The sequence below is a fragment of the Schistocerca serialis genome, chromosome 1 (genome assembly GCF_023864345.2).
Source record: "Schistocerca serialis cubense isolate TAMUIC-IGC-003099 chromosome 1, iqSchSeri2.2, whole genome shotgun sequence".
In the NCBI taxonomy this organism is placed as follows: Eukaryota; Metazoa; Arthropoda; class Insecta; order Orthoptera; family Acrididae; genus Schistocerca; species Schistocerca serialis.
Window position 1 is genome coordinate 108,083,068 of NC_064638.1, and position 72,089 is coordinate 108,155,156.

The 72,089-nt window shown below is 44.4% G+C and overlaps 1 protein-coding gene across 1 annotated transcript; it reads left to right on the forward strand.

The window, feature by feature from the left end:
- Positions 1–21,236: 21,236 nt before the first annotated feature.
- On the forward strand, positions 21,237–48,940 carry LOC126457058 (uncharacterized). Its single transcript, XM_050093057.1, has 2 exons — positions 21,237–21,812; positions 48,426–48,940. The coding sequence occupies exons 1-2, from the start codon at positions 21,250–21,252 to the stop codon at positions 48,859–48,861; spliced, it is 999 nt and encodes a 332-aa protein (XP_049949014.1). The 5' UTR covers positions 21,237–21,249; the 3' UTR covers positions 48,862–48,940.
- Positions 48,941–72,089: the final 23,149 nt, after the last annotated feature.

A 72,089-nucleotide genomic window follows, 5' to 3' on the forward strand; every position in this document is an offset into this window, starting at 1 on the left:
TGACATACTGCCGGATTTGCTATCATGCCAGGGTTTTCATGGAAGGTGTTGGATTTGCCTGACACCTTACAAGTTTGTTAGGAGATAATTCAGCATTCCAAGATTACATGATATGTTTATGCGGAATACGTTACTGAAGACTATTTGGAAATCCGGAGAATGTGGAATTGTGAAGGATAATACCAATAACATCTACTATTTCGGCTCTTTTGAGGCCCTGCAGCCACCTGAAGAGTTACAACGATACTTCACCGACAGAGGACGTGTGTTCTACAAGTTCAGTCACTACCGAGACTTTAATACTCACCTGTGTGGGCATCTATGCATCATGTTCCCCGTAACGTTCACAAACAAGCATATATAAGACGGTGCGTCAAGCGTCCAGTCGTCAGCTGAAGTTCAGATGGAATGTCGTATACTCTGGCTTAAACAGAACGATCGTCAGAATTAAGAGCGAGTTACTTCACACGGACTGTTTTAAGCAATGGAGACTGGAGTATTGCGCTAACTGCTCTGCAGACAGAATTGAGAATATCATACGGGCTAACAATAAACGTCATCCGGAAATTAATAGTTGTAACGAAATTGTGGGAGCAGTATCTGGAGCTTACGATATTGACGATTTAAACGACGTTTTAAAACGGACTGAAAAAGAGGTTGTCCTGCATGCAAACATCAGTACACCTAAATTTGAAATAGAGACACCGAAACCAGCCACTGACTTTAAACGGAAAGATTCAATAAGACGGCTACTGGATTTCACAAAAGAACAGGTTTTCAAGAAGGATTCTAAAAAATTTTCCACATCCGGTCTGGCAGTGGCTATACTTCCTGTCAGTACAATTTGTGTCGAGTGTAACATTGCAACGATCTCAATGTTAGATTGTTTCACACAATTTACTGATTCTTCCCATGGGTTGGAAGAGGATAGAAGATCATTGAGAGCGCCACCAACACTTATTTGTGTGGGAAACATAGAAGGTGTTGCAATTTGTGAGAAACATAAAAATTCGACTAAAAGAAAACAAAAATGTCGGAAGTACAGTCTACACGAGCGAAGCAGTGAGCAGTAAGCTAGTAATAAACAAAACAGGGTGGCTGATCCTATGACAAGGCATCATCTGCCTTGAAGAACAACGTAAGTGTTGCATGACTGTGAAATACAATTTACATCTACATACGAGGTCTTTCTAAAAGGTATCCGACCTTTGATTTTCCCGCGTAAAATAGAGAAGATAGCGCGGTGCCACTGTACACAGTAAAGGAAGAGACCTTTATGCGCATGCGTGAATTTTGTCCCCGCCTTCCAGCACGTCAGTGGCTGCCTGTCGGTCGCTGAGGGAGGTGCTACACAACGTGTTCGTCGGGTTACCGATTCTGCCAAGATGACTGAACGTGTTGAGCAGAGATACTGCATCAAATTTTGTCAAAAGTTTGGTGATTCTCAAAGCAAAACAATTCGTAAGATTCAGCATGTGTTTGGAGAAGGTGAGATGGGTGTAACACAAATTAAGGAGTGGTTCAGCCGATTCAAAAATGGCCGCACACCAGCGGAGAGTGACCAGCGTTCTGGCAGGCCCCAAATTGCTCGGAGTGCAGCTGTTGTTGAGAGGGTGCAAAATTTGGTGATGGCAGATCGTCGTTTGACCATGCGGGAGATTGCCCAAGAGGTGGGGGTGAGTAAAGATTCTGCACATGCAATTCTGCGTGATGATTAGAGCATGCACCAAGTGGCTGCGAAATTCGTGTCCAAGTAGTTGTCGCCAGAACAAAAAAACCTCCGTTTTGACGTGGCACAAGACATTCTGGACACCACCAACACTGATGCTGGGTTTCTGAACACCGTTGTAACTGGAAATGAGTCATGGGTATACGGGTATGGACCAGAACAAAAATACAGCCTTCGCAATGGAAGCGTCCCGAGTCTCCAAGACCGAAGAAAGTGCGGCAGGTGCGAAGCGAAGTAAAGGTGATGCTGACTGTCTTCTTTGATGCCCGTCGAATTGTGCACCACGAATACACGCAGGAAGGACAAACAGTGACAATGGAGTACTATCAAGATGTTCTCCAGTGACTCCATGGCGCAGTTCAGTGCAAAATACCACTCATGTGGACGGCGAAAAACTGGGAACCGCATCACGACAACGCCCCCGCACATTCATCCCACTGGATCCAAAATTTCCTGGTCAAACGTGGAATTTGCCAACCTCCCAACTCTCCAGACATGGCTCCTTCAGACTTCTAGTTGTTTCCAAAATTAAAGACGCTACTAAAAGAACTCGTTTTGAGAGTAGAGAAGAGAGAATGAGGAACACGACGACGGAGCTGAACACCATTCCAAAAGAAGGCTTCCAGATGTGTTTCCAGCAGTGGACGGATCGGTGGTCTTGGGGTGTGCAAGCACAAGGGGCATACATTGAAGGGGATTAGGATCCCAAACCCGTCAGGTATTCGAAATATTTTTTCTGGCCGAAGGCGTGATACTTTTTAGACAGGCCTCGTACAGTACATAATTCACACAAAACAGTATACTTTATGGTCGAGATTACTTCGTTACAGTGTTCCAGATTTTCTTTCTTATAACATTTCCATGTTTGGCGAGGGAAAATGACACTCTACATGGTTCAGCATTCCCCAGTCCTTCTCACCTTATTCTTAAGATCCCTATGCGGTATTACGATGGCGACAGCAGAAAATTCATGCAGTCTCTGTAGAGGGCTGGTTTTTTTAACTTCCTCTGAAGCGTCACCTTTCTTCCGATGGTTAGCAAATTAGTTTCTCGGCAATCTATTACACCTTCGTATGGGCTATAGCGACCATTTTGCATCTGAACAGCATGCCTCGAAATCGTTCGATGTCTATCATCATGCCTACAAACACTGTGATAACGTATTAGTCGCACCAGAAAGACGCGTAACAGAGTGCAGTTTCCTTGAACTCTTCCAATAAACCCAAGTCTTCCATTCGCCTTCCCTAATGTTGATGTTATTGGACCGATCAATTTCACACCGCTTCTTACTACTGCCCCTCTGTTCTTACGCTTTGTTGTCAGTTAACGATCTTGAAACGGAATACTATTGGGTTTTCCCCTATGTTACTGGCATTATTTTCTGTTCAGCCACATTTAACGACAGCTGCCATTTATTATCACAAGTGAAAAATTACTCCAGCTGTTTCTAAATTTCCTTACTGTGAAGATAACAGATCAGAGGGTAGCAAAAAATGTAACTGTGTTATCCAGAACAGCATGTTCTCGAAGATCGACCAGGTAGAACTGACGATGTTCAACAACTCGAATAGAGGATACCCCAATCCATCTCCGCTAATTTCTCGAGCCTGGAAATTGTAAGACAACTGCAACCGGAATACTCTACCTTTTCCTTAGTTTAACCGAACACTACACTCACACATGCAAGTAATTATCCAGAAACGTTAATGTTATAAGTGATCACTCATTGACCAAATAAACAGTTACCACTGATAAGATATTCTCCTGAACAAACTACACAACTCTTGGCATGCTACTGCCTGCTAATGTAATAGCGGATAATGTACAGCACGCAAACTTCATCTGCACAGCACTATAATTTGTATTGCATTAAGTGCAGAACAATAAAAAACAAAATGCAGATGAACACCTATAAACTACATAAATAAAGAAACATCGACAATTAAAAAATTGTCTAACTTTTACATTAGTATTAATAGCAGCTGTATGCAATAATTACTGCGCCGTAAATGAATGAGCTTGCAAAATTATTAAGATTATAGAAAGAAATAATTCAGTCAACGAAATGAAGTTTTAACTACTGTTCTGAACGTTACTGAAAATAAATGAGAATAGCTATACAATATGACACGCCACAGTAACGTAAAATGAATTATCAATAAAAGTTACTGTTGTATCTATATACTGAGTTTTCACAGCATCATCATCATCATCATTTAAGACTGATTTTGCCTTTCAGCGTTCAGTCTGGAGCATAGTCCCCTTTATAAAATTCCTCCATGATCCCTATTCCGGGCTAACATTGGTGCCTCTTCTGATGTTAAGCCTATTACTTCAAAATCATTCTTAACCGAATCCAGGTACCTTCTCCTTGGTCTGCCCCGACTCCTCCTACCCTCTACTGCTGAACCCGTGAGTCTCTTGGGTAACCTTGCTTCTCCCATGCGTGTAACATGACCCCACCATCTAAGCCTGTTCGCCCTGACTGCTACATCTATAGAGTTCATTCCCAGATTTTCTTTGATTTCCGCATTGTGGACAACCTCCTGCCGTTTCTCCCACCTACTATTACCTGCAATCATCCTAGCTACTTTCATATCCGTAACCTCAACCTTATTGAAAAGGTAACCTGAATCCACCCAGCTTTCGCTCCCAAGTTGGTCGAAGGATTGAACGGTGCACAGATAACTTAGTCTTGGTACTGACTTCCTTCTTGCAGAAGAGAGTAGATCGTAGCTGAGCGCTCACAGCATTAGCTTTGCTACACCTCGCTTCCAGTTCTTTCACTATGTTGCCATCCTGTGAGAATATGCATCCTAAGTACTTGAAACTGTCCACCTGTTCTAACTTTGTTCCTCCTATTTGGCACTCAATCCGTTTATATCTCTTTCCCACTGCCATTACTTTCGTTTTGAGATGCTAATCTTCATACCATAGTCCTTACATTTCTGATCTAGCTCTGAAATATTACTTTGCAAACTTTCAATCGAATCTCCCATCACAACTAAGTCATCCGCATATGCGAAACTGCTTATTTTGTGTTCACACATCTTAATCTCACCCAGCCAGTCTATTGTTTTCAACATATGATCCATATATAATATGAACAACAGTGGAGACAGGTTGCAGCCTTGTCTTACCCCTGAAACTACTCTGAACCATGAACTCAATTTACCGTCAACTCTAACTGCTGCCTGACTATCCATGTAAAGACCTTTAATTGCTTGCAAAAGTTTGCCTCCTATTCCATAATCTCGTAGTACAGACAATAACTTCCTCCTAGGTACCCGGTCATATGCCTTTTCTAGATCTATAAAGCATAAATACAATTCCCTGTTCCATTCATAACACTTCTCCATTATTTGCCGTAAGCTAAAGATCTGGTCCTGACAACCTCTAAGAGGCCTAAACCCACACTGGTTTTCATCCAATTGGTCCTCAGCTAATACTCGCACTTTCCTTTCAACAGTATCTGAGAAGATTTTACCCACAACACATTAAAGTTATACCGCTGTAGTTGTTACAATCTTTTCTGTTTCCATGTTTAAAGATTGGTGTGATTACTGCTTTTGTCCAGTCTGATGGAACCTGTCCCGACTCCCAGGCCATTTCAATTATTCTGTGTAGCCATTTAAGACCTGACATTCCACTGTATTTGATGAGTTCCGACTTAATTTCATCCACCCCAGCTGCTTTATTGCACTGCAATTTATTGACCATTTTCACCACTTCCTCAAATGTGATCCTATTTCCATCCTCATTCCTATCCCATAGTACATCGAAATCTGAAACATTACTGATAGTAATTTCACCTACATTGAGCAACTCTTCAAAATATTCCCTCCATCTGCCCAAGGAATCCACAGGATTCACAAGCAGTTTTCCTGACCTGTCCAAAATACTTGTCATTTCCTTCTTACCTCCCTTTCGAAGACTGCTAATTACACTCCAGAATGGTTTTCCAGCAGCTTGACCCAAAGTCTCCAACCTGTCTCCAAAGTCGTCCCGAGATTTCTTCTTGGATGCTGCAATTATCTGTTTGGTTTTGTTTCTTTCTTCAACATAACTTTCTCTGTCTACCTGAGTTCTAGTATGTAGCCATTTTTGATACGCCTTCTTTTTCCTTTTACAGGCTGCCTTGACTGTGTCATTCCACCAAGCTGTTTGCTTCATCCTATCTTTACACACTACTGTTCCAAGACATTCTTTAGCCACTTCTAGTACTGTGTCCCTGTACCTTGTCCATTCCTTTTCCAATGACTGTAATTGACTACATTCAACTAACTGATACCTTTCTGAGATCATTGTTATGTACTTGTGCCTGATTTCCTTATCCTGAAGTTTCTCCACTCTTATCCTCCTACATATGGACCTGACCTCCTGCACTTTCGGCCTCACAATACCAATTTCGCTGCAGATTAAATAATGATCAGTGTCATCAAAGAATCCCCTGAATACACGTGTGTCCCTCACAGCCTTCTTGAATTCCTGATCTGTTATTATATAGTCAATGACAGATCTGGTTCCCCTGCCTTCCCAAGTATACCGGTGAATGTTCTTATATTTAAAAAAGGAGTTTGTGATTACTAAGCCCATACTGGCACAGAAGTCCAAGAGTTGTTCCCCGTTCCTGTTGGCCTTCATATCCTCTCCAAATTTACCCATAACCTTTTCATACCCTTGTGTTCGATTTCCAATCCTGGCATTAAAATCACCCATGAGCAGAACACTGTCCTTGCCCTTTACTCTAACAACTACATCACTGAGTGCATCATAAAAACTATCCATCTTATCTTGATCTGTCCCTTCGCAATGCGAATATACTGACACAATCCTAATTTTCTTGCTAGACGCTGTCAAATCTATCCACATCAGTCGTTCGTTTACATACCTTATTGCAACTACGCTGGGTTCCATTTCTTTCCTGATGTAAAGCCCTACACCCCATTGTGCTATTCCTGCTTTGACTCCTGACAGGTAGACCTTGTATTCTCCCACTTCCTCTTCTTTCTCACCCTTTACCCGAATGTCACTAACAGCTAAAACATCCAGCCCCATCTTACTTGCAGCCTCTGCCAGCTCTACCTTCTTCCCAGAGTAGCCCCCATTGATATTAATAGCTCCCCATCTCATTACCATTTGTTTGCCGAGTCGTATCTTAGGAGTTCCTGGTTTGTCAGTTAGAGGTGGGACTCCGTCACCTCCAAAGGTCCGAGGCATTTTGCTGTGATTGTTGCCAGCATCATATTTAAAGTACCAGGGAAGCAGGTCGCTAGCCTTACTTGCCCCGAGTCCCATTGAGTTTTACCCCTAACGGTTGAGGGACTAACCGGTGGATTTGGTAGTCTTTGCCGTATGAGCACAAAGGTGATCACAACTCAGAATATGTCCGAGATGCCCAGCCTTATTCCAAAGTAACTGGTATCCCGACTGTCGGGATCACTTACTTGGCCACTCATACGTTGCCCGTGGTTCATGAACTAGGACATGACTACAGGAATCCACACCATGAACCAGCAGTGATTAGAAAAATGTAGTTCGTGCTGTCTCTTACCCATTGTCCCTTCACAACACGTAGCTTATGTTGCCAGCGAGTCGTACACGTCAGCGTCTTTAGTCCATGGTCCGTGAGCGTGTGATCCAATAACAGGTATTGTCTTGTTGAACTCCTTCATCTTGGGCAATTGTTGCGAATATAACAGGAAAGATCGACGTCTGCAGAATTAGTTTCAGCTTACATATTTGCGTGCAGCGACGAACATAGGAAACTTGACATAATCTGAGGTTATAATGTATACTGTACAACATCGTCAGTTTTTAGGGTGATGGTTTACTAATCAATTGCGGCGCATGAGTTTTCACAGTATACCCGCCAGCACTACGAAAGTAAATCATGCTAATCGTACCGTAAGACATTTTTTCGCGATTTATACCGAACACTCGTGGCGTGCACTATTGTCTCCATAACCACTTCAGTCACGCAGCGGTTAGCACACCGTAAGTTCGCAGTTAGTTCGTAGAATCAGTATACGACAAGAAAATGCGTTATCGTATTTCCTGTTAGATTTAACTGTCCGTGCTTCGTGCTGTCTACAAACGGTTTCTTTACGTCGTGCACGCAACTTACCGATCTGCACGTCAAAATTTTATGCTTAATGAATCAAAACGCGCAGTTCTGGCTAATGAGCAACGTGACATGTAAAATCACTAGATCTTTAATAGTGGTACACATCGAAATGATAAAAACGACACTGTGCGACCACTGATAATTTTAACTGGCCACGATCACATAGCATTGCAGTAAATGCACGGCCGAACCTCCATTCTGTACTTCTTCAGCCTGTGTGAATGTTTCTCTCTCGACATATCTGTATACTTACACACCATTCATACATCTCGCTTCTCATAACACTTTCAATGATTCTGATTACATTGATTTACAGTTTCATGTCAGAACACAGTTTCATGTTACTCTACTCATAGAAACTGAATTAAATAGTCGTATTAATTAACGAGAGAACATGCAACATCAGAACAAATGAAAATAGCAATCACATTCATCACAAGTACATTATGTAAACAGGAACATAACTGAACCAAAAATTAAACTTACGAGATCTTATTCTGAAATAACATTTTCAATGTATAATGAAATGAAACAAAAAATACGTAAAAGAAAATGCATGGAAAAACAAAATGAAACTAAAGCGTTCTAGGGGTCATCTTCACATTACGATCATGTAATGGAGTACTACTTTGTAGACAACATAGAAAGTGTAAAATTTTATAGTTTATCTCACCGAATCTGATAGATAATTAGGTATACTGAGAGCTATATCGGCCGTATTAGACTTCCTTTCCGCAGACAGGATGTTATTTTTGTTTCCGTAACACATTCGCCGTTCATTATAACGTGCTTTGTTCTGTTAACCCTTTCTGCGTCTGCGATTCCAAATGGCATCATTAAGTATTTCTGGATTTTTTAAGCTGCCCAATGCTTCAGTGATACCGTCTGGCATCGCTTTACGTAGTTCAGAGTTTGGCCAACAGATCACAGTGGCGTTTGCTTTCGTGACTCGCCGTTTGTTTGAAGTGCAGAACAGAGAAGTGATGTGAGTTGTGCTACTGCATTCATGAGTGAATAGTAACTGTTGTGTTTAGTTTTATTCTGTGTATAGTGAAATTGTTGGTTATGGAGCCAACTTTACGTAGTTCCTCAAGGGCAAGGGAGAGAAATACGGTAAGTTTACAATACAATTATGTATGCATTTTTTGAGTAATTATTATGTAATTTCTAATGATGCCATTTAGAATCATTATTTTATTTATTAACCGATAGCTTCAGAAGAACTTTTGTAATGGATATGGCATATGTGCAAGATATACAGTAAATATTCATCTCAAAAAAATTTTCCCCAATTTTTTTCTAAATGTGACGCACAAAGGGTTAATGAAATATACAGTATTTGTGCATATACTCCGTATGGTCATACCTTCGTGGTGATCGACGACATGGTACAGAAATCTAGGAAGACTAAAGCTACTTGTTCAGCCGTTGCAGCAAGACGTCATTCGTATCATAGTTCCTGGTAATGCAGCGTTCCGGTGCAGGGAACAGTCGGTTCATTTCTTGGAAAGAAACGCTGGGCGAAGCGAAGGTCACGCCTCGAGCGTTCGGCCTTCTCCGCCACATTTCGGGGAACTGGAGTCACGTGACACTACAGCTACTGCCGCCTCGCGTAGCTTGGAAGTTTGGAACAGTCACTCGCAAGGCGTGACACAGTCAGGAGGTAGCGCACTAGGAAGTGCACATCAAGTATATATGCAGCAGGTAAGAATGCTGAGCCTGCACGATTCGTATCGCAAACTTATATGTGAAACTGTCAGTGAAATTTCGAAGTAGCTATTATAAGAGCAGGATACGCAGCTGGAAGAGGCGAGTCGCGAAATGGCTTGTTACATCGTCAGTCAGATATGTACCTAAAGTTGACTGCCCGTCCCATGTTTCCTAGCATCTCGCTCCAAGCTTCATGAGAATTGACCTCAGGTGTTCCCTTTTTATATCATAAGTGTTCACTAACATAGCATTAACTGCACCGTAAGATTTGGATCCTGGCGTACTCCCAAGTTTCAACGAACCACTTCAGATGTCGGTGCGTGGAGGAATTAAGCCTTTAATCGGATTGAACTGGGGATTTTGCGCCGCTACAGAGGCGACAACTTCTCTGATTCAGAAAATCTGTCACTTTTTTATGTGAATGCAGGCTTCCCTGACAAACTACATTGGCGATTTCTTTTCGGGAAATCAGCCGCTTAATGTATCCTTGTCGCCAGAAGCCAGAAAAGAAATTTGTAGAAACGTCGCTCCAAAACGGTCACATTACGCTACTGCTTTCACGAGGAGAAATTCATCAGTGTCAGTTTGCTAGATTCTCACGCAGTTTCTTCAGCCGGCTCATAAACCTCCTGTTCAAACCCTAACACGTGTAAAGCGTCGTCTAGACTAAATATGCACGAAGGTTCAGACACAGAACATCGTATATCCGTTGGCATATTTATCTGTTGGACGTGTATTCCTCCTTGTTGTAGGGAGTGACAGCGCTTTTTTCACACAGAAAATCTATTAACTCTTCGAGGTTATGCTGACATCTGTTTTAAGAGGGGCCAAGTGCAGACGAATTTTTTAGTTTTCATTATTTGTGTTTGATCTGATACGAAGTTTTCTCGTTCTCTTAGTGATAGGAAGAGACAGTAAAATGTAGGATACTGTTCAGTGACGCTTTTAGGCCTGCGTGGAGTCATTTCGGCTTGCTACGAAGTGACGGAATATAAATGAAAGAAATTTAGGGGTTCCCTCATAATTCTCTTCTTCAATAAAAGCTCATCAATGTTTATAAAATCAGCTACGTCTAAAAGTGCTCCTTATGAAATAGACAGCTTACTTTGTAGTACCTCTTGATTCAATAAAATTCCCTGGCAAAGATAAGCCTTAATCAAACTTAAAATGGTTTAAGTCATAGCCGTAAAAGCATGTTTACACTCTGACAACTTGTGACAGCAGCGGTGAAACATAACAATGTCGATGGACCAAAACGGCAGTGCTTACTGAGAGCCCGTTAAATTTGTGACATTAAGAGGACCAGTGCAATGATTGCTACATTGCTTGTACAGTCAGTGTAAATCACGTACGGTCTATAATGACTGGTTCAGTCTTTTATATTGTAAAAGGCAGACTTCTGGTTTTTTCGTTGCGTACGTTTAATCATCAGAATGTTAGCAAAGCATCGGTGTACACTGTTGGAAAAAAAAAATTGTACACCCTTTGAGGTTTCCAGTTCACTCAAGATTTATTGTTGCAATAGTGCATATGGATTAAATGAAATGATTACATTACAGATCAGCAGCACAAAAAGTTCCAGAATACTAGATTAGGATCTATGTTGAAACATGTTTCCCGGCGGAGGTTCGAGTCCTCCCTCGGGCATGGGTGTGTCTGTTTGTCTTTGGATAATTAAGGTTTTTTTTTTGAAACATTTTAGTATGTGGTGTAGCCTCCACAAGCGGCAATGCATGCGCTGACTCTGACATCTAGTTGATCATACAAATGCAAATAGTGTATTCAGATGTTATGCCATGCCTGCTCGACATGTTCACGTATTGCTCTAAGAGTTGTTGGTTGATGAGTCGCATGTGTCAACATACCCCACACGTGCTCGATTGAAGACACATTCTGAGATCATGGTGGCCAGGGAAGTTGCTGCATGTCTGGCAGAGCACGTTGAGTTTCATTGGCAGTGTATGCACGAGCATTATCCTGTTGGAACAACACAACGCTCTCCGTTGGTGGAGGATATCGAATCCATTATCAATACATCTGCTATGCCCCAGGTGGAATATGCAATCATTGGAACACAATTGACGTTGTCTTTCCTGGTGTTCCAATTTTTTTTTTTTTTTTTTTTTTGCCGTGTATGTTAAATGGAATTGTTGGAAATCGTCGAGCAATGGTCTGTTACTTTCTGCATGTTTGGATGATGCTGAGTCCGCAACTGTCGTTCAATAAATGAAAACCCACACCAGTTGCTTACGCTTTACCTGGCTGCCTCGTTCGTTGCAACTGTTTCACACATTTATTTATTCTAAGTATTACCTGATCATTTTATTTGAAAAACGTAGCATTGTGCTTCTGAAGTACGTCAGAATAAGTCATTAAGCTAAAGCATGCTAAGTGCAAATTTCTTGGAATCTACAGTTTTTTAATTATGTTACGAACCTTTTTCTTTGACGTAATTGGGCGCGAAAGTGTTCAAATCCAGTTTAGTTTAATGTTTATATCATGTGACGTTGCTTTTATACGGCATAAAGTAAGCTGTTGATTCCATCTGTACTTGCACTGTACGTTGTCTCGTCTCCTACTATAAAAAAATAGGAAAATATTTTTATATCTATCATATTATATATTAACATTCGGCAGTTTCATATTAATGCCCAGTTATAAAGGCCGAAACCAGTGGTGTGTGGACTTAATGAAGCAGTAATTAAGCAATTTGAGCGGATTTTCATTAATTAATGATGTGTGATTCTTTGGTGCGTATCCTCTCACGATGATTCGTATTCAGTTTTAGTGTTGAACTGGATTCTATGTCGAATTAATATATCTGTTTCCACATTTTCTGAAAGAACCTCTCCATGATGCACAACGCTTAGCTTGTATCGTCTGCCACTGGAAGTTGACTATCGCTGTAACACTGTCGCGCTGACTTAAAGAACCCGTGACGAAACTGGCCGCTCTCCGTTGTATCTTCTCTATTTCCTCTATCGGCTCTTCTTGGTAAGGATCCCAGATAGATGAAAAATACTCAAAAGTCGGTCGAAAAACGGCCTTATATGCATTTCCTTCGTGGGTGCGTTACATTTCCTTAAGGTTCTTCCTACTAATGCGTCTGGCATCTGTTTTACCTACAATTTGCTTTATAGTCATTCCACTTGTGGTCGCTCAGGTTAATTACTCCCAGATATTGTACGGTAGATACTGTTTCCAGCAGTTTGTCATCAATAGTATAGTTGTGCAGTAGTGGATTACTTTTTCTATATGTGCGCAGTGTCTTACATATATTTATGTTCAGAGGCAACTGCCGGAGCCTGCACCATTCATCCGTCCTCTGCAGGTCATTCCGCAAATCGATGCTGTCTTCTGGCATTGCTACTTTCTTCAAGACAACTGCATCATCTGCCACCAGTCTAAAGTCTGCGACGCTTTCTACTAGATCATTTGTAGAAATTATAAATAATAATGGACCGATGATGCAAAGAAGTCTTGAATCCAGTGGCAGATCTAGTCAGATACTCGGTAAGCTCTTACTTGTTTCACTAGAGGGCAGTGTGGGACGGTGTTATATTCCTTCATGGAGCCAAGGAACACGGCATCAACCTGACCGCCATTGTCTACAGTGCTATGGATCTCGTGGAGGAATAGAGCTAACAGTTTGGTGAATCCATGTTGATTTTTATAGAGGATATTTTCGTTCTCCAGAAACGTTATAATTCTTGAGCCTGAAACATGGTCCAAAAATCAACAGATTCACATCAACGATACCGGTTTAAATTATTCTTTTTACATGTTTTCCTGAAAAAAGTGGAATACTGGAACACAGATCTATGTAACTGTACGCAGTACTCTTGAGCTGTCCTGCTGTAGTAGTCATGAGCTGTCCTGTCCAAGCTTTTACTCTAAAAAGTTTCAACATTAAGTCAACTGAAGTTCACTATTGCTGTGTCTGATGTGAGGCTTGGGCACGTTTCACATAAATGAGTCCGTACATCTTTACGGTTGCCTAAATGAAATGTGAACTTTGGAGAGGAGGTTATGCGATTGTAAAGTTCCCTGAGACTTCTGAATTATGAAGTGTAAGTTGGATCAACACTGTTCGTCTGGATCAGGCGTGGCCAAGATTTGCGATCCCAGCGCGCGCTCAAGTCGGGTCAGCGCTCCGGTTTCCCTCTCCACTGCACTATTCCGAGTAAGTGTGTAAGAGGGCTACATGCTGAAAGGTGCACATGCGGGAAACTTAGAAAGACGTGTTCGCAGTACAGTTAAACTACTTCTAAGAGGCGAATATTGCAGCATACAGGCAGGATTTTATCTCGTTTACTTTCAAATTTTTATTTTACTGCCAAAGCAATAACTTTTATTACTTGATTAAAGAAGTACAGGAGGTAGTGCTATTACAGTGAGCAGAGCTACGAAAGCTCTACAAATAGATATTTTACAATAAGATGTAATGTTTATAAATTTATACACATTTTAATGTTATGATACGTGATATGTCTACAGCTAAGATTCGTGATAAAGTCAAACACATGGGGCTTCTGCACAGATTAAAATCTCTTAAGCCTGAATATTGGTAGGACATTCTTGATTTTGTAACAGAAAAAAATAGTTAGCACAGATGTGTTTAACAAAACACTGAAATAACTTTAGTGGCATGTCTGTGCAGTTGAGGTTATTGCTTTTAGTGAAACATTTTGTAAAAGTCTTGTAAGTACCTGGATCAGCTCAAATTGGAAGTAATGAGGTCACTACCAGTCAAAAGTGAGACCGATCTAACAAATAAATAGAAATACGTCTTGAACCGTGCTGTCTCTTGGAATCTCTTTCGGAAATTATAATGAGATGTTTGTTACCAAAACGTTGTAGGCTATGTCTGGTCCACAAACGATTCCTTTGACATGTGGGAAATGTTCCATGTCATGAACCTGAAGCTGATCTTTCAATAGTACCACTTTTTATTTGGTGGCATCAATCTTGTCCGCCATATGTTACCAAAAGATTGTCTCGTTGCATTAAGACACTTACTGAATTCAAAAAACACGCATGATGGTCGCAAAAGATTTTGTCAACACTGTACTTAAATTTAACTCGGTTTTTTCTTCTTAATGGCTACCTTCGGTTCATCTAACTTCCGCTGTCGTTCGTCAGATGACAAGTGCGTCATATCGTCTGCCTCGCTGTGTTGCAATCACGAAGCAGTAAGGTTTTCATAGTCATAGTAAGATGATGGCATATTAAGTACTTTCCACGGACCTTAAACGATGTGGAAAGTATTCAATTTGGCACTGAACAGTGTTCCTTCTCGCCGGCCGGTGTGGCCAAGCGGTTCTAGGCGCTACAGTCTGGAACCGCACGACCGCTACGGTTGCAGGTTCCAATCCTGCCTCGGGCATGGATGTGTGTGATGTCCTTAGGTTAGTTAGATTTAAGTAGTTCTAAGTTCTAGGGGACTGATGACCTCAGATGTTAAGTCCCATAGTGCTCAGAGCCATTTCAGCCAGTGTTCCTTCTCCACTTTTTATTTTTCAGACATGTCTGTGAATGCCACAGTAATTCCAATAGTAATTACAGTGTAGAACGTAAATCTAATTTAACGCGAGCAGTGTTGTCGGCAAACTGCTTGGCATCTGACAAGGTGAATGCTTGGCGTCCGGCTGCAGCCTTCCCTGTTCCTCCTCACACCTCAGCGCCGCTCGTGGCAGCGCTCAGAGCTCTAGGCAGGAGCGCAGCCGAAGCGCTCGTGCTAGCGGAACGTTGTTTGGCCAGGCTTGGTCTAGATGTGTTTCAAGCTGCTTCGTGAGGCACAGGCAAATAACTGTCAGTAATAACTAAGTGCCGAGGTTGAAGCCTTGTTCAGGATACAAACATATGACCTGCCAGAAGGTTCAATTGTGGTTAGTCTTGCGATAGACGCTGCAGTAAATTCTCTCCCTGCAAGCCTGAAAGCTGTGAGGATTGTATTTCCGCAAAGCAGCTTACCTTCTCCACAAAACATAATATTTTCGTTACCACAAAGCCGCACATACCTTTGCGATATATTAGAAAGCCCTACCGCAAATATAAAGTGTACAACAGCTCACCTTTAAAACTGGCACCGCGCGCAGTGCTTACCCCAGTGAAACACTTTTCTACCGTGCGATAGGTTGGAACAGAGATGCAATTCTCATTACATACTCCAGTAACGACAATTCACAATGTTGGTGTTTGTTTGACAATTAAGTAGCAACATGATGATTTTCCCAGCTATGTCTATTTCTCTTTTCTAGTGCACTGTGGTAAGGCACAGATAACACTTTGCAGTTGCTTCAAAACTTCCGTAAACTCGTGGATAGAAGGATGGAGTTTGTTGAATTGTTGTTATCTGTTGATATTCTGCTAAATGTATCATCTTCACTTCCATAGTTCCAAGTACGTAGTGAATTAAAAAAGTTAACTGATTGTGACTGCGAGTAATATTATACAACTCTACAAATGCACCCCAGAGTGTGCTTTGGAGATAAGAATCTTAAAACAAACAAATGTTTCAGAAAATCTCGGGATTCTGACTGAGGATTGGAATACTCAGAACGAAGCCCAAGTTCCACTGTCTTTTGAGACTGTACCTAACATAACCAGTCTTCAGAAATAACGCCTGGAAACTTTCTGTGCCGCCACATTAACTGCAACTTCAAAATCTACAATTAGTGTTTTAGGGTTAAAATTTTTAGTCCACGGACTGAATACCGTTCCACATACAGTTTTTGATAACGTTACACAAAACGAAACTTACACATACTCAAAGGTAGTGCATAAATGCAACGTATAAAGCTGATGAAGTCTTTTGGTGATACGTAAAATCTCCATCTGCCAATACAGTATGCAACTTACAATTCATAAATTGCAGATTTTGTTCACCAATGAAAATACATTATTTTCCGGCTTTACAAAGCAGAACCTTTAGTATCGGTTTGATAAAATACCTGATTTAAGTGCCATAAGGCCTGAAGTACCAGGATGAGTGGGCATATGTTTCCTTCGCACTCTGTAGAATGTTAAATGAAACCGTCTCTTCTGTATTTCATAACTAGCTGACACAGATAATCTGCTGGTATTGTTTTACTACCTTGTGAAATTAGTCCTTCGCACGCTCTGCTTTTGCAATTATTCCGCGATTAAATAACCCTACCGAATTTGTCTTCATGATCATGGGTGCCTCTTAAATACACTATTTCACACATTTCCGAACTAGTCCGTAAATTTGAGATATAATTCTCCTCCATGCCACCTACACCCGTCATTTTACGCGGCTTTGTTTTTAAAATTGTCCTTAATAGTAAAATCCACTCCACGATTCGTTTATGAAGTACATCCTTAAACACTTAAAGTGACAAGAGAAAGATAAATATTCTTAGATACGAGCATCGAGACATTCATCCCGCTAGCTAAGTAAAGCAATAACTTCCGACTAAGTATATGGACGTACCCAGCACACCACCGAACACAAAACAACACAACACAACATATAACTTCAACCTTGCTTAGCCCCATGTACAGTAACTTTCGCCTGTGTCCTTAGCCAACAATCAATCTTCCATCTTGCCGCTGAGTCTACCGTCATACGGAGTGGGGTAGAATAAACGCGGAGTTGCATAGCTTATGTGGTAGGTAATTAGGAATTTCATTTAGCGATATTGAAAATTCATCTTCTCGGATAATGAAGTTTTTTGTGAACATGAAAAGTAATTTTTCCGGAATTTAAGTTTTTGCGCATTTGTAACCAAACTTGAGGAAAAACATGATGGTTATAGTCAAACTTTTGCAATTTGGGAAGTACCCCCCCCCCCCCCCCCAATCAGAAGAGTTATCGTAGTGCAATGACATTTTGTAAACAACGTGTGTAAGCACATGCGGAAACAAATAATGAACCATTGAAAGAAACACATTTTAATTCCCACGTGAGAGGGTAACATTTTGTAATTGCATACCATGTTTACGTTTAAGACAACAAACGGTGCTCACCGTGACAACTATCTGCATTCACTGCAGCCTCTAACCGTGTTAGAGGTAATGTTTCAAGGAATTTCGCCGCAGCTTTCGAACGGTGGCCTATGGAACATTCAGCTATCGTGGGCTGACTTATAACTTCGTGGCGCCCTCCATCGGTAATGCTGGAATTCAATATGGTGTTGGCCCACCCTTATTCTTGATGACAGCTTCCACTCTCGCAGGCATACGTTCAATTAGGTGCTGAAAGGTTTCTTGGGGAATGGCAGCCAATTCTTCACGGAGTGCTGCACTGAGGAGAGATATCGATGTTGTTCGGTGAGGCCTGGTACGAAGTCGGCTTCCCAAAACACCCCAGAGGTGTTCTATAGGATTCAAGTCATGACTCTGTGCAAGCCAGTCCATTACAGAGATGTTATTGTCGTGTAGCCACTCCGCCGCAGACTGAGCATTAAGAACAGGTGATTGGTCCTGTTGAAAGATGCAATCACCATCCCCGAATAGCTCTTCAACAGTGGGAAGCAATAATTTGCTTAAAATATCAATGCAGACCTGTGTTGTGATAGTGGTGCAACCCCCTCCATGGAAAACACGACCACACCGTAAGACCACCGACTTCGAATTCTACTGTTGGCACTAAACACACTGGCAGATGACGTTCAGCTGGCATTCGCCAAACCGACTCCCCGCCTTCGGATCGCCACATTGTGTACCGTGATTCGTCACTCCACACAACGTTTCTCCACTGTTCAATCGTCCAATGTTCACGCTCCTTACACCAAGCGAGGCGTCGTCTGGCATTTACCAGCATATGTGGCTTATGAGCAGCTGCTCGACCATGAGATCCAAGTTTACTCACCTCCCGCCTAACTGTCATAGTACTTGCAATGGATCCTAATGCAGTTTGGAATTCCTGTGTGATAGTCTGGATAGATGTCAGCCTATTACAAATTACGACCCTCTTCAACTGTCGGCGGTCTCTGTCATTCAGCAGACGAGGTGGGCTTGTATGCTTTTGTGCTGTACGTATGCTTTCACGTTTCTACTTCACTATCACTTCGGAAACAGTGGGCCTAGGGATGTTCAGGAGTGTGGAAATCTCCCGTACGTATGTATGACACAAGTGACACCCTATCATCTGACCACGTTCGATATATGTGAGTTCCGCGGAGCGCACCATTCTGCTCTCACAATGTCTAATGGATACTGAGGTCGCTGATATGGAGTATCTGGCAGTAGGTGGCAGCACAATGCACCATAGCAGCACAGTGGACCTAATAGGAAAAAGTATTTATTTGGGCGTGTCCGGACACATAGTGTAGCATGCCAAGGAAAAGAAACTGCATGTAAGTGAAGACATGATTCCGAGGGAGAGAGGCATACTTCCATTTATCCAATGTGCCCTCCAGAATGAGAGTACCATCCAGAAAATGCCACGAAAACATTCGCCAAACCATAACCTTCCGTCGTCCAGTCTGGACTGTTCAGACCATGCTTGCAGGGCGTTTGCTTCAGTCTGATGGAGCGTAAAACGTAATTAATCTGAAAAGTTCACCTGTCGCCACTCTACGGACTTGCAGTTGTGCTATTGGCGTGCGAATAGTAGCCTTCGTCTTCCCTGAACGGTAGTCAGCTTGGTTACATGGGCCAGGCACCAGATTCTCTGGCCCATACGCAGTAACGTTCACTAAACGGTCGGCGAGGAGATACTGGGTAGTCAGTTGCTCAGCAGTTACACGTTTATTGCCCCGGACACAATTCTGCAGCCGTCGTTAATCCCTGTCATCTATGGCCCATGGTGCACCACAGTAGCATTGGCGCCACTTTTGGATAGTGCCGTTTTGTCATTCATGGTGCCGGCCGCTGTGGCCGAGCGGTTCTACGCGCATGGATGTGTGTGATGTCCTTAGGTTAGTTAGGTTTAAGTAGTTCTAAGTTCTAGGCGACTGATGACCTCAGGTGTTAAGTCCCATAGTGCTCAGAGCCATTTTTTGTCATGCATGGTACACTCTGAATACAGCGGCCCACAAATAGTTGACGAACATAGCTGTCCTGAAATCCTTCCTCAATTGCACTGAAAGCCAATTATAATGCGCGTTTGATATTCAGATAAATTGCTCTCTATCCACATTACGACAAAGTCTGCAATGTCTTCTGTGTCCCCTGACAATCTGTGATAGTGGTACCCTGTGCAGCCTGTGAATGGATGTTGCACATTGCACATTGATGTCCACATAGACTGCGATCACGTTAATTTGAGTGGACTGTGTGATAACTTCTGACCTTATGTCGTGTCCTGACATAGATGGGAGCGGGAGAAAAGGGGTTGTCAGTCTGCGCTCCCGAGCGGTACAGAGCAGAAGGCAAGAGGACAATTCACAGTGAAGGCATTTGATTGTTTTCTTCTATCTGAGCCAATACTGGTGCAGGCATTTACTGGAAATGCAGGTTGTTAGACATGATAGGGAATTCGTTGTGGAAACTCTTCGACAAAGGGTTTTGAAGCAGTTGTTTATTCCAGACAGGACTAACACACTGGAGGCTAGTTCTAGGGTTAGAAAAAGCATGAATAACAATTTACAACAGAAGCCAGTGCAGAAGTCCTAGGATAGATGCTAACCACAGTAGCAAACTCAAGCAGCATCTTAAGGCAACAACTTAGCTGCAAAACAAAGCATACTGAATGTGACACTGTTCACTGAGGCACTCCAAGTGAGAGGGCAGACTTACCCGGAGCAAGACCGAACGCGTGGGGGCACTGTTTTTCGCACTTAAAGCCAACCAGCTAATCCCACAAGTCTCTTGCAAGCGTCTTCCAATCACGGTTTAGTTAGGTCCCCTCTACTGCTCCTAAGGCGGGGATGTTAATGCAGTTGCACTACCTAAGTCCGTATTTGGTATCAAAATTGTTCAGCGGAAAGCTAAACGTAATTGCTCTGCAAAATCAGGCTTGCAACATTGTTGTTATACGTCATTTAGCCCCGCCCCTTGGTTTCCCCGGAGCAGGGACTGTTAGGCCAACTGTTTTTGGGCGTTTTCGCTGTCTTTCTAACGCTTGTGAGCCTACTGACGCTGCTGTTCTCAGGGTTGGTATCAAGCACTCTTTACCGCTAGTAAGTGCTACGGTGGCAACCTACCACAGCATGTAGACGACATATGAAGTTACATGTTAATTCCTTGAAGAGTAACTAGCGCCCTGGGACTGCTTCTGGGAGCGTCTGCATTTTCGCAACGCACTTCCCTTACGGTCTACTTCATGTAATATCTCTCCTAGTTTCTCTGCCCTCAGCATCGTCTCTGCTTTCGCGCCTTGGAGTGCCTGTCCTCTATTCTCACAGCTTCAAGATAACACCTCAGTAGCTAGGAATAATCAATATATTACGGTATTGTGCCAGTGCACCATTTTGGAAGAATCAGTGTTCGATAGAGACTGAAATGTAGATAGAAACTAAAGAAATGGGATACATTTTGGGCAAAAGAAGTTTTCAAACTGTTAAGGAAATATTGGTACTGTGTTACCTCAGTTATTCACTTATGGCGTCTGTCTGATACAGCAAGAATATCAGGGTGTCGTAATTTACATGTAAAGTAGAAATATTACGAACTGTTGCTTCACACAGGTGTCTCTGTGCGTCATATAATTACTGAGAGCGCTGTGTGAGATCAAAGGGCTGATCAGTAACGCTGTGTTCCAGAATCACCCGCAATGGAATCCGTTACCAAGGTTGAAGAGACTGCAGCTGTCGACCTAGACGCTTTACTGGACGCTGGGGAGGGCCTCATGGTGACTCTCGTGGCAGGAGAGACGCGGCTGATGGCGCGCAGGGCCGTCCTGGCAGCGAGGAGCCCCGTCTTCAGCGCAATGTTCAGCCACGACACGCTGGAGTCCAGCAGCAATGAGGTCACCATAACAGACGTGGAGGGTCCGGTGCTAAGAGAGCTACTGGCCTACTGCCACACACTGAGGACTCCACATCCGTCCAGCATGACTCCCCAAGTTCTGGCAGCAGCAGACAAATACGATTTGTCGGGATTGAAGACAGTGTGTGAGCAGCAGCTGGTTTCTCTGCTGACTGTAGAGTCAGCGGCGGCCACAGCAGTGCTCGCTGTCAGGCACACATGCCCCAGCCTCACGAAAACCGCCGTCGCCTTCATAAAGGCCAACTTCCAGGTGCTGGCCACTCAGGGTTGGGCCAATGCTGTGCACAACCAGCCCAAGGATGTGGTCGAAGTGTGTTGGCTACTCGGGCAGCCACCGACAAAAATCAGGTAAGCACAAGCATAAGAGCAAGATGCTAATCTGTGTTTTCCAGCGCTAAGTGTTGTGTGTGTGTGTTGTGTGTGTGTGTGTGTGTGTGTGTTGTGTGTGTGTGTGTGTGTGTTGTGTGTGTTTTGTGTGTGTGTGTGTGTGTTTTGTGTGTGTGTGTGTTTTGTGTGTGTGTGTGTGTGTGTGTGTGTGTGTGTGTGTGTGTGTGTGTTTTGTGTGGGTGTTTTCTGTGTGTGTGTGTTTTCTGTGTGTGTGTTTTTTGTAAGCCTACAATGTTTACCATTGAATTAAGTAGATGTGTTTGTGCTGGGAAATATACCTTCAGTGAAGACTACAAAATTCATCTGGTGATAGCTCACAAACCTTTTGTTGCCTTTTCGTGACTGGTACAACAGATCTATGAACTGAAATGTTTGTTACGAGATAAATAAGCTAACAAAATCTTTGGAAGAGCCAAATATTTTATAACTTCAAGAACTGCTTTGATCTCTAAGCAATTCATCAATACTTGCAGTCGCTAGTTCATTTAAACCATATGTGTATGTAGGTTTTGGCATTATGCCTGTTCTGAGAAAAAAAGATATGTTTATTGTGTTCTCAGCAGGAGACGTTCTTGTTGTGAGTACACAGGTGTGCTACCCAGCAGGGAAACACACAGTAACCTCTGCAGATTGTACTCGAGCAGGCGAGTGCTCGGGATTTTTTGTGCCTGATGTATAGCTCATCACAACCCTCTCGACGAAAAGTTGCATCTAGTAGTTTGGCGTCACAGTTGCTACTGATGAGATACTTCTTACTGGTATTAAGCTGGATAACGAGAAGTCGAAAATGAAGAGTATGTCGATCCTCACTAGCACCAGGAACATAACAGTATGCCGCAATGTATCTACCACTTGTCATGCCCTGATGTAAATGGTGACATGTCGCAAATTCAGACTTCCTCCCTTCACTCAGTTCCATGTCTCACAGTACACATTCAACAGCCAGGTGGACACCTTTGAGCAGGCAGGTGAAACTCTGCATCTGCATCTGTCAGCAGCGTTGCTTCTGCCAGCCCCAGCATCAACAAACATCTCATGGGAAGCCAACAAATGTGGGCAGCCATGAGTTGATGATAGCACTTCCTACTTATGATCACGATGTACTTTTCAATGTATTCAAAATATCATACATCCTGCCTCAGTGCGCCTACCACTGTGCAGGGTAGTCTTACAACTTTGCCTGTTGCATTATTTGTTTCTATTTTCTTACTGTATCCCATCAGTTTTCGTAGTTAAATTAGTTTGTTAACCCTGATCGGTACAGGGGGAATTTTACATCAAGCTCCAAAGAGTCATGTTACATACAGCAGATATCTAGTAGGCAAGGTACTGTAAGCACATACGCTCATATGCTCTGTGTTCACCCACAACACCCTCATGACATCACAGCAACACCGAAGCTTTGAGCAGCGTCCACACAATACTGGGTCTTCTTACCACATTTCTCTGCTTCTCTGTTAGGGAGTGACCTAGTAATGGTGCTGTAGTAGGTACTCATTTCTGTAACAGTGATGCTGTGTACAGAAGCAGATGACAAACCTCGGCGCCCCTGTCTTGCATGAAGTTTTCCATGGTGCTAGTAATAACCTTCCAGTGAATGCCACTAACTTAGCCCAGACAGGTTGCTCATGTTATATTGTAGGAATGTGACTCCGCCTGGGTATCGACTTTTTCACCGTTTCAAAGGGAAATGAAGGACGAGAGATAGGGTTCAATGTCCGTTCCACTTCCTCCCTTACATCTTGAAGCGTCTGGATTTTTTGCTCTCCATGCAATCAAAGTGCCTCCTGAACTTCCTCTCTCACTATCTGACGAAGAACACTTGCGAAATCAGTTCCTTCCTCCATCACAGACATCGATTCGACGTTTGGAAGCCGTTCAAACTTTTTGATGCATTGTCTCGTTATACTGGCACCACTTTATGAAGTCGTCAGCTGTCGGAACCTCCTTCAGGAGTAGGGCTTGATACATGTCCTCAGCAATACCCTTCATGAGATGTGCAACCTTATCTTCCTCCTTCAGTCTAACATCCGCTATTTTACACTGCTCCAAGACGTCTTGAAGGTAGGATGCTGTAGTTTCTCTTGGACGCTGTGCCCTGAACTTTAGTTTATCTTCAGCCTCGCACTTCTGTCGTTGTTTTGCCGAAATACTTGCGCAGTTCCGTCCGGAATAGTTCCCAGCTTGTGAACTTCTCCTCGTTGTTCTCATACCATTGCTTGGCAGTGCCCTCCAAGTAGAAAAATACGTTAGCCAAACACACGGTGCCATCCCATTTGTTAAATTAGGCTATACGCTTATATACCCTCTGCCACTTGTTTGGATCTTGTCCATCGTCACCAGAGAACCCGGAAGGATGTCTCATGGGGTGGCACACAGTTGCTGTCATCCTAACGTCCTCGTCTTCTTCTGTCTCCGATAGACTGCGATGTGTTGAATATGGCTCGAACTGAAGTTTCTCACCACGTAAACGGCGGCTCTGTCGTGGCCTGATTGGAGCCACTGTCGTCGATAACTTGCGCTATCGTAAGTTCCAATACCCAACGTCTCCACCAGAATGTCACTTAGAAGAAGGTGTAATTAAATTAATGACGAACACTAACTTCACTTAACGAATGTTTGTTCAGCACTTGCACATAAAAGGGCGTGGAGCGAACTGCCTCCAGCCAGAACACAAACAGTAATACACAGCTACAGAACATTCCAGTACAATGATTCATGACATTTGTGGATACTTGTAGAATGTACTCGAACCGAATATAGAAATTAAAATTCTACAGTCCAGGTGAGTTTTGAACATACCACCCTTCATGCAACAGTTTAGTGTCATATCCACTACATCACGGTGCTAGTTTGAATGGAATCCTCAGTGTAAGAGTCCTTATCCCATCCCAAATCGAGTCTAATTCGAAGGCATTTTCGCCAACATGGTCTCTGGGGTCTCTTAAGGGTGGGGAACCGAACCCAGTCCACAGAAGGTCCCAGTTTTCTTTGTGAAGTTTGTTTTTTACCGTCTTGAATTGTAAATCACTCTGTAGGCCTTAGTAGTAAATCAGTAATTTATCAGATTATAATCGCTAGTTCTCTGTCGTGAGGTGACTTCCCAATGAACATACCTAAAAGCTGAGACACTCGTAAATGTAACGTCTACATTGGAGATTTCTCACGACCTGTTCTGGTAAGTAGGTGTATTTCCAGGATGATTGTGCACATACACTGATGACTCAAAACATTATGTCCGCAGCCCACTATTAGGTTGAATGCCTCCTGATGCTGTAGCGGGCATGTGGCGAAGTAAGAGAAGAATTTCAGCGGAACAGAGATGAAAGGGAAGCCATTATAGCGAAGATTCGGGCCCCAAATGCGCAAATCCACTGATACAAGCCTTTTTGACAAAGGGCCCATTGTTGTGGCACTGCGGCTGCAAACGGGAATCTCTGAGAAGGCGAAGGTGGTCGCCTGTTCGCCTACTTCTGTCGTGAGCACCTATGGAAAGTGGTCGAAGGATGGTGAAACGAGGAGTAGGCTGTATGGTTTTGGACGACTTCGTATCTTCACGAAACGTAGAGGTCGGAGGATCCCTCCTGTGTAACTCTAGACAGGTAGCGATCTGTGGTAGGTCTGACGACACAGTGCTGGTGCAGGCACAAGTGTTTCGGAGCACATCGTTCAAAGGCCATCGTCGAACCTGGAGCTCCACGTCACATGACCCCTACGTATTCCTGTGTTGACCAAACGACATAGGTAGTTAAGATTGCAGAGGGCACAGCATCACAGAGTATTCAGCCCTTTGACCAATAGAAACATATGGCCTGTCGAATAAATCGCATTTCTTGTTACAACAGGTCGATGGTTGGGTCCTTACTCTGACATCGACATGAAACGTGCACTGAACCACAGATGCCTTGTGTTAAGAGGTAGATTGAGTTGGGCTTCCACTAGATTTGTGATGGTAATAAAATGCATCATGATGGCTGTGAAATACTTGAACATTACGGACCACCTGCATCGCTTCATGCTTGAAGTCTCACCCTCAGGTAATGACATCTTCCAGCAGGATAACCGTCTGTGTTGCAAAGTCAGAATCGTGCTACAGTGAAATAACACTGTCATGTCCAGATAATGTGCCTGTCATGTATCCATTGGAACACACATCGGGAGCCAGCTGTGTGCCAGTAGACAGCCGTCTCTTACTTTGCAGGAATTGCTTCACCTGGGCGTAGACATCTGGTGCCACATACGAGGGTAATCCCAAATGTAAGGTCTCCTAATTTTTATAAGTACATAGACCTGTTTATTTCTACAGTGGTTTACATCAGTCTACAGCTCGAACATTGAGCTATTTTTCGATATAATCACCATTTCTACCGATGCATTTTTGTAGACGCTGTGGCAGTTTTTGTATGCCCCGCCACCGTGCTGTTCAGAAAGTTATGAATCTCTTCTTTCACCTCGTCGTCGGAGCTGAATCGCTTTCCGGCCAAATGTTATTTTAACCTAGGGAACAGATGATAGTCACTGGGCGCCAAGTGAGGACTATAGGGTGGGTGGGTGATTGTTCCACTGAGACTGTTGCAAGAGAGCAACGATTTGTCGAGCGATGTGTGGGCGAGCGTTGTCATGGAGAATGTGTACGCCGGTTCTTAATTGCCCGTTTGAGTTTCTTAAAAGTCTCACAGTGCCTGTCAGCGTTAATTGTGGTCCGAGTGGGCATAAAGTCGACCAACAATACCCCTTTCCGATCCCAAAAAACGGTTGTCATGACTTTACCGGCAGACACCGTTTGCTTGAAATTCCGCGGCTTTGGCGAAGAAGAATGCCGCCACTGGCGTGATTGTTGCTTGGTCTCAGGTGTAAAGTGGTATGCCCACGTTTCGTCACTCATGACAATTGAGTCCATAAAGTTGTCCTGTTCGGCTGCAAGGAAAGCATCGACTCGTTGCCACATGTGGTCCTCAGTCAGCATGCGTGGCACCCATCTTGCGCACACCTTCCTGTAGTTCAATGTTTCCGTTAAAATTCTGTGAGCGGTGCTTCGGGAAACCTCAGGAACCAACATGCAGAGATGATCCAGTGTGATCCGCCGATCTTCACGCACGCTTTGCTCAACCTTCAACACTGTCTCCTCAGAAATTGATGGTCTCCCGCTCCTCTGTTCGTGAATTTCGGACTGACCAGCTGCAAACACTCTACACCACTTACGAACATTTATGACATCCATACACAACTCACCGTACACTTCCGTCAATTGGCGATGGATTTCAATCGGTGCAGTGCCCTTTGCGTTCAAAAACCGAATAATTGCGCGCAATTCCCACTTGGCGGTAACATCAAACGGGAGCTCTATTCTCAACGGCTGCCAAGCCAAGACTGAGCCCCTCAGAGCGACGTGTGCATGTTTACACATAGCGCGTGAAGCACTCTTCATAACAGTGTGACCAACTGCCACACGAACATAGTTCTGTATTTATAAAAAAAAATAGAGGCCTTACCTTTGGGATTACCCTCGTACTTCAATGACTTGTAGAAGCCGTGGCAATTAGAATCTCTGTTGTACTGTCTTTGAAAAGTCGAACAACACGCTGTTAAACATGTGGTCATAATGTTTTGGCTCATCGGTGTAAAACTGCAGTTCGAGAACAGCCTCTGTAATTCATGGCCCCTATCACATAGTGTTGCACTGCGACACGACACAGATTTAGCATCTGCTTGAAGAACAGTTACAATTAGCTTGACATAACGTGTCTGAAATGTGTGCGTTAGCTTTTCAATGTGTGTAAATATTTCATTACTGGAAGTACATGGTGAGAGTAAATCCACTGGTATCTGCGTTAATATCTTGCACTATTACGGCATGATCTTCATACAACTGACGGAGTTTCGTGACTTCTGATCACCTGTTGGGAACTACTACAGCTGCCATTGAGGATCTCCTCTTCGTTATGGTTTACGCTGTTTAGGCGTGTTGGAGATTCTTCCTTGGTGCAGAGTGCGCTTCCTGCACTCATTGAATTTCTGTTCTTCCGTAGGCTTCTGTAATTCGTGTAGCAGCGTCAGGATGCTCTTTGTATTCAATTGTGGTGATCGTAACGACTGATTGCTGGGTTGTGAGTGGGTATGAAAGAAACAACGCAGACATGACTTTCTATGATCAAATGCCATGCGTTGATATGTGGTAAGATTTGTTTAATTTTTTTTTGGGGGGGGGGGGGGGGGGATTTGATGTCCACCAGTTACGCAAAACACCGTTAATCTCAGTACCAAAACTTGTTTCGACACCACTGTGCCATCATCAGTGGGTTTTCGTCTTTATATATTCTTTAAATTTGGTGAGCATGAATTTTAAGGACCACTTTTGTGTTAATTATTACAGGTAGCTTGTCATGATGCGGAGAATGGAAGTACTTGCCACACGAAAACATGACAAGCTACCTGTAATAATTAACACAAGTGGTCCAAAAAATTCAGGCTCACCAAATTTAATGAATAAATAAAAACGAAAACCCACTAATGATGGCACAGTAATGCCAAAACGTGTTTGGGTACTGAGAAAAACGGTTATTTTGCGTAACTGGCGGACCTCAAATCCCAAAAATTTTAACTGCAAACACGGCCAATACAAGGAGCTGCAAATCAAAAGATGGATATCTGTTTGTAAAGTTGTTGTAAATCAGATTCCTCTTTTTTGCATGCGTCTTGGCTGAGTGCGTTACGCTTGCCTGTCCAAGATGGAAGAGTCGCTGTTTTTAACTGAATTCGGGGAAAGTGAAGATAACGAAATCTCACTTGGGTGGCACACGCGCACTAGATGCCTTAAGATGTGTGTAGAGTAACCAGCTTCTCTATTCCATAGAAACTTAGCGTATCACTATAGCTATCATACAAACGTTGAGGGTCTATTTGTGTTTTATACTTCTACAAAGATATAGGATTAATCACTTTGGGTGGCAGCGTCTAGCATTTGTTTTCAGTTGACGGAAAGAGATGGCATTTCAGCAGAGCTGTCTGTCTGAATGGCGACATCAAACAGCTGTCTTTTTGCTAAGCACGTGCAAGGCCTTTTTAAATTTACAGCCGGTAGTTCTTCTCTTAACCGCTTAGATGGCGATTTACGCTTCCTAGATTTGAGTCCAGTATTTTCTGTATCTGCTAGTTCATTCATGGACGGAGTACTAAGTTAGTGTGATTCTAAGTAGTCTGTCCTCTGTCAGTATTGTCAATAGCATTTGTTAAGTAAGACAAATCCTATTGTTCACTGTGCGTTTTCCCCTGCTTTTTGCAGGGTAGGCAGAAAGCTAGACTTCCTTCACTGTCTTTTTCCCACAGGTCCCACATATTATCTTAGCCGAAATACAGAACATACACACGTCCATAAACAAAGGACTTCAGACGTGTAATTATCATAAAGTAATCGTCAACAGATACTGCAGGAGACTTCCGTTGTTCAACCAATCTCTTTCTCATAACAGTAGACACTTATGCCACGTAATGTAACGTGGCTTTTCCTCTGACGCATTTCAGAAATGAAAGGGAAAAATCATTAAAATCTTCTCTACCCATTTCTCTGTCAAAAATTAGCTCGTATACATCTGTAATTGGGCATGCTAGTAGGAATTTTTCTACAGTGGCTCACAGTTGACCTGAGTTTTTAAATTCTCATGTTCGACTAATGTTTTGCAGGCCTGTATATGGGCCACATACCCTGTTAAGACGTTCTTAGTAGAATGAATGCTGTTTCTTATTAGTTTCTCATTTTGTGGATCTGCAACTTTAGGGGCGGCTTCCCTGATTATCTTGGTGGTTTTCCTCATTTTTCGTTTTAATAAATACCATGATACGAGGTGTATGAGAAAAGTAACGAGACGAATCTTTTTGGCTACCAAAGCTTTTATTTTTGTCAAAAGTATTGTGCCCTTCAAAGTAATTCCCTCCGGCAGTTATTCACCAGCGGAGTCGTTGTTTCCAGTCTTGTTAGCAGCGCAGAAAGGCTTCAAATGCTAAGACATTTAACATGTCGGTCACATTTATTTGAATGTTCGTCAGAGTCCCGAAATGAGTGCTTTTAAGGTTTTTTTTTTCAATTTCTGGGAAAGAAAAGTCAGGACATTTCAGATCCGGTGGATATGGGGGCTGTGGAACAAAAGCAGTGCCTTCAAGTGGCTGTGTGACATGGGGCGTTTTCATGGTGCATCATCCACTTGTCTGCAACGTCTAGTCTCATTTAATTCACACCTTTCCTGATACTTTGATGGATGTCTTTACAAACTCTTAGCTGACGATCTGTCCTATAGGAACAAATTCTTCATGCATGATACCTTTACTATCAAAAAAGCAAATAACCATAGAAGTTTGGCCTTGACAGTACAAGCTTGCGATTTTTAACAATTTATGAGTTATTTTAAAAACACTGGTAACAACCTAGCCAGATTAAATTTTTCACCCACAGCCTGAAGGACTAATATAGAAAACAAGCTAAGACTGAAATAAAAGAAATCCCAAAGCAAAACCCCAGAAGGGCAGATTTAAAAAAAAAGCAACAACCATTAACGCCTGAAGGGTTGTTTTAAAAAAATATCACTGCCACAACGAATACCACCTGAACAGCAGATTTTTTTTTAAATGCAAGTAATAACGGATAACTCCTGAAGGGCTGATTGTAAGAAATACCAACCTGAAGGACCAATTAAGAAATGCAATTAAAACAATTAACTAGTATTTGAAAAGTTAGTTTTGAAAAGTTAGTTTTGAAAGTTTTGGAAAGTTAGTTTTGGAAAGTTAGTTTTGGAAAGTTAGTTTTGGAAAGTTAGTTTTGGAAAGTTAGTTTTGGAAAGTTAGTTTTGGAAAGTTGGTTTTGGAAAGATAGTTTTGGAAAGATAGTTTTGAGAAGTTACTTTTGAGAAGTTATATTTGAGAAGTTAGTTTTGAGAAGTTAGATTTGAGAAGTTAGTTTTGAGAAGTTAGTTTTGAGAAGTTAGTTTTGAGAAGTTAGTTTTGAGAAGTTAGTTTTGAGAAGTTAGTTTTGAGAAGTTAGTTTTGAGAAGTTAGTTTTGAGAAGTTGGTTTTGAGAAGTTGGTTTTGAGAAGTTGGTTTTGAGAAGTTGGTTTTGAGAAGTTGGTTTTGAGAAGTTGGTTTTGAGAAGTTGGTTTTGAGAAGTTGGTTTTGAGAAGTTGGTTTTGAGAAGTTGGTTTTGAGAAGTTGGTTTTGAGAAGTTGGTTTTGAAATGGTTGTTTTGAAATGGTTGTATTGAAATGGTTGTATTGAAATGGTTGTGTTGAAATGGTTGTGTTGAAATGGTTGTGTTGAAATGGTTGTGTTGAAATGGTTGTGTTGAAATGGTTGTGTTGAAATGGTTGTGTTGAAATGGTTGTGTTGAAATGGTTGTGTTGAAATGGTTGTGTTGAAATGGTTGTGTTGAAATGGTTGTGTTGAAATGGTTGTGTTGAAATGGTTGTGTTGAAATGGTTGTGTTGAAATGGTTGTGTTGAAATGGTTGTGTTGAAATGGTTGTGTTGAAATGGTTGTATTGAAAAGTCAGTTTTGAAACAGGCCTGAAGGTCTATCTTACAAGGTATATGAGTAATTAACAAGACACTTTAAGTTTAACAAAGAAATCAGTCATAAGTAGGCTTCAAAATTTCCACACATTACAATTACAATCGGCAATAAAATAACTGAAGATTTGGTTCTCAATTGTAAATCAGTGTGATCTCCCTCAAATTTGGCTCATTTATGACCTGACCCGTACACTACAGATGGCTCGCAAACCACAAGTTTAGCGTGGGAGTGTCCACAAGTCTACCACAGGCTAAAACATCCAGTTGCCATCCGGTACTTACAAAAATAGTAACAGAAATGAGAAACTAGCCAGATAACATAATTTAAAACTTCCGGGCTGAATTGCCGTGGTCCATATATAAAACTACTTTTACTTCCTGACGTCTCGTTGTCTACTGCTGGCATCTTCCGAGGTGAGTCGGCGACTGGCTGCTAGGCGCTGGAGGTCCCGCTTATATAGAGCGCTTGGATGGCGCCACCACTCATCACGTGCTTCCGGCTTTAAAACTATCTCTGGCTAGTGCCATGTCTCTCGATTACAGATAATCTATTGTCACTTCGTTGGTAAAAAGTCGACCACCGTATCTTGTCTAGTTTTAATCCTCCTTTTTTTTTTTAATTAAAATTATTTTCGTGCTTGTAGATCTCTATAGCATCTCTATACAAGCGGGTATAATAATGTGAGGTCCTAGCAAAACACATTGGTAGTCCTACTGGTAACGTAAGGCCCTAACTAAATGTAAGGACTTGAACGAGGCAAGAATAATAGTTGCTACTAATCTCTGGGACCACTGAAGGAGGATACAAAGAAAACAGGTTTCACATCTAGTGGATGAGGTAATTGTGAAATTCCATGACATGAAAAGGGCTTCTTTGAAAGCTGACCAACCTTCAATTTCTACGATTGTAGTACGTAAGTTCAAGTGTTTTCTAGAGGACCCGTGGTAATCGCTGTTGACGATTAAGCTGCCAGATACCGCATAAGCTGCACTACATTTACCAAATAAAAAACATAGGCCTAAACCCAGTGTCGAACCATCGACCTGCTGCATGCTAACCCAAAAGACTATCCACTGCATCAGCCGTACAGTAAGAGGACTGTGTGCTCACAAAGATGCTTACCATACATGTGGTTACAGTGTTGCCAAATTGCCACTCTTTAACGTCCTTTTTCTGCCGGATGTACTCGCCGGATGAAATTTTGTGAGATATTTTTTTTTTTATCGCTGGCGTATGAGGAGTTGCACTGCGAAGCCCGAATGCGCGAATTTCACTTCACCCTGTATATTGTGGTCAGGAAGCTGAGGCAGCCTTGCAAGAATAGATATGAAGGGCGTTCAGTATGTACTGCAACTCTTCTTTTTTCTAAATGCAGGTTGGTTTTATTCAGAATTCCAATACACCATATTATTTCCCATTCTTATGGCTACTAAACCCTCTTTTTCACCATAACCTCCATTCAGTGCGATGGCCTTAATCCACCTTACTGGGAGGGTCTGTATGCTCACATGGTATCACTCTTCTGATCGACATTGCAGTTTCTTGCTGCATCAACAACCTCCCCATCGTCCACGTACTTCTTCTCACAGAGTTCCTCATTTATTCTGCCTAAGAGATGGAAGTGGAAAGGTGGGAGACCCGGGCTGTAGGGTGGATGAGGAAGAATAGTGCAATGCAGTTCTATGAGCCCCTGTCCTGTGTGTCAGCTCGTGTGAGGCCTTACGTTGTCGAGGAGGAGGAGGAAGAGCTTGTTTGCATTTTTGTGTCCCTGAAGAATTTCCCGAGGGTAACACAATATGCTTCAGAGTTGATCGCTGCACTATGAAGGAGGACATCAAACAGTGTAACACTTCAGAATCGCGGAAGTCCGTCACCATGACTTTATGAACTTAGGGTGCGGCTTTGATCTTTCACTTTGCAGGAGAGGTGGTATGGTACCACTCTATGCACTGATGCTTCGCTTCCGATTCTAAGTGATGAACCCACGTTTCATCGCCTGTGACGATGTTCGACGAAAACTTGTCACTATCAGCCTCGTAACGCACAAGTAATTTCGCACGGATGCTCCCTCGTTGCTCTTCATGGTCTTCTGATAGGCGGCGGGGAACCCAACGGACACACACCTATGAGTACCGCAACTGGTGTGTCAGCGGTATCAACAGTCTTGCAGCTGTGCACCGAGGTCTTTGTGATCTGTCGATCATCTGGAATGAGAGTATCCGTATTTCCAACATTGCAGCAGTCACAGCTGTGTGCGTCCGTCCAGCAAGCGGGGGACCGGACAGGTGAACTTACTGCGACGACAGGTGGCTCGTCCAACAACTCAGCGCACTTACGTTTACTGCCCGGTCTTCGTAGGCACTTTGTAAGTACCAAAGATGCTCTGCGAAGCTCTGGTTTTCCACTAAAAGGAACTCAGTGACAACTCTGTTTCGAATGCACCTCCGTTACAGACGCCATTTTGAAAACTATGAATAACGCCACCTTCTATCGGAACTTCATGAAATTGTAAGGGCTGAAGCACGAATATTCCTCTGTTCCACGACAAATTGAGCATTTGTTCAACCGAAATTAGCGGAGAAAAAAGTTACATTACTTACTGAATGCCCCTCATGTAATGGTAGTTCACCAAAGTGCATTAAATAATAATTTACTCTAAGATACCGGTTTCTCCGACACCTTCAGACACATCCTTCATTGATGTGGATCTACACTTCCTTTCATTCTCTAGCTGTTGGGCTAGGTCACCCTCCTGGGTGCGTTTTCCTCCATCCCCTGTGCAGTACTGATTACTGCACTGACGATGATAATGGACTAGTATGCTTGTTTGTACCTGATATCCAGCATGGTAGCCAGTCTGCTGTGATGGGGCACCATGTACCATGTTGGTTGTAGCCCCCTGGCCACACAGGGATTGCTCTGCTGATGCCTGTGCCGTTAACTCCCCATGTATGCCAAGAGGTAGATGCCTGTCACCCTGGGGCATTGGGACTCTGAGCAATGGCCATCCTGCCAGGTGGCCTTTGTTGTGGTAGGGTGGCGCCCGTTGGGAGGGCCCCTGGTCAGACTGGGTTGCATCAGGGCGGATGACATGCCATGAAGCGTACTACTCCATCTCTTGCTGGCGACGCAACGCCAGCAGTCTCTAAGCGGTCAAGGTCTAATTATAATGCAAAAACGTAAGACCCCCAAATCGTCCCCTTCCCTGGCCACACCATGGGAGGAGTGTCAGGCTAAGGATGGCAGCGAATCTTACTCCAATACCTCATATCTACGAGGGTTTGTGGGGCATCCTTCATGTCGTCGAAGCCTCTGTTTTTTGTGGAACATTTAGAGGACAAGTTTGGGGAGGTGGAGGGATTGTAGAAAAGGCGATCGGGCTCAGTCTTGATAAAAACAGCTTCCTATGCCAAGTCACAGGCACTACTCGCCTGTGACAAGCTGGGAGTGTCTGTGGTTGTATCACACACCATAAGAGCTTAAATATGGTCCAGGGTATTGTTGTGACTGGGGAAGTCCATCACATCCCAATACTTCATGTGCCCCACCTCTCATCTGTGTCAACTGCAGAGATCACCATTCCCCTTGCTCACCACACTGCAGGATTCTCCAGAAGGAATGGCAAATCATAAAATAAAAGATCCTGGATCGACTGATCTACACAGAGGCTAAGTGGAAATTTGACCACGTACATCCTGTACCTCGGACTTCTTACACCGCCACTACGGGAACAGTTCTAGCCCCATCTGTTCAGTCAATTCCAGTTGGCTCTCAGAGCGATAAGACTACTCCTGCCCCCTTGACAGTAGGGGAGGGGGGTCGTTTCCCTCCCTGTTGCTCGCACACCACCTACCTTGGGAGCGCTGCTTCCCCCCCCCCCCCAACCATCTTGGACGTTCGTCACCACTTCTCAGTTAGAGATGCGTAAGTCTTCTTCAGCTCCTTTCAGTAGGAAGGTGTCTCTTGGCTCACTACCTCCCCAGTTTTCTACTATTGGAAAAGATGACACCCACCAGTGGCTGAAGCACCCAAAAGCAGCTGGTTGTAGGGCTTCACGATCTTCTTCAGTCCTGGAGGCCGAATCAAAGAAGCCCTCCTAGTCAGAGAAACCCAAAGAGCAGTGAGAAAAATCAAAAAGCAAGACCCCTCAAGAACAAGGAAATTGCAGCTGTGTCACCCACACCACCACTACTTAAAAGCTCTGCATTTGAGGGTGAGGTGGAGATTCTGGCATCCACTGAGGACCTGGATCTCGCCGGGCTCTCAGATACAATGGATAAAGACTGCTCAGGAACTAAGTGGCAGCAGGTGACCCTGAGGCGTAAACTGACTCATTGGGCGTTTCATTCCTTCCCTGCCTCACGATAACGTCATCCTCCAGTGGAATTGCCACTGTTTTTTCAACCGCCTGGCTGAGCTACAGGAACTGTTTAAACCTTACACTTGCTTTCTTCACTGCCCTCCAGGAAGCCTGGTTCCTGGCAATGTGGACCCCTACCCTTTGCGGCTGTAGGGGATATTACAAGAACAATAGTGAATATAATAGAGGGTCAGGTGGAGTTTGCGTCTATGTTGTGAACTCAGTATGTAGTGAACCTGTGCCCCTTCACACTCCTCTTGAAGCTGTGGCTGTCAGGATAAGGACAACAATGGAAATAACTGTCTGTAATGTATATCATCCTCAAGATGGTGTGGTACCCCTGAACATCTTGGCTGCACTGATTCAACAACTCCCTAAACCTCTACTACCTTTGGGAGATTTTAATGCCCATAATCCCTTATGGGGTGGCACCATGCTTACTGGACAAGGTAGAGAGGTCGAATGTTTACTGTCTCAGTTCGACCTCTGCCTCCTAAATACTAGGGCTCCCACACATTTTAGTGTGATTTATGGCACTTATTTGGCCATTAATTTATTACTTTGCAGCCCAGGACTTCTCCCATCAGTCCACTGGAAAGTCTATAATGACTTGTTCTAGTAACCATTTCCCCATCTTCCTGTCGCTCCCTTGGCGTCATGCACATGGACTCTAAGAAAGGCAGACTGGGAAACTTTCACCTCTTTTATCGCCATTGAATTTCCTCCACATGCTACCAACGATGTGATCGTTGAGCAAGTCACTAGAACGATCGTTTCTGCGGCTGGAAACGCGATCCCTTGCTCCTTAGGGTGCCCCCCGGCGAAAGACAGTACCTTGGTGGTCGCCAGAAATTGCCGAGCCCATTAAAGATCGTAGGCAGGCTCTACAGCGACATAAGCTTCACACATATCTCGAGCACCTAAGGGCTTATAAATGGTTCCATGTCCGCGTTCGCCAGCTTTCGAAACAGGAGTGTTGGGAGAGGTACGTCTCGACCATTGGGTTCCATACGTCAACTTCCCAAGTCTGGATGAAGATCAGACGTGTTTTTGGGTAGCAGACCCCAACAGGTATCCCTGGCATTACCGTCGATGTCCGTGTTACTTACCGACGGAAAATGGATTGCCAAGCACTTCGCTGAGCACTATGCTCGAGCCTCTGCAGCGGAGAATTACCCCCAGAATTTCACGCCCTCAAATGGGTGATGGAAGGGAAAGTCCTCTCGTCCACTAGAAGGCATAGTGAACACTGTAACGCCCCATTTAGAGAGTGGGGGCTCCTCAGCGCCCTTGCACATTGCCTCGACACAGCTCCTGGACTGGATTGGATCCACATTCAGATGATTAAACATCTCTTGTTCAACTACAAGGATATCTCCCCGTCTTCTTCAACCAGATCAGGTGCGATGGTGTCTTTCCATCGCAATGGCGGGAGAGCACAATCATTCCAGTGCTCAAACGAGGTAAAAACCCACTTGGTGTGGATAGCTATCGCCCCATCAGCCTCAACCAACGTTCTTTGTAAGGTGCTAGAATGTATGGTGTGTCGGTGGTTTTCTTGGGTCGTGGAATCACGTGACCTACTGGCTCCATGCCAGGGCGGTTTCCGCCGAGGTCGGTCTACCAACACCTTGTTGCCATCTTTTTTGATTTACAAAAAAAGCTTAAGACATGACCTGGCGACAACATATCCTTGCCACGTTATATGAGTGAGGTCTCTGGGGTCCACTTCCGATTTTTATCCAAAATTTCCTATCGATCCGTACTTTCCTTGTCCAAGTTGGTGCCTCCCATAGTTCCCCTCATATCCAGCAGAATGGGGTCCATCAGGGCTCTGTATTCACTGTGCATTTTTAGTGGCCATCAACGGCCTAGCAGCGGTTGTGGGGCCGTATGTCTCACCTTCTCTGTATGCAGACGACTTCTGCATTTCGTACCGATGCTCCACTACTGGTGTACCTGAGCGACGCCTGCAGGGAGCCATTCACGAGGCATAGTCATGGGCTCTAGCCCACAGCTTCCCATTTTCATCAGCAAAGTTTTGTGTCATTCACTTCTGTGAGCGTTGTAATGTTCATCTGGAACCAGAACTTTATGTTAATTACGATCCACTCACTGTAGCGCAGACGTATCGATTCTTAGGACTGGTTTTCGACGCCTGATTGACTTGGCTTTCTCATCTTCGTTAGCTTAAGTGGAAGTGCTATCAGCACTTCAACGCCCTCCGTTGCCTGACCAACGCCAACTGAGGTGCAGATCCCTCTACGTTGCCAAAGCTCTACAGAGTCCTTGTTCAATCCCGACATGACTATGGGAGTCTGGTTTATGGTTCGGTGGCACCCTCAGCGTTGCATTTACTCGACTCAGTGCACCACTGTGGAGTTCCACTAGCGACAGGAGCTTTTAGGACGGGTATGGCGACCAGCATCCTGATGGACGCCGGAGTCCCTCCATTGAAGTTTAGGCATGCACAACTGATCGCCAGTTACGTTGCACACATTCGTAGTTCGCCTGCACATTCGAATTACCGTTTTGTTTTCCCAACCACTGTGGTTCATCTCTCGCATCAGCAGCCCCAGTCAGGATTCATGATTGCGGTTCGTGTCTGATCGCTTCTGTCTCAACCGGAGTCCTTCTCTTTACCACTTCTACTCGAGGTCCATTCACGTACACCTCCATGGTGTAAACCTCGGCCAAAGCTTCACCAAGACCTTTAAATGGCCCTAAGGACCCAGTTATTCCCGCGGCTCTCCGCTGCCACTTTCTTTCGATTCTTGATGTTTTCCTGGGATATGGAGTGGTTTACACCGACGGCTCAATGGCTGATGGTCACGTTGGCTTCGCCAACGTTCAGAGGCCTTGTTGAGCCCCATTCCTTGCTCGATGGCTGCAGTGTTTTCACTGTAGACCTGGTGGCTATATCTCGTGCTCTTGCGCACATACATTTAGGCCCTGGGGAGTCGTTTCTTCTGTGTACAGACTCCTTGAGCAGCCTACAAGCAATCGGCCAATGCTACCCTCGCCATCCTTTTCTAGCGTCTATCCAAGAGTCCATCTATGCCCTGGAATGGCCCAGGCGTTCAGTGGTGTTTGTCAGGACCCCAGGTCACGTCTGAATCCCAGGCAACGAACTTGTTAACAGGCTGGCCAAACAGGCTACATGGAAACCGCTTATGGAGGGCGGCATTAAAATAACTGACCAGCATTCTTTATTACGCAGAAAAGTTTTTCGGCTTTGGGAGACAGAATGGCATAGTCTCAGTATGCACAACAAACTGTGTGCCATTAAGGAGACTACGAATGTGTGAACGTCCTCCATGCAGGCCTCTGTCAGGTACTCTGTGGCTCTCTGATGACTCTGCATTGGCCATGCTTGGGCGACATATGGCTATATGGCAACCTCTTGCACCGTGAAGACCCACCTCCGTGTCGGTGGGGTGCGCAGTTGACAGTGGCCCATATTCTTTTTTACTGTCCTAGTTTAGCAGACAACGCCTCATTGGCTGATCTGGTTTTAAATTTTATACGTGAGGGTGGGTTTTATCACTTGATATAAGTTTCAGTGCAGGCCCTTTGTTCCTCAGTGCCCTCCACCCTTGTGCTTTTATGGTGGAGGTTTTGATGTGTTGCAGAGTGACTGGCTTATCCTTTTATTTTCGTGGGCAGCCAGCCAGGGTACTCTGCTCTCCCGTTTTACTCTCTTCTACCAGTTTCTTGCGTCTCTGTGTTTTACTTGGCCTATTTTGTTCCTTGTAGTGTTAGTTGGTCTCCTGTCGTCCTTGTGGTTTTTCCTTCTTCTCGGTATTGTGCTGTGTGTCCTGTTTGTTTTACATCTACATACATACTCCGCAGTCCACCATACGGTGCGTGGTGGAGGGTACCTCGTACCACAACTAGCATCTTCTCTCCCTGTTCCACTCCGAAACAGAAAGAGGGAAAAATGACTGTCTGTATGCCTCTGTACGACCTCTTATCTCTCTTATCTTATCTTTGTGGTCTTTCCGCGAAATGTAAGTTGTCGGCAGAAAAATTGTACAGCAGTCAGCCGCTAATGCTGGTTCTCTAAATATCCTCAGTAGCGATTCACGAAAAGAACGCCTCCTTTCCTCTATAGATTCCTACCCGAGTTCCTGAAGCATTTCCGTAACACTCGCGTGATGACCAAACCTACCAGTAACAAGTCTAGCAGCGTGCCTCTGAATCGCTTCTATGTCCTCCCTCAATCCGACCTGATAGGGATCCCAAACGCTCGAGGAGTACTCAAGAATAGATTGTATTAGTGTTTTATAAGCGGTCTCCTTTACAGATGAACCACATCTTCCCAAAATTCTACCAATGAACCGAAGACGATTATCCACCTTCCCTACAACTGCCATTACGTGCTTGTCCCACTTCATATCGCTCTGCAATGTTATGCCCAAATATGTAATCGACGTGACTATGTCAAGCGCTACACTACTAATGGAGTATTCAAACACTACAGGATTCTTTTTACTCTTCATCTGCATTAATTTACATTTATCTACATTTAGAGTTAGCTGCCATTCTTCACACCAATCACAAATCCTGTCAAAGTCATCTTGTATCCTCCTACAGTCACTCAACGACGACACGTTACCGTACACCACAGCATCGTCAGCAAACAGCTGCACATTGCTATCCACCTTATCAAAAAGATCACTTATGTAGATAGAAAACAGCGGACCTACCACACTTCCCTGGGGCACTCCAGATTGTACCCTCACCTCCGATGAACACTCACCATCGAGGACAATGTACTGGGTTCTATTGCTTAAGAAGTTTTCGAGCCACTCACATACTTGGGAACCAATCCCATATGCTCGTACCTTAGTTAGGAGTCTGCAGTGGGGCACCGGGTCAAACGCTTTCCGGAAGTCAAGGAATATGGCATCAGTCTGATAACCTTCATCCATGGTTCGCAAGATATCATGTCAAAAAAGGGCGAGTTGCGTTTGGCAGGAGCGATGCTTTCTAAAGCCGTGCTGATGCATGGACAGAAACTTCTCTGTCTCAACGAAATTAATTATATTCGAACTGAGAATATGTTAGAGACTCCTGCTACAAACTGATGTTAAGGATATTGGTCTGTAATTTTGAGGATTCTTTATTCTTTCCCTTGAAGAATTGTTACAATAGGAACAAGCACCGATGATCAAGTAGTTTGGTCCGTTTCCCCCTTTTAAACAAACAAACCAACCAACCAACCTTTAATTCATTTGAAGAGTATTCCATGTAACCATAATTACGATTAGTGTTTATACACACAGTTATCCGAGAGCTTCTCACAAGAGTTTTGCTTGGCGATTTTTACACTCCAGTAGCTGACTCTGGCCACATTCCTTTCCAATTTTAGTACGTTTCTTGTATTTTTTGGTGTAGAGAGTGAGCCACAGCGTTAACAAACTGTATATCACGTACTCGTATTTTCATCTGTTTTCGGTTACTGTTAAAAAGTGTATCATATTTAAAAAATCATACTTGCTTCGATATCTCAATCAATAAGTCCTATAAGCTGGGTGATTCTTCCACTGTGTACAAACCCCAGGGATTCATTTATGAGAAGATACGGAACACAAAAAATGCATAATGAACTTACGTCCGAAAATTTATGGTTATTTTATTCAAATGTACTCTGTTACGGAGACTACAGCTTAATTGGCGCTGTACCATGCAACCACAGTTAAAATATTTGTTGAAAACAGTTTCCATGTGTGTACGCGCCGTAGCATGTTGTGGCTGTTGATATACTTTCCGGGATGTGAGGTCGTGGTCGAAGAACTTTTCTGCTCCTTACGTTTCGTCCAGAACTGCGCTGGACTTCCTCAGAGGCGCTGCTCCGCTGAGTCTTGCGGACTGACTGGTCGGGTGACTGAGAGTGACTTATATATTGTGAGAAAGGGGGGCGTGGTTCAGGTGACACGTGATGAGCAGTATAATCCATAGCAAAGATAAGGTTGGCTATCGATTACCACCTTGTCAAAGATAAAAATTGTTAGCAATTTTGTAGAGCCACTGATAATCCATAGCAAAGATAAGGTTGACTATCGATTACCACCTTGTCCAAGATAAAAATTGTTAGCAATTTTGTAGAGCCACTGTCCATATATCGCTAAGTTTCATAGCCTCCTCCTTCCTATTAAAATTATCGTGATGTTTATAAATTTCGATAGCTTCTCTATATAGCCGTGGATAGTAATTTAACATTGTAGATAAAACTTCGGTATCCGAAAACTTCACTTAGTGGTTGCCTGGTTGAAGAGCATGTTCCGCTACAGCTGACTTTTCTATTTTTCCAAGTCGACAAAGACTTTTATGCTCTTTCAGTCGCGTGTTTACGCTTCTTTTGGTAGTACCAATGTAAACTTTACCACAGGTACATGGAATTTTATACACACCACATATCGACAGGAGAGTGCGTTTATCCTTCACAGATCGTAGTACTTGATTTATTTTCTTTGTTGGTTTAAAGATCAGTTTTATGTCACGTTTTCGTAAAATCATACCGATCCGATCTGTTACTTTTTTAATAAAAGGGAGAACTACTGTATTTTTCTGTCGTTGTGGTTCATTCTAATCTTTTGGGTTTCTGTTCCTTGGACGCAAAATTCTATTCATCTCTTTCTCTTACAGTAGTTCTCCCTTTTATTAAAAAAGTAACAGATCGGATCGGTAAGATTTTACGAAAACATGACATAAAACCGATCTTTAAAACAACAAAGAAAATAAGTCAAGTACTACGATCTGTGAAGGATAAACGCCCTAACCTGTCGATATGTGGTGTGTATAAAATTCCATGAACCTGTGGTAAAGATTACATTGGTACTACCAAAAGAAGCGTAAACACGCGACTGAAAGAGCATAAAAGTCTTTATCGACTTGGAAAAATAGAAAAGTCAGCTGTAGCGGAAAATGCTCTTCAACCAGGCAACCACCAAGTGAAGTTTTCGGATACCGAAGTTTTATCTACAACGTTAAATTACTATCCACGGCTATATAGAGAAGCTATCGAAATTTATAAACATCACGATAATTTTAATAGGAAAGAGGAGGCTATGAAACTTAGCGATATATGAACAATGGCTCTACAAAATTGCTAACAACTTTTTTATCTTGGACAAGGTGTAATCGATACTCAACCTTATCTTTGCTATGGATTATCATGGCTCTACAAAATTGCTAACAATTTTTATCTTTGATAAGGTGGTAATCGATAGTCAACCTTATCTTTGCTATGGATTATCACTGCTCATCACGTGTCACCTGAACCACGCGCCCCTTTCTCACAATATATAAGTCGCTCTCAGACACCCGACCAGTCTCCTGGCAATTCCCTTCGTGCCCCCCCCCTCCCCCCCCCGCTGAGGACATCATCAGGTTCCTCACCATCGTCCTCCAAAATGTTTATCCCTTTCAGCGCCCCCACACACTCCAGCAGATCTCCCTCGCCGCCCGTTCCATATTCCAACTCAAGATGTACGCCACCTACTCCAACAACCAGGCCGATTTCACCTTCTCCCGTCTTGACACCCTCGTCTAAATCCCTGTCATGGCGCGACAGCAACGTATCCTTTTAAACAATATCCGCTCCCTCTCCGCCAACAAGAACCTCTTCCAGCACACCCTTGCCACCCACCGCGTTGATGCCTTCCTCCTCAATGAAACCTTCCTCCAACCCCACCACTCCATCCACACCTCACCCTATCTCCTCCACCACTCCGATAATCCCCTCCCAATTGCACGTGGCGGAGTTGCCATTGGTCACCACCGCCAGATCCCCGTTAGGCTCCAACCTCTCCTTCCCGACCTCACCAAACACCTGATCCTTAGTCTCTTCTTCCCCGGCCTTACTGTTACCTGCGCCACCATCTATGTCCGCCCTAACGCCCCTATTCCCTTCGACTTCCTCTCCCACATTGACTGTACCTTCTCCTCCTACGTGATCGCCGCCGACCTCAACATCCATAGTCGTTCCGCCGCCCAGTTACGGCGGTGGCATCGGTTCCTCTCCTCCCTTCAAGGCGACCTCATCCCCATCCCCCAGCACACCCGTCCCGAATCCAATTCAACTCCTGATGTTATCCTCTCCTCCCCCAACCTCCTTGGCCGCATAACGGTGGATGTCCTGGAGCCTATTGGTAGCGACCATCTCCCTGTCCTCCTCACCGTTTCAGACGGTCGTCGCCCCCGCCCCGACCCTCGTAATGACCCTCCCCGTAAGTACGTCCACGAATATTCCCATGCCGACTGGAATGCCTACCGGGATACCCTTTCCACCCAGGTCGATAGCCACCCCTTCACCTAACACCACCCTGACGATGTCACCCATGCCGCCCCCTTTCTGCAGCAGACTTTGTCTGAGGCCGTGGAGGCCCACGTCCCTACTGTCGCCATCCACCCCCACCGTGCTACCTTACCCCCACAGGCTGTCCTCCTCCTCCGTGAATCCCGTCGTCTCTACCATGCCTTCCTCCGCACACGTGACCCGGACACACTACGACGCCACCGGCAAATCCAGCGACACATTCGTAATTTGCTCACGGCTAAGAAACGCCGGGACTGGCGACAGACATGCACCCGTTTAAATGCTACCCTACCAATTAACTCGTCCAAGTACTGGTCGGCCTTCCGTCGCCTTACCGGAACTAAACCCTCCCCCTATCATCCTCTTCTCCATGATGATCACCCTTTCCCTGACACCCTTAGTAAGGCCAATCACTTTGCCTCCTCCCTCTCCGATGTATTTTCCATCCCCGATGATCCCCAGTTCGATTACTCCCTCTTCCCGGATATCTGCGATCGAACTGACACCTCTGTCACTCCCCTCGCTCCTGGTTTCCAGTACTTGGACAACATTGCACACATGGAACTCAATCCCCCTATCACTACACAGGATCTCATAGATACACTCCGCACAAAATGCAACACTGCTCCTGGTCACGATCGTGTCACCTACCGTCACCTTCGTGAAGCTCCCGTCTCTTTCCTCTCCACCCTGGCCAGGCTCTACAATGTAGTCCTGTCCACCGGTTACTACCCCAACCTGTGGAAAACCTCCCGTATCCTCATGTTCCTTAAACCTGGCAAACCACCGTCCGCCGTCTCCTCCTACCGTCCCATCAGCCTTACCTCGGTCTTCAGCAAGGTCCTGGAATCTATCCTCACCCGACGCATCCACCAGCATCTCCACCAGCACCGCCTCCTTCCCGTTACTTAGTGTGGCTTTCGGCCGTCCTTCTCTTCCGACGACCTTCTCCTTCACCTCACTCATCTCCTTTCCGAACAGCTTAATTCCCGTCGCTCCGCAATCTTCCTCTCTCTGGACCTCGAACGTGCATATGACCGCATATGGCATTCCGGTCTCCTCTTCAAGCTCCAAACCTTCGCCCTTCCCATTAACTACATCCATCTGATCGGCTCCTTTCTCTCCCGCCGTCCTTCCTATGTCACCATCCATAACACCGATTCCTACACCTTTTTCCCCTCTGCCGGTGTGCCCCAAGGCTCCATCCTCTCCCCCCTTCTGTACCTTTTGTACACGGCGGACATGCCGCCGCCATCAGCCCCCGTCCACCTTCTCCAGTTTGCCGATGACACCGCCTTCCTTGCCCTTGCCCCCACCCTACAGCGCTCCCAACACCTTCTCCAATCCTATCTTGACCTGTTCACCGCTTGGTGCAACTAGTGGTTGCTCAAGGTCAATCCCTCCAAAACCCAGGCGATCATTGTAGGCAAAACCACCCCTTCTTTCCGCCTCCTTGATTTCTATCTCACCATCTATGGCCGTCCTATCGCCCTCACTCCCACCCTTACGTACCTTGGCATCACCCTCGACCGTCGCCTCTCCTGGACTCCCCACCTCCAGACAATCCAAGCCAAGGCACACTCCCGACTCAGTCTCCTCAATCTCCTCTCCAGCCGTACGTGGGGTCTGGACCCCTCCACCATCCTCCACACCTATAAGTCCCTCATCCGCCCTATCCTTTGTTATGCCCATCCGGCTTGGATCTCCACCCCCCCTACCTTTTATAAATCCCTCCAAATCCTTGAACGTCATGCTCTCCGCCTCGCCTATCGTGTCCGTCTCCCCTCCCCCACGCGGCTCCTGTACGATCTCATCCCCTTCCCCCACCTCCTCCTTTTCCTTGAAAGGATACAGCTCCTGTACACCTCCCACAAACTCGATCCTCCTCACCTGCTCGTCTCCCCGATTCTCTCCCACCCCCGCCCGCTGACGCACCTGTATTCGCACGTCCCACCCGGTCTCCATCTCTCCACCCTCCTTACCCCCTCCCAAGGTGGCTTCCGCCAGCTCCCCCTCCCTGATGATGCCCTCCTCCCCTCCATCTACCCCTCATACCAACTTTGATCCTCCCGCCCTCCTCCTGTGCTTGCTCCTCTGGGCACCCTCCCTCCCTTCTCTCCCTTTTCCCTCCCTCCTCCTTTTCTCCTCCTTTTCTCCCCCCTCCTCCCCCGGGCCTTCTCTCCCCTGTCCCTCTCCTCCTGCCCCCGTCTCCTCAGCCATTGGCATCCTTTTTCTCCCCTCTCCCCCACCTCACCCCTGTTCCCCTCTTGGCAGGTCCCCGGACTCGCACACGCTAAGTGGACATTCGCGCGCCGGAGATCACCGCCATCAGTGTTTCGTGTGTGCCATCATGTTTAGTGTTCAGTGTTCACCGTCACACTCCATCGTTCACCAGTGCCATTGTCATCTTCAGTGTTTGTGCATCGTGTCATCAGTTAGCAGTGTGGATTATCGACGAGTGTGAACGGCTCCGTGTTTGTCTCTATGTGTCTCCTGTTTTATTGCCCACTGTTCTGTAACTTATGCGTCTTCTCACTGTTTCTGCTCCTTGTATCTTCTATGGCTGAAGAGCAGCGTAGTGTGCTGCTGACAGCTTGCCTGTTGTACAGGTTTTAAAATAACAACAAAGTAAAAAAAAAAAAAAAACCCGACCAGTCAGTCGGCAAGACTCAGCGGAGCAGCACCTCTGAGGAAGTCCAGCGCAGTTCTGGACGAAACGTAAGGAGCAGAAAAATTCTTCGACCACGACCTCGCATTGCGGACCCGGAAAGTATATCAACAGCCATGTCACCCGGTCGTGAAAGCCTTCATTCTACAAGTAGTATGTTGTCTCACACGATCACATCAGCCAGGCTGTTTCCAAACAGTATCAAAGGCAGCATGAATACGCCGCTCCACTGTCTCCTCATCAGGAATGGACTCGGCATACACAACACCTTTGAGAAGGTCCCATAACCAGAAATCGCACGGGTTGAGATCCTGTGAACAAGCAGGTCATGCTACTGGATCGCCCTCGTCCGATCCATCAACCAGTGAAGACACAACTGAGAAGCGTCCGGATTTTAAAGGTGAAGTGGGTTAGAGTACTGTCATGTAGGGGTCACATAACCCTTCGAATCATCAATAGCTCCTCTTCCAGCACAGGAGGCAAGGTCACCTGCAAGAAAGTCTAACATTTCCGGCCCGTTAGGTGACGTAGAAGGAAGACTGGTCCCACAATAAAGAGGTTCCAGCTGCACCCGTGCTGATGATTCTGCCACCATACAGTTGTGGTTCTGCATACAATCCTGCAGATGACTGTTACGAAAGTTGAAGATACCACTCGGTGTAAAGGTGGCCTCATCTGTGAATAGGATGGATGACATCCCGGAATCGTGGGGAGCCTGGTGAAGAGACCAGTGACCAAAGTGATACAGATGTGAAAAGTCTGTCGCTAGTGAGCGCTGCACACGCTGTAAGTGATGTGGTGGGTAACAGTTGGCATGGAGAATGTTCCACACGGACGTCGGGCGGGTCCACTGCTTAGTCATTTTCTTCGACGTATGGTGCCTTTTAAGACTTCTTGCTTCCTGGAACGACACTCCCTCAGACAAAGGGTGAAACACGATTGCAAACGCTAAATGCTGTGGCTGTTGTCAGTGGGGATAGGTCTTCTCATACAACCATGCTTCCCACAACCCATTGTCATTTGCATTTGCGTAAGTAAACACCATTTCAGCAATCTCTCAATTCGAATACGGAATCATTGTGTACGACGCTGTATCACATCGACTACAAGGTGAATCAACAGGAGAGGTGAATCGGACACAAGTTTATCAGTGTCTGTGGCGAGAGAGGGTGCTAGGGCGTGACGTATGAGGAACATTACCAGCAGATGATGCATACTGTAACTATGGCTGCATGGTGCAGCACGTATTAGATCGCAGTCTCTGTAACAGTGTGATTAAATAGTTTCTAGCATGGAAACCATGCATTACCGGACGTAAGCTGAATAGGCTTTTTTTATTACGTATCCTCTCTGTACAGAGTGGAAAAAAATAACCCTGTGTGTGTGTGTGTGTGTGTGTGTGTGTGTGTGTGTGTGTGTGTGTGTGGTAGTGTAGAGTGTAAGACTCTTTTGCCGTCCGTTGTGGCCGAGCGGTTCTAATCGCTTCAGTCTGGAACCGCACGACCGCTACGGTCGCAGGTTTGAATCCTGCTTCGGTTATGGATGTGTGTGATGTCCTTAGGTTAGTTAGGTTTAAGTAATTCTAAGTTCTAGGGGAGTGTTGACCTCAGAAGTTGAGTCCCATAGTGCTCAGAGCCATTTTTGTAAGACTCTTTTATGTTCGCACAGGAGCGGTTTTGGAGAGGAGGAAACCAGGAGACTGATCGAGGCGTTTGAGGAGGGGGATGTAGAGGAGCTGCTGGAACTCATCGCGGCAGGGGCGGATGTGAGGACGAGGGATAGTGATGGGATGACCGCCCTGCACTTCTTTGCAGAGATGGGATACGTGGAGGTAGTGAGGAGTCTGGTGGAGAGAGGGGCAGAGGTTGACGCCAGAAACAGCAGTAACGAGACGCCCCTGCACTTCGCTGCAATCGGTGGCCACTCACCTATTGTGCGGCTGCTGGTAGCGTGTTCCGCTGACGTCAACGCAAGGAATTGTTACGAGAGAACACCGCTGCAGTTTGCTGCGTGGCATGGGTACGAAGAGACGGCAGCGTTTCTGGTGGAGGCGGGAGCCGACACGGAAGCTAGGGATAAAGATGGGAGAACCTACCTCAACTGACAACCAGGAGTATGGATGCCATCATATAACTAACAGTTCAATTGAATATCTATGATATAAAACAAATAATGCTTCACTACATGAGTTTTCATTATTTTTAAATTAAAGAATAGAAAAAAATTTCATTTGTACCCATCATTATATAGTGCATACAAATGCTCTAGCAACACCTCAACTAGTATGAAAATAGGAGATATCCATAAAGAAACGTAAATAACTTTTCATTTGAGGAAACCGACTACAATAAAAGGATTTTTGTGGGATCTTTGCAAAACTCAACAATTAAAAAATACTCATTTCAATACCGATAGACACCAGTTCTGTCTGAAACTTGAATTTCTTCCAGTGTGCAAAATATACAAACATCTTAAAATAATGAAACCAGGTGACATTTTAGACAACCGCCGACGCGTCAATTGGTGAAAACCCAGTTATTTTCAAGGCGCAAATGGAGAAATAACGGTTGTTTCAAGTATGACACCTGGCTGATTTCCTGTAAGTTGTTTCAAACGATCTCCTGCATTACTTAATTACTGAAATCTGCTTAGTAAGAGCGTGTATAATGCAATGCTAACAGAATGTAAACTGTAGCTGTCCCCAGAAGATTACTATGTAAGACAAATGGTTAGAAACATATTATGCTTTGAGCTCATACTGAATTTACTACTTCGTCTTCAATATAGATGTGCACCAGTCTAATTACACTTTGACACTGGTAGCCACATTTACACCACACTGTAGGTGTCATGTGCACTGGTCCCAAGGTTTACAATTAATGTGCATCTCTACAGAAGTGGAGTGCGGGCTGTAATTATCGTACGGCAGTTATGGTAATGCGTTGATGCGGAACCGATTCACGCCGGAAATCAAGTATCATATGTGTGAAAATCTGGCGCTGTACACTATGACATTATGACATAAAAGATGTCATTTGACAAACCTTAAGGTGATAGAACGGTGTGGCTATCGACAGGATGGACTGTGTGCTGTTAGTGAAACTGCTTTATGTGAATAGGAGCAATCATAGTGCTGCATTGAGAGAGTAAGAGTAATTGAAACATATGAGCAGAGGCGCGATGTTATTAAATGGCTGAAAGAAGATAATGAAATTCAAAAACACAGGGGAGCTTGGTGTGGCGCCTGGAAGAGGAGAACGTCGAATCCCAGAGGAAGTTAGTGACGAGGCTGCTGTTGCTGTAACTTACCATGCATCACATGCCCAGGGTAATGCTACTGCTCGTACAGTGTTTCAAGAACCGTCCATCCCATTGTCAACTCTACAGAACGTTTTGCACTCTAGCTCACATTCGTACAGGTACAGGGTCCAGACGGTGCAGCATCTGAAACCTCATGAACCGCAGCAATGTTATGAATTTGCTCTTCGGTTCCGAGCCAGATTGAAGTAGGTGACAGGTGGCCAGGCAATATCCTATGGAGTGATGACATGTTAAACAACAGGTTGCAATGACACACAGAGCTGCTTGGTTTGGGATACTATTAAACTGTGTGTGTGACTTTCGTCATTTGCACGGTAGGTGTCGCTGCAATCGGCAAATAACTCAGCTGAGTTCCAAAACGGCTTTATCTAGAGAAAAATGCTCTGGATCAGAAAAAGAGATCCATATGTATTCAGTGATCGCGAAAAAAGTATGGTAGAGATGTGCCCTCTCACCAATGGGGCATTTGTTTATAAGAATTATTTAATAGTACGTGCTCAAAAATGTATCCGCCTACTTCGAAGCACTTTATTGTAAGCGCATTGAATAATCGACGCAGCTGAGAAGTGTTTCCGACGTAATCTGTTGACATACATTGGTCATATGCTTAATCATGTTACCGCGTGTTGTTAGCACTTCATTATAAACTTCATTCTTCAAGCAAAGCCAGAAACAAAAGTCAAGAAAGGAAGACCTGGCGGTTTTGCTGGTCAATTGTACGTACGATCTAATACTTTCCGTGCTATGACAGAGTAATATGCCGGACAACCATGATGCTGAAAGTACACTGGTTGTCACAACAAGTCCAAAGGAATGTCCGCCAGTAGTACTGGAACATCGTCCTCACAGAACGTTCGATATTCATAATCGTTTAAGGTGTCATCGATAAAGAATCGACAAATGAGTTTCTCATCAACCATTAAAATTCCACGGGCCCTGATATTCATCTTCGTGTAACTGTTGTCGACTTTCCACTTTCCAGTAGTGAATGTTGTGTCTATTAGTCGTACCGTGGTTTGCGAAGGTTCACTCGTCAGAGAGCAATAATCGAGCAAAGAAACTGGAGGTCTCTCCGTGTTTGTTGAAACCACCACTGGCAAGATGTTACTTGGTTCAGTCTTGATTTTGGCACGAATATTCGTGGTATTTTATAGGCCCCATGACTACTTTAAGAGGTCGCATTACTATGACCACTTTGCCTGATCGGATCCGTCTCTTGCTTGTTGCAAATTGGTGATCCTGTGTTCACACAACTCAAGTCATCCAGGACTGATTATGTGAGCACGAGAATGTATTCTCGCAATGTCCTCTGGCCACCACGATCATTCTTAATTTATTGAGATTTTGCTGTCTATTTCGAAGTGACAGGTGCATGATTGTTATCTGCCTCCATAATTTTTGCCTGAACTTGTCACTATTTTGCTGTAAGGCTGCTATTAGATTCCACTAAGAACCAAATAAGAGACGTATTTCTCCATTCCGACTGAAAGCTGTTTCGAATTCCAACGGTTTTCCTACACCGTATTAGGCATGGTGATGTGTTTATGGCGTTTTCGTATTTTTCTGCAGCCTCTCTTTCTTCTTTTAGCCTCACGGAGTAGCCGCACGCTTTGAGGCGCCATGTCACGGATTGCGCGGCTCCTCCCGCCGGATGTTGGAGTCCTCCCTCGGGCATGGGTAGGTGCGTTGTTCTTAGTATTAAGTTAGTTTAAGTAGTGTGTAAGTCTAGGGACCGATGACCTCAGCAGTTTGGTCCCTTACGAATTCATTCACATTTGAACCTTTTTTCCTCCTTTTATGAAGTGGAATGATTTTTAATTTCAAATATTACTCGTACTCCTTCCTTCTTCTGTTTACTTCTCAGAAAATATACGTTCTAATCTATTGATTTACTGAGGAGTTTAATTTCCTGGGCCAGCCTTCGAAAGCATTCATGGTCTTTCGCTATTGGTTAAAAACATTCCACGTTTAAATTCGACTTCATCAACTCTTTTTGGTAGGAGATGTGACACTGCGGCAGAACAGTCGGAATTTCCGGTATCCCTGCATAATTCTGTTAATCGCAGTTCTTGCATTTTCCTGAACAGGTAATCGTTGCAGTGAAAATTACAACTCGAAAGGGATGTTTCTCGGAATACAGTTTTCATAGCTTTCGTTGTAGCAATTTCAAAGTGTAGCACCGCAGTTTTTGGTGACGTTAAATGCATCTTATTTTTCAATCCAGAAAGAGGTCTTTAATGTGTCTTTTGACTTTTCTCTGGTAGCAAAGCAAAGAAGAGATAATACCTGTCTCACTTTTTCTGTGCTTCTGATTTAAAGTATGCTGTTGTGCATTTGTTTGAACCGTTTCGAACAACTCTGCAATATTTCGTCCGTAGGAACTGTTTCATTTTCACGCGGTATTTTCTTTGCTTCTTCACAACCGAACATCAGGATTCTTTGATGAGGAACAGACCTATCGTCAGTATTCAAAGAAGTGATGCCGTAAGTAAATTTCAAAATGTTTTCACCCTGAAACTTCCTATCAGATTAAAACTATGTGCCCGACCGAGACTCGAACTCGGGACCTTTGCCTTTCGCGGGCAAGTGTTCTACCATATTTTTTGTTTTTGTTTTTTAATTCTTTTTTCTTCTTTTTTCACTTTTCTTTCCTTTCTTTTTTTGGATAAAAACAAAACCTACACTAATAAAATCACAAAATGCGTACGTGAAACAAATGGACATTTTTTTAATAGCCAGCTATCCTAGCCACTTTTTTTAACAAAAATGAAAAAAAAAGGAAAAAGGATTTTGGAAGGTTTGTTTTTCTGCTTTTTTATTTTTATTTTATTTTATTTTTATACAAATGGATAGAGGGAAGGCCGTTCCTCTTCGGCTACCTAAACAGAATAATAGGAAGTCATCCCGTTACGACAAAGGATGTTCCATACTTGCTACATACGTGCTATGGTTATCTTCTCATGTCATCGATAATCCAGCTGCGAGGCAGATTATGGAATTGGCTCCACAGAAAATTAGAAAAACATTGCCCATATTTAGGGTTCTTGACGACCGCACAATGTCGTTCGTTGAGGTAATACCAAAAATCGGGTACCGTCTTTACGCCATTACCGAATAGGTAGTGAACAGCGTGGCCGCTGATCCTCGTCACAGAGTTCGTTTTTGCTCTGGGGAAATAAATCTTGTCGGGGAAAGGAAGTGATCGGGTAGTTATCCTGTCGGGAGTCGTGCGTGTGAGAAAAGCCAATATCTGACGCACCAAATACCAAAAGTCGTTTGCCGACCCGCATTCGAAACGATGTTCATCCGTGTCAATCACTTGGCATGTGGCACACAAGGGTGAATCAGCGAAGTGGATGTGATGTAGGCGGGATTGGCACAACTGTTTCCCATTAACAGTTACGTACCATGCAGATTGCACTTCAGTGTCAAGGGTGGTGGCATTCACTGCCTGCCACACAGCACGCCAATTTGTAGTGGGGTGTTTGCTTTCAATCACATTCGGCGTCCTGTTCATTTGCATGGCAGCATATATCGCCCTCGTCATCATCAAGCGTGTGGGTAGTAGTGCGGTGCGGATGTAGCTTAATTCAAGGAAGAATTGGCTAATGTAGAAGAAACGTGCTGGGATGTCCGATATCATCACACGGGGTGCGAGTGAGATTGGTCGTAAGGCTTCCAGTAAGAGACTTGTAAGGCACGTCGGACTTCGTCGCCACAGTTGCAGGTGACAGTTGACGAACAGGGCCTTCGCTCTGTTCTGAACATGACAAAGGCCTAAACCCCCTCTGCTCCTAGGGAGGGTTAGGGAGTCGTAACGTATCTTAAATAATATGCCTGTATTAACAAAGGATCCCAAAACCGCCCATATGCGGTGAGCCAGGGTAGGTGGTATCGGGAGTATCTGTGCAAAATGGGGGATACGTGACGCCAAATAGACGTTAGCATATCGTGTCCGTTGCAGGAGGTCTAGATGTCTCAGATGGTGGTCACTTATTCTTGCTCTCATCTGATTCAATAAACGCCTTTAGTTAAGGGCTGTTTGACGCTTCATGTTAGATGTGAAATCAATACCAAGACAGCGGATTGTGTCACTGATTCGTAGTGGTGCGACGCTCTCGTCGGGTAGGTCTCTGGTTATAGACAGGGCGTGTGATTTGTGGAGATTGAGATGGCTCCTCGATGCCGCGCCGTAGGTCGCCACCCACGCCAGTGCTGCGAGAACATCGTCATTATTGCGAAGAAGGAGTACCAGATCATCCGCATAGGCAGTGCAGCAAAAAGTGTGTCCACCAAGGGATGTCCCAGTCAGGCGTTGTCGGAGGCCGCAGAGGAGTGGTTCCAACACGAGGGCGTACAATATCGCCGAAAGAGGGCAGCCTTGTCGCACCGATCGCTGGATCTGTATCTGTGGCGTGAGACCGCCATTATATAACACCTTGGACGTCGCGCCGCGTAGGAGACGCATCAGTACATTAACTATGACGTCCGGATACCCCATGTGTCGCAGTACCTGCATCTAAAATGTGTGGTCGACTCTGTCAAAGGGCTGGCTAAAGTCGAGTGAGGCCAAAACTCCTGGCAGTTGGCGAGCTTTGGCTAGCCCGATCATATCTCTATATCGGTACAATGTAGTGCGAATATTATGGTCACCACCTAACGGTGGCTGGTCCTGCGACTCAACACATCGTACTGATCGCTTTAGGCGTGCCGCCAGAAGCCGGGTGAAAATCTTCAAGTCACTGTTGAGTAAGGTCAAGGGCCGATAGTCACTGATCCTGGATCCGCCTCGTGGTTTGTGTATGGGCACAATCAGTCCTTCTAGGAAGGCCCCAGGGATCTGCGTCGTGGGAGACATAAGATCGCGGCAAATAACAGTCCATGCTGGTGCCAGCAATTGTTGATATGTCCGGTAAAATTCCAAAAGAAGGCCATCAGGTCCCGGGGACTTATGACCAGCCCCAGCCTGTATTACTTCAATGATTTCGTCTTCTGTTACATCTGCAGTCAAATCCGCCGCCGCTGTCGGAGAGATCGTGCCATAAGTGAGTTGAGAGACTTCGGCGATCACCTCTAGGAGATGTCGATGTTCCGAGTACAGACTAGTGTAGTGAGCATGAAGGGCGTTTCCTATGTCGTGCTGGGGAACAAGGCTTCGTCCGTCTTCCGTCGTGATAGCTTGGATCAGTGTCCTACGTCGGCGCCGTCGTTCTGCAATGACGTGGTACATGAACGGTTCCTCCTGGGCCACTGTCTTGAGTGCGCGCTCTGACGATCACACCCTCAAGGCGGCAACGTGTTAATCTGATGATCTGTGCCTTGGCACGGTTCGCCATCACCTGCCGTGCAGGTGAGTACGGCAGTGTTGTACATTCCCTTAAGATGCTGTAGTAAAAGTGCATGGTATGTCTCTTCCATGCTGCAACATCTCGGCCGTAGCCTATCAAGGTCTTCCGGAGGGCTGGTTTGGCGCAGAGTAACCACCACGACAGTGTAGACCGGTAGGTGCCACGCCGGCGGCTACAAGAGTCCCACGTGTTCTCTATAAGGCGGCGGCATTCCTGAGAAGCTAGGTGGGCGACGTTCAACTTCCAAGGACCACGGCTGTGCCATACCTTCTGGCGGCCGAGGGTAATGGCGCAGATGTAGGCCTCGTGGTCAGAAAAAACTGTGGGCCAAACTTCGGCAGCTCTTGTCCCCACAGCTATGGAGCGCGAGATGTAAATGCGGTCGATGCGGCTGGAGGAATGGCTGGTGGAGTGAGTAAATCCGGGCCGATCGCCAGAAACATGTTCCCACGAATCCACCAATTGAAGATTATTTATAATTGTCGTAAGTTCTGCGTAGGGAGAATGATGTGGTAAATGGTCCTTAGGTGCTTGGCTACAGTTGAAGTCCCCTCCGATTATCAAGGCGTCCTGACGGCCCATAAAGAGGGGCGTGATTGTATGAGCGAAAAAGGTGGATCGTTCGCGAAGCGACGCCTGACGGTGCATAGATGTTAATAAGTTTGACTCCTTGTATAGTAAGAGCCATGCCTCTGGCGTCAGGGAGATACTCGACGTCTTCTGCGGATATACTTTTGCGGAGGAGGTTCGCCACACCACTGCCATTGGCAGACGCATGTGAGACCCAAGTCTTGTAGCCATAGGGTTCCTTGAAGTCTGCGACATACACCTCTTGAAGGAGCGCAATGTCGATGTCTGCTGCGTTGAGTAGATCCTGTAGCATCGCTAGTTTATGTCGGGCACGTATGTTGTTGATGTTAATCGTCGCTAGACGGTATGTCTGGTCAGCCAGGTCGGCAACTGGGTTGTGTAGGAGGCCAGGTGTGGGCAGCAGGGCGGCCCCACAGCGGCTGACGATACAGCCGTAGTCACTGTGGTTCGTTGGTGCTGGGGAGCATCTCTGCCTTCGGCGTCCTCCTGGTGCTGTGGCTCCTCCTCGACATCATCCGCCCAAGAATCAGATGCAGCAATTGGTAACTGTTGATTAGTGCTGTCAGTAGAGCGCTTGCGCGCATGTTCGGTAGCAGAAGTGATGTTGTCAGACCGAGGCGAAGAAATTGTATCCAGCGTAGCATCGTGATGGGAAGGGTGAGTTGTGGTGGTAGTCCTGAGTGTCGTCCGACGCCGGATGTTCGTCCGGGTCACACATCCGAAGCAGGTAATCATCGGATGGCGTATGGCGCCGTTTCTTGCGTTTTCGAGAGGACCGTTGTTTCCGGACATGTTGTTCTGTGTCAGAGTGCGGGCGAAAATCATCTGATGCGGTCTCCATTGGTAGGAAGGCAGAGGTCGGGACAATTTCCGTTTCTACTTCCATCTTCTCTTTAGGCTCGTTTTGGTGGCGCAATTGATCACTGTCTTGAGGCAAGTCTGCCGATGACATCGTAGAGGGGGATATGCTGTCCTCAACACTGTCATCGACCACTGACTGCAATATGGTGTTACGATCCTGGGCAGGAACAGCTGTTGCGGTTGCAGCCGCTGCATACGTGATGGGGAGTGAAGTAGGCGTCGCCGGGGATGGAACTTCACCAACCGGTGTCTGAGTCAGTCGGCGTTGAATGCAGGCCGATCGGACATGTCCTTCCTGGCCACAGCCGGCGCTAGTACGCGGTTGTCCGTCGTACATGACAATGGCCCTGCAGCCGCCAGTTACTAAATAGGATGGCACATGCTTCGTCAGTTCAATCTTAATTTGTCGCACTCCATTTAAGACGGGGTACGTCTCATACGTTTGCCATTTTTCAGCCAAGTGGCTTAGCACGTTGCCGTACTGTTTGAAAGCTGTCATCACAACATCCGGCGGGACTTCGAAAGGCAGCTCGAAGACCCTCAGAGTGCGAAGGCATAATCCAGCGTGGTCGATCGTGACAGTTCCTATGTGACCATCAGAATGCTTAAATTTAAGTCCAAGAGCGTGTCGGGACACAACATCAGTGCACGCCTTTTCATTGATCAGTTTTATGTAGACGACACTTTGTGTTATAGAAAAGTGGATCCCAATGATGTATTGAGGTGCAATATGAAGTTCTTCCCGGATGAAATGTTCAATGTCAAGTGCTCGAGGTCTTGCGTAGTCGCTTGAAATGTGATCTTAATTGTCGACTTCCGATACGAGTACGCCATGGCACTACCGAGACATGGACGCGTGACACTCGCCGCAGCGGAAGGTAAACAGTAAACACTCGCGCGCGCGGTGCGCTAACAGGGGGACACAGGCACGACGACCTTGCCCCACCGCTGCTAACAGCGGACTGGGAAGTGTTTAATGTGTCTTTTGACTTTTCTGTGGTAGCAAAGCAAAGAAGAGGTAATACCTACCTCACTTTTTCTGTGCTTCTGATGTAAAGTGTGCTGGTGTGCATTTGTTTGAACTGTTTCGAACACCTCTGCAATATCTCGTCCGTAAGAACTGTTCCATTTTCACGCGGTATGTTTTTTGTTTCTTCCCAACCGAACATCAGGATTCTTTCATAAGGAACAGACCTATCGTCAGTTTTCGAAAAAGAGATACCGTAAGTAAATTTGAAAATGTTTTCACCCTGAAATTTCCTGGCAGATTAAAATTGTGTGCCCGACCGAGACTCGAACTCGGGACCTTTGCCTTTCGCGGGCAATTTCTCTACCATCTGAGCTACCGAAGCACGACTCAGGCCCGGTCCTCACAGCTTAACTTCTGCCAGTATCTCGTCTCCTACCTTCCAAACTTTACAGAAGCTCTCCTGCGAACCTTGCAGAACTAGCACTCCTGAAAGAAAGGATACTACGGAGACATGGCTTAGCCACAGCCTTGGGGATGTTTCCAGAATGAGATTTTCACTCTGCAGCGTCATGGTTAGTCTCAATAATTTCCCTTCTTGCTGTACACAATACAGTTTTGGAATTCTCATAATTTGGTTCATTTGCGAAAAAATCTAATCTTTTATCTTCAAATCTGGAAACTACTCTTCCAAAAATTTGGAACACAGGCACTATATTTTCTTCGTGACTCTTTTCCCGCAGCTACGCAATCGTTTCTTAATCTGCACATCTGCTTCGTCAGGTGGGCAAGAATGCTGCTTTTCAGCAATGATTCTGCCATTTACAGTTCTAAACGGCCTCGACACTTACTCATTCGGAATTTACAAAACATACCTCGTATACTCATCACATTACCTATGCATCTGGTAACAATGAGTATTCTTGAGAAGACAGTGCTTCCCTTTCGTTGTTGGAATTATTTCCATTACTAATAGTGTCAAGATCTTACGTGGTTTAAACCTACGACACTATACGGAAACGAAGACCTTAGACAAAGGCACTGCGCGACTGGCGGCGATAACGTATCCGCCGTTGCTGATCGACTGACGTAAATCTGAAATCGGGGAGGCTCTGGTGTGAATAAGTACGGTGCGAAACTGCCTTGGTCGAAAGCCCCTCGGTACCTGAGGCAGCTCCAAAGAGTAGGAAACACGACAGGTGGAAGTCCACGTACGCAACTTATTACCGTAAAGCGCTCGCCTGTGGTACGTCTGTGAGAACACTTGTGTGATAGGCACAGGAGACATTTTCTGATACAACAACGTATAGTCAAACCATCCGATTGGGAATATATTGTGTGTCGAAGGCTAAAATAGTTGAAAGATGGAATCAGCTTTCAATAATTGCACGTGTTTCCCCACCACTAATTTTATTATATTTCATAAGATTACTTTTAATTAACTGCTGAGTTCTATGTTCCAGTGTGACGGACTTTCATCTAAGCACGTTGTGGCTTCTTTTCTCTTTCCCCCTTCCACACCTTCTACTGGCGAATTTATTCGCTATTACGATATGAACGACGCCCTTGACAGTTTATGTAAATATGTCAGCACATTGGCTTATATGGAGTCTCTCCCTCCGTATTTTGTGGTTTTCCACTGTACTTTACGGTATAGTATGAATGATGTTCTCACTGTTTTATGTACATACTTGAGGACAGCAATATATATATAAGCACCCCCTCTCTCGTCCCCTCTTCTCCATTTCGTGGAACATACCACTTTTCTGTAGGTTATTTCGTGTTGTTCACAACGAAGGCGCGGTTAATACAGAATAATATAGTACATATTTTAACTACATAGGTAGTCGCTGCTCATATACATTAATGAATGTTGCAAAACAGAGTGGACCTGTTATTATGTTTATTTAGCTGTGACTTTATAACCGATGTTATCGTGTCTGTGGCAACTGTGATAATGTCCACTCCTTTCCTGTATCGTTAATTTCCCCTCTTTAACTGGATTGGTGGTATTCTACGTTTTGTAACACTGATATGCGCTGAATAGTGTTTCTAGAGACATATGCCTTTCATGTCATGATCATACAAATCACGTTTTATAGTGCTAGCTCAATCTGATCTACATTTGACATTCATGTTATTAGGTTTAGATAGCTATGACATTGTAATGTTGTGTGTGCTGTATTTTTGAAACTGAGCATCTAATTATCCTGTTGCTTACACCATGAGCAGAGAACAATTTATAGTGCATAAGTATATATTATAATGTGCCATTTCCAAACCCGTCTATTAATAAAGGTGATGGGAGAGATTTCTGTAACTACCGACCTGTTTCACTGCAGACATTTTCCAAAAATTATGAGAAGGTGATCTATTTTCTACTATTATTTAACCTGAGTAATAATAATATCACTGGAAAATTTGGGTAAATCAGAAAATAGCGCCAGATGCTACTTTCTGCGGCCCATCTGAGGCATTTCACTGCGTGAATCACAATATTCTCCAGGATAAAATGAATGTTTATTGGATTGATGATTTTTCCAAACAGTGAATAATATCATAACTAACCAAAATAATGCAGAAAATTGTACTCAGTAATTCAACCGTGTAATCCGTGCACATTATTCTGAGATGGGAGAACTCACATATAGGGTTGTTCAAGGCTCAAACTTAGGTACACTATTGTTTCTCATAGGTGTAAACGATCTCTTGTCTAATACATAAGAAGTAGAATTAGTTCTTTTTTTGCAGGCGAGAGTGATACTGTAATCAATCCAAGCTTATGTACAGAAACAGATGAAATGGTAAACAATGTTCTTAAAAGTAGGCATGTTATTGAGTGGCTTACAGCGAACGGTCAAACCCTTTGTGTTAAGATTACTAAGTGTCCATATTGATGAGAATTTAAATTGGAGTAAGCAGATTTTGGAAATTTTGAAACAACCTGGTTCAGCCACTCTTGCACATAGAATCATTGCAAACCTTGGGTAGCGACAAATCTGTAAGCTGGCATATTTGCCATATTTTTGTTTTGTAGTGTCCTATAGATTAATCATGTAACTCAAGTTTAAGAAAGAAACTCCTCGTTGCCCAAATATGGGCCGTAAGAATAATATGTGGTGCTCACTCGCATTCACCTAGTAAATATCTGTATTAGAAGTTCTGACTTCTGCTCACACAACATTTAGTTCCTTGTGAAGTTTGTTGTAAATAATCCACTACATTTCAAAACTAACAATGATGTACGAAATTACGGTACCAGAAGGAAAAATGATAATCATTACTCCACACTCAGTTGGTCTTTTGCACAAAATGGGGTACACAATGCTGCATCTAAAATTGATAACTTACCCAGTTGTATAAAATATGACACACACAGTAACATATAATTTGAAAACACACCGAAACTTCATTTTATTCCATAGAAGAACTTACATGACTGCAATGTGTAAGAAGTGATGGATAGGAATTAGTAACTCACATCCACGTATTTTTTAAAACACTTTCGTGAAAGTTCAGCATGCAGCCATACGTACAAATTAATTTGTGATGTGAATGTAAGCTAACTCATTCCACATCATTACGATTTATCATGCACATGATCCATGAAACCATCCAAACAGTTATTAATATAAACAGTGATCTCTAAATAAACTGGTAGTGTCTTTGGTAATATCTTGGATATACGTTGGAACAGCTGTTTTTGACTTCAGTCTGCATGTGAACATGTCGCGAGAATAAGCTGATGTACATATTGGGAATTACGTGTATTCCCAACCGTTCTACGTTAAGTACGTTCTTAAGCTGTATTGTACATGAGTCTACAGCATGTATTATAAACGTTCTGTCTCCATTTATACAAATTATGATAATATTTACAAGTGGTTCTAAATGTGGGCTAGTGGATTGATATGTGTATCAGATCTGTTGCAACATGTTGCATAGTGGTTATCTGAATGAAAATACTATAGGCCATATCAAATTGATAAATCTGTCGTTTGGTGTGGCTTTGATACAGATTTTATACATGCCCCAGTTAATCGAATTTTTCAGCTTTTGTGGTCTTGAAGTGATTGGTCTGTGAGATGTAGGGTGTTGTGAAGTGGGAACGTTGCTGTTTGTCAGCTATCACAGTGATATGTGGCCAGTGAACCTTATTTTGGTGGATAAGGCAGACTCAGTATAAGACGTGTACCACAGCTATAGCTCACAGTCTATAGGACTGTTAAGTGTATCACTAAATAATTAAAATTTCATTCTCCGTGTGGTACATATGGAAATTAAGTTCCATGTGATGAATCCACTGATGCAGTAAGCTTCATGTAGTTTTAACCATTCTGTCACAATCCTTTTATTAATAGTTTGAGAAAACGGATTCCTTTGTTTCATCATTCACTTTTCTGCACTCTTACTTGATATCTGCGCATAGTCATTAACAAGAGATTCAAAAATCAGAAATCAGTCTACTCTTCGCAGCCATAGGACACACATAATAGCCGAGACTGATTCGTTCTGGAATCTGCTCTCTTCAGAATACATCTCATAATTCGTTGCTTGGAAAGTTCTCAGTGCGCTACCTCCTGCCAAATACTTTGAGCTTCTTCGGTGATATCATTCATAGGTAATTTGTTTTTCCAATTTAGACACTAAATGTCATCAAGTGATCGTCTGTTCCTTTTCCAGTCTCCATGTGTAATTTACTTAACTGACGAAAAAGAGGTGAAGTGTGAAAGTAGCAATCTGAAAATAGTTATGATCATACACTTACCAATTTGTCAATAATTTTTTATAATACGCGTCCTGTAGTGCCGCTAATTACCATTCTGTTCCTCGGTTTCATGGCGTGGTAATAGAGATCTGCATTCATATATTGCTTACAGTTTCTTAGAACATCGATTTGCAACATTAAAACCCTCCTTAAAATGTTGCTACGTTGTCAGCGACCTGAACTCAGATCCATGCCGACTGTAACCAGACTTTAAATCTTCAGTAAGTACTCTAAAAACGACGCACCAGTGAGGCGCAAGTCTTCCTCAGAACGTAGATGACCAGGAAAATGAGCAGTGCGACCAGGGTAGGCAGGTACGGCCTCCTCTGCAGACCGTCCAGCAGCGGGTGCCTCCTGGAAGCCGCGCCGCCGCCCCCACCTGCCGCCGCCGCCCGCCGCCTCCACGCCTCCGCCACCCTGGGGTGGTTGCGGAGCTCCACCCTCAGCATCGACATGTGCCTGGCCTGCCAGCTCCGCCCCCGCCGCCGCCGTTCGCGCCACACACGCGCGGGCTGCTCCTCCCACCTGTGGGGCAGAAACACACAGCTCAGCGAAGGCTCTCACAAAAACCACCTGCAGTTTTTTTTTCCCCCTTTCGGAAAGTGTCTCCCGTCACCACACAGGCGCGCAGGAGTCAACAGTTAACAGTTCTTCCAACGCAGAACATGCAGCACTTTACTGCTGCTGTTTGCCCGCATCTCGTGGTCGTGCGGTAGCGTTCTCGCTTCCCACGCCCGGGTTCCCGGGTTCGATTCCCGGCGGGGTCAGGGATTTTCTCTGCCTCGTGATGGCTGGGTGTTGTGTGATGTCCTTAGGTTAGTTAGGTTTAAGTAATTCTAAGTTCTAGGGGAGTGATGACCATAGATGTTAAGTCCCATAGTGCTCAGAGCCATTTGCTGCTGTTTACAGGAGGGCTTGCGATTTTCTAAGCCCTTCTGGTGGGCATTGCTTTAAATTGTTCGAGAAGCTTGTACAACATTTTTGTAATAACTACTCGGAGTTGGTCAGCAGCTTCATGTCTAGAAAGAGTGGGAGGAAATCAGGTTGGCTGAGTCGAGAGCTCAAATCAGTGCACAGAGGTTTGCTAATATTGAGGCAGAAGATGTCAACGACTCTTTGGTGAGTGTCCAGCCTCACCCATTGCTGGAGAGTGTATTATTTTAGACATTTCTGGCAAAGCGTCCAGTGATGGTGGGGGTTAATGTTTAACGTCCCGCCGACAACGAGGTCATTAGAGACGGAGCGCAAGCTCGGGTTAGGGAAGGATTGGCAAGGAAATCGGCCGTGCCCTTTCAAAGGAACCATCTCGGCATTCGCCTGAAACGATTTAGGGAAATCACGGAAAACCTAAATCAGGATGGCCGGATACGGGATTGAACCATCGTCCTCCCGAATGCGTCCAGTGATCATTCATACATAGTCTGTGACAGTGCTGATCGTGCAACATCAAGCAGGAACATTTTGTTTCTCTGCAAGCAGAGGTACAAATTTATGCTTCTGTGTGGAGCTTTAGGCATTCCAAAGTGCTCACTTATGACTGCACTCTTGGATGAAGCGTATGCTCTTGGAAACTTTATAAACAGATTGTCTTTATTCGTGAACGGACTCTGTATGTGAGTAAATTCGAATGTAGGAGTTTTCGGTTGCAACCAGATGTCCTCTGTTTAGTTCAGTTCGCATCTGCACATCACATATCGTTTTCACAACCACAGCCTTCTGCTGATCGATGTGGCTGACTTGGGCTTCACTCGACTGCTATGATGGTATACGCACCACGGCTTGAGAAATAAGGAACCGTAACTATAAATGTATTCAATTGCATGAGGTTGTTCTCTGAGCTCTCTATTTTCAGCGTCAGTGGGGGTAGAGATTTTACTAGCAAAGAGACCACACAGTATCAACGTTTTAGATGTTCCTGTCGTTCTGTCGTCAAAATGTGGTGCGCAATCTCTGCAAAGAAGACTGGTGTTGTGCCAGTTTAAACTTAGACTAAGGATTGAGATTAATTTAATGCTATAATTATGCAAATTCCATTCTGCAGTTGCCTTGATTTTTTTTCATAATAAATATGTTGATAGCATCCCATTACTCGCATTTAAATGTGGTTAGTCATCACCTCACAGATCTTGAGTAGGTTATTTAAGAACATTAGTATCAATTAAATAATTTTTGTGTATGGGTCATCCATAGATTGATTAATCAGATTGCACCCTCAAAATAACAAGATCACCACTTACCCTGAGTTACAATGTCACCAGATTTAGCATTACTTTCTATTTTACTTGAAAAAACAAATCACGAAACTGACCTACGTTTCATGCGTTGAAATGGGGTACCTTTCCAAGAGATCACCAGGAAGAGCGATCATACCCAACCTATAGTGCACACATAACAACTTAGGCACAACTGCTAAGTAAAGACGTTAAATATAGCCGAAAATAAGCAAACTGCATGTCATCACTGGAACTAATGGAAATACTAAGATGGAAAAAAAGAAGAGAAGAAAAGGAAATATTTAAAGTATGAGACAGAAATAAGAATGCTGCTATAGCCGTTTCTGTCAGGTTGTCTGGTGTTGTTGGCTTCCTCCAGTTACCTTGGTGTTCTTGCCATTGAAACTGTATACAGAGACATGTTGGATGTTGGGTGGAAAATAAATGAAGCACCTGAGGTGGAAGACGCAGCTGTGGGTGGCCATTTTCCTAAACCTTATCGCATACCCTCTGTCACTGCTAGGTTTGAACAGCCATTCACTGAAATTCTTAAACACTATATTCTGAATTGAGTAAAAGCAGGAGCGACTACTAACAAAGAAATTGAAGACAAGAACACAGCAGCGAACTAAAACAACCAAGATGATGGCGGAGATGACGGTGAACATGAAGAATAATAATATGACATTCAAATGCTGTAGTGATGATCCTGTAGCTATACCCTCTAAGAGAAACAAAAGATAATTAATGTGACAAGAAAACGTGGGATTTATATAAAGCACCGACAACAGAGACATTGTGTGCCCCTTGAAGTGAATATGTCTGTATTATGTTGAAAGATTGTATACAGGGTGGTCAAAAAGTCCGGAAACACCCCCATAAAATCGAAATGGAGTAGCAAACAAGTAAACAGACTTCCTACACACGGGGAACGGGAGGGGAGAAACTTTATAGGCTATTCCACCAACATGGAGGCCATCTTGAAAGCTGCCATCTTGGATTCAACTTCAAAATTTCAAATGGGAATGTGGTCATGTGACATATCAAACAGATAGAGAATTTCACCAGAAAAACAATGCCGTTGTTATTTTAAACATAGCTTTGTTCATTCTCGGGTTATAGCCAATTACTTGCGGCAGCAGTGGGACGCTCGGCAGCGTGAGTATTACGTACTGAGAAGTCATAAAATGGAGTCTGAAACGGTGCAAAGTGGCTATCCCATGCCTGATACGTTACATGTGTTTAACTGTTTGGCGTCAGTTACCCATGCTGACGTTTTAATCATTGTTTCCTGATTTACAGGCTACAAAATGTCCTTAACACATGAAGAACGCATTGAAACCATCTTGATATCAGGAGAAAGAAGCACACAGGTCATTACTGAGGTTTTCAACAATCGTCACCCAACCAGACAGCCCATCACTCACAGCGCAGTTGCCAAGCTTTTGGCCAAATTCCGAGCAACAGGTTCTGTCGCAGATAAACCTAAGGCTGGAAGATCAAAATCCGTCACCGATGAAGCAACAACAGTGAGCTTGTTGGCATCATTTAGCAAGAGTCCGCAGTAAAGTACACGTCGCGTGTCACAAGAATGTGGGGTTAGCCGTACCTCCATACTACGAATTTTATCGCAGCACAAATGGCATCCGTACAAAATACAGCTGCTCCAACACCTGAACGAGGATGACCCAGACCGTCTGGTACAGTTCGCAGAATGGGTGACACAGCAACTGCAGATAAACCCACGTTTCCCCTACCAGGTGCTGTTCAGTGATGAAGCCAATTTCTTTATCAATGGTGAAGTGAACAAGCAGAATCACAGATACTGGTCCGACACAAATACACACTGGACTGATGCTTCCAAAACGGTCGATTCACAAAAAGTGATGGTCTGGTGTGGTGTGTGGGGTTGGACCTTGTTTTATTGATGGTACGTTAACAGCCAACGGTTATTTGAGGTTATTGGATGTAGAAGTGTTTCCATCGTTGTTAGAAAAGGACAGGACATATCTGGAATTCTTCCAGCACGATGTAGCCCCACCACAATATGGGCACAATGTGCGAGCATACCTGGATGTGCAGTTCCCTCAAATGTGGATTGGACATGGGGGTGCTGTGGAGTGCCCACCACGTTCACCAGATTTGATTCCTTTGGATTTTTATCTTTGGGGTCATGTCAAAGCACTGGTTTATTCTGTGAAAATACGGGATTTGCATCATCTAAAGCAGCGCATTGTTGATGCATGTGGTCAAATTCAGCCAGATGTGTTGGTCAAACAAAGTTCATCAGGACTGGGTTCAGAGGACAGCATTAACAATACAACATAATGGACAACATATCGAGCCATCCCTATGACTGTTGGTGGTCTCTCGGGACTGTGTAACATCGGCGTAATGTCTCTTCGGCACATAACATACATGCTGCCGAGCGTCCCACCGCTGCCACATGTAACTGGCTATAACCCGAGAATGAATAAAGCTATGTTTAAAATAACAACGGCATTGTTTTTCTGGTGAAATTCTCCATCTGTCTGATATGTCACATGACCACGTTCCCATTTGAAATTTTGAAGTTGAATCCAAGATGGCGGCTTTCAAGATGGCTGCCATGTTGGTGGCATAGCCTATAAGGTTTCCCCTTTCCCGTTCCTCGTGTGTAGGGACTCTGTTTCCTTGTTTGCTACTCCATTTGAATTTTATGGGGGTGTTTCCAGACTTTTGGACCACCCTGTATATACTTTTAATAGATTATTTTTCAGAAATAAATCGTGTCTCTGAAGATACTGCTGTTTGGAAATTGTAATGCTTTCGCGTCTTGGCTTCAACAAATAGGCAAACGTCTCGATGTAATGCACAGCTCCAATGTTCAGAGTGTTCTTGCAATGATTATAGAACATCGAACCGTCAACGATAACCATCTTTTAATAGAAACAACACAACGTCATGCTGCCAGAAGTGGTGCCAATGTCTGCTGTGTTTGTGGCGTCCATTGAAATGTAAATAACTAATCAAATTTTTCTGCAGGCTGTCAACGTTAAGCATCCGCTTCACCTTAACGCTAATTGTGCAGCTGCTGTCTAGTTAATGTCACTGATCTACATTTCTATATCGAGGACTCGTTTGTAACAGATTCGTAGGAAGTTGATACGTGGAACAACATCTTTGTTTCAGTAAACAATTTCATACGTTTTTTCGTGGGTCTGTTTTCAGTAACCACTGGTATTTATTTCAATCTCGATTTTTTACGTGCCACTGATGTTCCACACAAAGTGTGGAAACTGTGCAGCCTGACTGAGCGATCTGGTTGTTTTCAGGAATGTTGTAGATCGCATTCATATGCTGCCAAGACAGCACTTAACCAAGGCGCGGGATGTACAGTCTTCTGGGCAATCACAAAATAAATCTTACACCTTTCCTGTCAATGTTTCTACATGACGATAAACATATAATTACGGTCGTCAAAAGAAAACGCGTGTCCCGCTCATCAACATACTAGGACTCGGTTATCAAAGAACCCGCAGGCACCATTGGTATGTGCAACAATAATATTAAATCGAGAGCGGCTACAGTCTTAGTGGTGAATGGAAGCGGGTTCTCTACTTTGAGAGACTGCGGAGAAATTCGCCCATTTACTTTCGTTTCAGCGGGCAACACAGGCATTAAGGACATCGCCACAGTCTCTGGCAGCATAACGACACGGAATTGCTCTTGGCCAAGAGGAGAAAGGGCCTCGCCCAGAGTTCGGGTTTTTATTCAAATCGAACGCTACAGAATTACCGAAAATGTTTTAACTAGAGCTTGCTGAAAAGTGTTGACTCCGAAATTTTTATTCTGTTCTCAATATCGGTTCAGATATAGTATGTCATACATATTACACGGTCGACCTTCCCTTCTGCCGTTAAAGGGCACCAAATTGTAACGTTGTATCATGGCGGTGTGTAACGTAACTACGTCGGTGCGTGAGAAACGACGTGCTGTAATCGAGTTTCGAATTTGGAGATTCGTTCGAATATGGAGCATCGTCTCCTAACAGTGTGACAGTGCCAGACCACACACGAGCCCTGAGGCATCTGCAACCATCCGACGCCCGGGGTTCAGTGTCAACAATCACCCTCCACACAGTCCAGACTAGGCCCCAGCCGATTTTCATCTGTTTCCAAAACTTAAAGAACGCCGCGGAGGCCTCCACTCTGATACTGATGAAGCGGTATAAGCGTAGGTGAGGTTGTGGTTCCGTCAACGAAGTCAAACATTCTGTAGTGACAGTATCAACAAACTGGTCTCTCGTTCGGGGAAACGTATTCGTCACCAGGGTGACTATGTTGAGAAGTAAATAAACAGACGCGGAGAATAAGGATGTAGAGTGTTCCTATGTTTTATTTCTGAACCTCTATGACGTTTCAAATAAAAAATTGGAGATTTTACGTTTCCTCACGTCCTCGTACAATGATCCCACAGCGGGAAACTTACTCCTTGCATTTCAGGATACACTACTCACCTTTAAGCCTTTGCACAGTACAATAAATATGGCAGTCAGCAGTGCTTGTTAAAACAGTGTCTCGGATAAACAGCCAGCCGGAGTGGCCGTGTGGTTCTAGGCGCTACAGTCTGGAGCCGAGCGACAGCAACGGTGCAGGTTCGAATCCTGCCTCGGGCATGGATGTGTGTGCTGTCCTTAGCTTAGTTAGGTTCTAAGTTCTAGGCGACTGATGACCTCAGAAGTTAAGTCGCATAGTGCTCAGAGCCATTTGAACCATGTTCGGATAAATAGTGTCACTCGGGGCGCTTAGTAAGACCACATGAAGTCATTGCCGGGGCAGTCTCAAAAAAGGAAAAGCGAACTTTTTATTTCTAACTACCTCCGCCTGCAAGTCCAGTTACCGAAGCATGCTTGCGTAGTTATGCTCAGCTCAGCGTAGTCTGTTCGAAGAATGCTAAACAGGATGTTATTCTCACCATTACGTGGCTGGAAGGGTGAAGAAAAGTAACGGTGTAAATACCTTGACCGCTTTAAGTCAGTGTCCTAATTTAAAATCTGAGCTTACTAATTGCGTGCCATAATCTGGAAACGTAAGAGAGACATGAGACATAACGAAGGTGTGTGTATACAGTGGGGACGTTGGTTTCGGCAACCCCCTCCCATGTCGCTGTTCGGAAGGAGTAGTCTGTGTACCAACATAAAATTCCAGCCATTACATAAAATTCCACCCGTCCCCTTATCATGTAGAACAGACACGACGCCAGACTGTGCTTGCGCACATGGCGGCCACTAGCAATGTGCATCTGATGTCATGGGAACACAGGCTCCGTGAATGGCCTCCAGTCAAATGTTTCCACAACACAGAAGTGAAATACGTTCGTAAAGAAAAATTGTTGGCATCAAGCAAAGAGAATTACCAAACCCTATCGCTGTTCCACAATGTCCCAAATATTAGTCCCAGGCAATAACTTGAGTTTTCACTTTTCTTTTTTTTTTTTTTTCAAGAAAGCAGCTAGGTCGCAGAACTAGCTTATCAGGTTTCTGTCGTATGCTTAGAGATCCAGGTACCATAATACGTTTAGTAGAAACCTGCTGGGACTAAAGGTACAGGGTTACTGAAGATCGATCTTAAAGTGCAAAACTGGATAACGACGTTATCATGCACTCCTTTTCGTTAAGACAATATACCGACGGAGACGAGGCATTCGTTAATGAACTGGACTGTCATTTTCAACTGAGGGGAATGAGGGAGGGTCGGGCGTAAAGGCGGCGGGCAACGTTCAAACCAAAGTCCGGCCACCCTCTTTCAGTTCCCTTAACTCAGTTGTAGCGAATGCTGGGGTGATTCCTAAGACCCGTCTATGGCCGTATACATTTCCCATCCGTTTCCAACCCTAACTAGTTTCCTGTCCTAATAAACGACCTTGACGTCGACAAGACGTTGAAGCGCAGTCTCACGAATACATTACAAATGTTCCGATAGTAAAAGAATTTGATACTGGCTTATGGCTGTATTTACTAAATCTCATTGAAATACACAGACATATTATACATTTTACTCCTGTAATGAGCTTCGTAGTGGGCATATAAAGCTACCGATAAATTCCAACGAAGTTCTCGACCCTACCAGAACAGAGCCCTCGGTCAATGCTGTAACAGGAAACAAACAAGCCAAGTGTTGTTTTACTTTGCAACTCCTCCGTTTCTGAAAGTCCTCTCTGTTGACGTGAAGTAAGGAATTTACTTCTACTGCCTACAACCTAACATCATAAATGAGTCGTCTAAGCATTTTTGCCCTGGGATGCTAGTCTGCTACCATCTGCTGTCTAGTTGCTGGAACTCGTGGCTCCGGTCGCAGATATCTTGAAAACATCTCGTAATATCTAAAGTGTATCCATATTCATTCAAATTGACTAGCTTTTAGGGGAATACTCTTCTTAACATATCTGCACACTAGTAGCCCACAGAGCAATAAATGAAAGCTCGTGCGTAAAAAGATCTGCTGAAAACATGTCTTTTATTAGTTGACATTACTTAATTAGTAGGACACTGAAGAGTCATTTAACACGTTGACATCAAAATGATGGGACTTTTCTTAAGAAATCAGGAAGTAACAAATGGGGGAATTACTTGACGAAAATTTTAAGGAGCCACAGACACTGATATGTGTAGAAAATATTAATTGTAGAAGTTGGACACAGGACAGGATATTGTTGAGGGGCCCACCAAATCAGTCAGAAGACCGATCAATACCTAACACAGTAACGTGTGATTCTGTGTAGGTTTTGACAAAGACACCACTCCCCGTCGAGCAGCTATTTACAGTTGCTCACTAGATCAATCAATCGCTCCATACGATTGGAAAATGGGGGTTATTGCTGCTTTCAAGAAGTGTTGATGAAATAATGCGTTTAACTGTTGGCCTGCAACCATATTTTTAATATGTAGCTGATTTATGGAACTAGTTTTATGCTTTCGTACCTTTTCTGTTTCAGAAAACTGAATATCTCCTCTGTTGACAGCACAGATACCACGAACAGCCATCTTGTGGAAATCTGTTCGATGTGTTCACCCATGACATTCAAAAATTAATAAGCCTAGACAGTGGCACCTAACTTATGTGTAAGCCATTATCATGCGTACAGTTCTTCAATGTCATCTAGGAAACCAACCCACGAGCTTACGAGGTGTAGCGCAATCACTGAATTCAGGACTGCTCCATGTCCAACTAATGCCGTCGTTCTGAATCCATCGGATGTAAATAGAGCCCTTACTGTTCGTTA

Coding starts and splice junctions, on each gene's coding strand:
- LOC126457058 (XM_050093057.1), top strand. CDS start 21,250: ATGGAATCCGTTACCAAGGTTGAAGAGACTGCAGCTGTCGACCTAGAC. Junction 21,813..48,425: donor CAGCCACCGACAAAAATCAG/GTAAGCACAAGC, acceptor ATGTTCGCACAG/GAGCGGTTTTGGAGAGGAGG.